The 72,089-nt window shown below is 39.8% G+C and overlaps 2 protein-coding genes across 7 annotated transcripts; both read left to right on the forward strand.

Annotated features, from left to right (window-relative positions):
• The first annotated feature begins 4,422 nt into the window (after positions 1–4,422).
• Positions 4,423–41,246, forward strand: IL1RL1 (interleukin 1 receptor like 1). Its single transcript, XM_067294820.1, is given in 12 exon segments — positions 4,423–4,483; positions 11,070–11,128; positions 11,131–11,203; positions 19,591–19,792; positions 20,092–20,260; positions 20,347–20,509; positions 23,127–23,195; positions 28,546–28,678; positions 28,770–28,927; positions 35,534–35,677; positions 36,445–36,603; positions 40,493–41,246. Coding segments are annotated over 11 exon segments (1,674 nt in total). The 5' UTR covers positions 4,423–4,483; positions 11,070–11,071; the 3' UTR covers positions 40,840–41,246.
• Positions 41,247–47,981: 6,735 nt separating this feature from the next.
• IL18R1 (interleukin 18 receptor 1) lies at positions 47,982–70,156 on the forward strand. Of its 6 annotated transcripts, none has more exons than XM_067294833.1 (12): positions 47,982–48,384; positions 49,210–49,310; positions 52,023–52,138; positions 53,249–53,489; positions 59,838–60,015; positions 61,663–61,816; positions 62,386–62,448; positions 63,867–64,023; positions 64,198–64,331; positions 65,709–65,870; positions 67,549–67,707; positions 69,394–70,156. In XM_067294833.1, the coding sequence occupies exons 3-12, from the start codon at positions 52,090–52,092 to the stop codon at positions 69,792–69,794; spliced, it is 1,698 nt and encodes a 565-aa protein (XP_067150934.1). In that variant the 5' UTR covers positions 47,982–48,384; positions 49,210–49,310; positions 52,023–52,089; the 3' UTR covers positions 69,795–70,156. The 6 variants fall into 6 exon arrangements, with proteins under 6 accessions (XP_067150934.1, XP_067150945.1, XP_067150927.1 ...); XM_067294826.1 differs by having other exon boundaries at positions 48,310–48,384; positions 49,155–49,310; XM_067294828.1 differs by having other exon boundaries at positions 48,338–48,384; positions 49,191–49,310.
• The last annotated feature ends 1,933 nt before the right edge of the window (positions 70,157–72,089 follow it).

Here is a 72,089-nt window from a genome sequence, read left to right on the forward strand (position 1 = left end):
ATGTGTGCCTGTGGACAGTGGCTTTGCCTGAACTTGCACCAAACGGACACACACCAAAGGGAAAGGGAAGGAGCAGAGTTCCAGCCTTAAGGTAGGAGTCTAATACTCTTGTCCAGTCAGTGGCACAAGGTGAGGATCTCTCTGACCTTCAGAAGAAGCTCTAGGCCCTAAATTGGCCACTGTTGACCCTTGCTGTTGACTGTATAGGGAACTGATAGGAAATGCTAACTCCCACCCCCAAGTCAGAGTGTAAGCTAGCTATCTGTCTTCTGAGAATAGATGCTAATGGAGCAGAGATAGCTCTGATATACAAAAAAAATGAATGCCTAGTTGTCGTGTCCTTCTCCCGCCAGTTCTTCATTTTCATACTAGCCTTGTAGTTAGAACAGTCAGCGGCAAAATGGTGCCCTGAAGGGGAACGTACTGTCTGAATTCCTTTTGGAATGTTTTACACCTCTCCTATGGTGGGCAGTTTTGTATCTGGTAGTGTAGGTCTGCTAGTTGTAAGTTAATATGAGAGAGCCAGACCCACTTAAGAGGAGTCAGAGCCTCAGAATACATACTTCCTAATAACATGCACTCCTGTATTGGCTAGAATCAAATTCACTCTTATCTTCTTCCCCATGGTTTATAGTCCCCAAAATGCCGCATTCCAGTTTCAGTGGGCAGGGTGGAGAGTTATTCTGGTGACACAGGAGGCTCTGGAGACCTTAGAAGTTGGGTATTCCAGTTTCTAAGAAAATGTTTTGACCAAAAGACTTGTCTGGGTATTGTGGATTGTTCTCACTCTGAGTTGTAATCAATTTTACATGGGAGATAAATCCTTGTCTTTTCCAGAGTGTGTAGAGTACCTGTTTTAAGCACAGAGGAAACCCAGAATGAGTTTAGGCAGTGCGGGACATTGAATGCACTGGATTTTTGCATGGGGCACAAGTCGGTTTTATTGTCTAAATTGCAATTCAAGCAATATTTAGCTAGAAAGACGTGACAGCTGGAGTCTGAATGATAGATCACTTTTGGCCATGTCTGTGCTGTCTGGTCTTGAAATGGTCTTTGGTAACAGCAGGGGAGAAAACACAGACTAATTCTATCCTTATAATGCACCAAGAAAGTCTTTCCTGGGTAACGGAAATGGATACTAGGAAAGAAAAGTGTCCTGTTAGTCCAGACTTCTTCAAAATAAGAAAGCAGCAAATTTTATTGCTGTCTGGATATGCAGTGTCTGACCCAATTATCTCTACGTACCCCATCTGCCCGATCACACCCATGGCAGTGTGGGCTTGTCTGCCCTAAGGCTGTTGAGGCAGTACAGAGTTGGCCAGGGACCCTTCCCAGCTCAGGCAGTGGCCTAGTCTATAGTTAGTGTGTTACACAGTGTATGTCATGTCACCTGAGAATGTCAAGCAATATACAGAAGATACAGAGCCTCAAGGTCATTATTAAGCTAATCAGTAATGTAGCCACAGGCAGGTGCAATCACTTGCATACATTTATCTCAATGAACCACGCAGGGTTGCTGGCCCTTGCTTGGAGTCCATTACATGACATACACTGACACTGTGGAAGCTAAGAATATGTGAGGGCTAAGGTGCTGTGATTTGTCAGTCTCTATGTGCATTTTTAATAATTTTTTATCATTATTTTTATTAATTATTTATACTTCTGCATTAGGGATGTTTACATCACCTGACATATACCAACATGTGCATGCACAGTGGGTAATCAAACAAAACGTCTTTGAATTTTCCCTCTTTTAGGCTAACTTGTTTTGATTACTCTTTCAGAAAGATTGAGGTGGTGGAACATTGTTTATCTTTGGCACTAAGAGGTAATTTTCTCAGAAATGGAGGGTCCCAGAAATTCCCAAAGCCTCCGATTTTATATGCATATTTTCCCCCAAATTCTTCACTTTAATGCAAATGGAGTCTACAGTTGATGCAGTGGCCTTGACAAGCCATGTAATGTCTCTACAGTGCAGACCTTTCCTCTGTGGAACAATATTGGCTTTGCATTTCAATGGCAATTTGAGCACAGGAAAGCATTCACACAGTGCTGAGGACCCAGTCCAAAAAGGAGTGCTGTGATGGCCTGTCATGCTATGCCCATAATAGAGGTGCCTGGCTGTGGAAGTGTAGCTCACGTGCTCCTGAGCTGAACACCCAATATTGAGCCCAATATCTAGATAAGCGAGAGAAGTGGATACTGAGGTGGGGTTTGAGCACAGCTCAGTGCTGTGGTGTTTGGACTGTAAGAAATAACAAAGATGAGAGTGTGCTGCAAAGTCACTCTCACTCTTTAGTGAAACTGAGATTTGGAACGTGAAACCATCTCTTGAAATAAGATAATAGGTTTCTTAGAAAGGCAAAAACTTGTCAGCTTGTATTTATTCCCAGCGCTCAAAATCCATCAATTTAATTAGCTCCTCCCTCTCATAATCCATTAATTCAATGGACATTGTCTGTATTTCTCTGTATTTCTGAGTCACAAAGAATGGAAATTTGTTACTGTGGAATCTGATATTGTCCTCAGCCATTAAACCTGCCTCTTGCACCAAAGCTGTAGAAATTTAGGGTTTTTATTCATGTTTCATTCCTTGGTGTTGATAAAAATGGCAACAAATACATATGCTGTTACATACATTTGAAGTAACGTGACATTCTGAGTATATCTACACAGGGTTTTTCATTACTCTAAGCAGTTAAAAGATTGCTATCATCCCTTCCTGTCAATATAGATGGTGTACTTGGATATCTTGTTGCTGCACGTACTGCTTATGTTCTCCCACCAAATCTGTGTCTACACTATGCTCCAGATCCCCCTGTGCTACTGCCAAGCTTTGGACTAGAAGCAGGTCTTACTGGCTCGTTGGGATGATGTGCTAATGCTCTAGTTTCTAGTTCTGTTTCTGCTTTCAGGGTGAGCTAGGACATATTATCACCATGCTCTCCTGAGAGGTAGAGACAACATGGTATGTCTACAGCTCCGTAATACATCAGCACTCATGGCACAACTGCTTTGGTGGGTGACAGCTTGTCTCTAGGGCTGACTGGGGCACTTCAAATGTGAAAACAATCCCCTGTTGTTCTTCAGGTATAGAAGGAGACACCTGTGCATGTGTAGGCAGGTAGTCTCTCTGTTAGCAAGTTGGAGGGAAAGGACAGGCTGAGGGTGGAAGGCAGAAAGAGAGCAAAATCTCCCCTCACTGTGTGAGGCAGTGGTGGGAAGGACAGGGACAAGGACTCCTTCCCTGAATTGTCATATCAAGCTTCGTATTGCTCTGGAGGCGAGTAGGATGGGGCTGGGAAGAGGAAGCATGGGCCCATACTATGTGTCTGCCTGGGGAAAGAGGCAGTGTGAGTTGTTTTTGGCCTTGCTCTCCCTGGGGCAGTGAAGTAACATCCTGCTGGGTGGATGCAAGCTTGCACATAGCCTGTCTATGCTGTGCACAAGCTTATAGGTCCTCTCAAAATCAAGATTTAGTAAGTGGGGTATGGTGTCTGCTACCTAGACCATTCCTGTGCCCAGTCTTTGAAATCTATGTGATGCTATATTTATATGGGCTCATTGGCTTAACCGTCCATTAGCTTAGGCTTGTTTGTGCCATACTCTATTTTGGGGTGTAGCCCTGCTTTTGGAGGTCTTCCTCTCTCCTCACTGGCATCTCCCTTGTGCTCCCACTGTTGCTGATGAAGGAGGGTTTTTTGATGAAGGAAGGTGTTCTTGCAAATTGCTGCTGTAGTAGCACCTATCAGGGCTGAAACCTGTGGTTCAGCAATTATTTTCAATGAACAGCAGTTGCCTGAGTGATCAGCTCTGTCCTCATGTTGGAGATGTCATGTGGATTGGACATCCTCCATTTGAAGTAGCTTCTCGAACAGCATCTTAAATGATGACCAATGTATCGCTCCTTCCTGCCTTTGAACTCTTTTGTGAATCTCATTTTCACAACTTCTTGTGGCAATTAGTTTTGTCTTTTAATTGTGTGAAAGAGTGGTGTTCTTTGCATTAACCATATGCCTGATAATTTCCCTATTTCTTTTATCATAAGAAGTACTGAAAAATCATTCCCTGTGTAATTTTTCCTGGTACTAAAAGTCCTCCCTCTTCTCAGCTGGAGAGTGCCAGTCAATTTGGTTTATCCTCACAGAGAAGCCATGTTGTACCTCTGATATCCCTACTGCTCTTTTCATTAACTTTTTTCATGCTGTAATATCCTTTTTGTCATTGGTGACCAGAATTACATACATCCAGTGCTCAAGATAAGGATACATTACAGCATAACATTTCCTGTTTTGTTCTCTGTGCTTTTGCTAATAACTCCTAACAATCTGTTTGCCCTCTTGACAGCTGCTGAACATCAAGCTGTTCTCAGAGAAAAGCCAAAATGACTCCAAGATATCTTTCCCAGGAAAGTGGAAGCTTTTCCAAGGAAGTGGAAAGTGGAGCTTCCCAGTAGTGGAAGCTCATCACTCAGCATGTTTAGGTGAGATTATTTCTGAGAACTGTGTTTTGTGCAGATCAGTGGCTAACAATATCAAGCCCCAAAACAGTAGAGGATATCTCATTCCATGCTGTTTAGAAGGTTTTGTTCATTGTGCAAAAGCAATCATACTGCTACAGACCTGACAGACAGACTGGATTTTTGTCTTTCAATTAGTTTCACAGGATTTGTGACTGTCAGACTGGCAGGTCTGGGAGCCAGGGTTAGTTAGCATGGCTCTCAGCCTCCGGAGTGGAATGAGGCTGTGACAAGGTGAGGAGAGGAGAGGGAGATGTACCTGCTCGTGTCACACAACACAGAACATGCACTTCACTGCATACTGCTAATGTGGGAGGCTGAGGTAAATTTGCCTCTGCAGGCTATTAGCTTTAGAGCAAAAAGTCTAGGAACAGTTGTGTGGTTGACTGGGCTGTGGGTCATGGACTCTGAAAGCGATCAGACCCCTGTGAGTTAGGCAGTCTGCCTGACTGGGGTGCCTGAAATCTGGAGCTCTCACAGGCACTGAGAAGCCTTTCCTCAGAAGATGGGGTGAATACTTCTGACTGAATATTTTAGAATAAACAAACAGACATTGACTTTCATTTCTGGCTGAGTCCATGCTGAGGACTCAGGCTTCTAGTGTAGACATTGATTAACTGCATGTTAACCACCTCACAGAGGCTCTGAGGAGGCTTGTGCCCAGCCTCTGCTGTCTCTGAGAGCTGCCTCCCAGATCAGGTCCATGGACCCCAAATCTTTGGGGGAGGGGGGGGGAAGGGGGAAGAAAAAATTACTTTTGGGAGACTTTTGAAAAAATACATGTTTTTGACAAGTGTTTACCCAGTGTAAAAGGACTCCATCATTCAGTATTGAATTGCCAGACTTCCTGCATAGTAGCAGATTTCTTGTATGTAAGTATCGGGCAAATTGTCATACACAGAGACCTCACAAATCTGTGAAGTAGCCCTGATGAAGACCTGCTGGGGATAGTTACAGGCCACAGTTGCGTATAGGTTGTTTTCTATGGTAGAATCCTACAGAAATGAGGAGTTTGGTGAAGAAAGTGGTGAATAATTGATATGCTGAAACTGCCTTATGCAGGAGGAGTTGGCATGGTGACCATGAGAGAGACCAAATAATAGCTCATTTTAGATTGATAGGAGAAGAAGCTTGGTTCCTGGAAGGGCATGTCTCCCAAGAGGACTTGGGAAAGCTGGGTGGAAAGCTGTAAGAAGGCGCTTACAGAGGTTAGTGAGGGGAAAGAAGAAAAGTTGTGCTGAGTTTATATTTTCATGGTGAAAGAAGTGAGCCTGAAGTTCTCAGGTTATGAGGGCTGAAAGGGACTCTGCATGCCATTTGCTCTTTTTACAGCTTACAGAGATAGGCAACAGCCTATGTTCCCAATATTTCTTGTAGTGACCAAAGTGGGAACATACATTACAATAAACAGACAAATTCCTGACATACTCTATTCTAGTCTCCATATAATTAGCTGTTAGGAGTGCAGGGTCATAAAATGTTTTCATTTTGATAGCCTTCCTTGTCCTGACAGGTGCTCTAAGGGTTGTTAGATTTCTGAACCCTAGCAGGGGAGTGCTTGGGGTCTGGGCATTTAGCCGCTTCAGTTATAGAAACATGAATAAATGTTCTGTTTTTTCCTTCTAGAAAAAATAAGCTGGCTGATGATTCCTTTTAACAGGAAAAGTTCTAGTTTTCATGACAAAGTCTTGCTTTTCTTTTTGAAATATCTAAAACTTTCAGGGCATGCAGATTCCAAGCTGCAAACAGTTCTGATGGTAAATACGGTGAGCTAATTCTCAAGAAAAATATTCTTCTAAAAACCCAATTAGCAACTGATAGAGAAAATATGACATTTTCTTGAATAGTAATATTACCAAAAATATAAATAATTTTTACAACTAATGTCCTGTTCCTGCATTCTGCCCGTATGTTATGACACTCTTTTATCAGTATGACATTCACTTCCAGTAATTCATGCACATTAAGGAACAAACAAGACTGTTTAGATGTTATTTTATAAACAATATACTTCGTCAGCAAATTAGCTTCAATGACTTTCCAGAGAATCACAATTTGTTTTAGTCCCACAATTAATAAGAAACGTATCTTTAATGTCTGAGTTATGATTTCCAGAATACCATGTATTTGTAGAAGTTTCTTTCTAAGAAATAGTGTAGGAAAACTTCTTGTTCTTAGAGAAAAGGTCAGATTTGAACAGCAACCTTATACTGAAAAATTTTCCTTCCCAAAGTAATTGGAACTAGAGTAGGTACTGCACAGAAGAGTTAGCTTCCTATGCACTCTGAGAGGGGGGGTTGCTGTAAGAGTCCAGGACTTCTGAAAAATGGTCCATACTGTTGCACAAAGCAATGACCTCTTGGACCTAATGGTCTTTGATTTAAAATTTGGGAGATTTCACTTAGGCACATCCTTTCTGTGCTCTGGATCTGCTCCATGAAGTTATTTGGACACAGAAGGGCAGGTAGTTTGGGCTGGTTATTTAGCTTCTCTTCTGCGTCAAGCTTTGGATAGGTTTCTTTGCCTGCTCAGACTCACTTTCACCTCTGTACTGTAAGGCAGTCTGTCATCCAAGACAGCTTGACAGGGCTGCCTGTGGAAGTAGAAGATCCTGCGGACTCAGAGGAGTATATCTATTTCCATAAGAGCAACAGATGTACTGTACCCATCCTCTCTCCAGTTTGCTTTGTGGTCTCTCCGTGGGGATCCCACAGGCAGCCCAGTGATGTTCAGAACAGCTGTTGTTGTTTTCATTTTGGCTATGCTGTATGCAGCCCTTCTGGGATAGCTGCTTTCCTTGTGGGGCAAGGCATGGAACAGAGAAATCATGGACTTCTTTAGAACGGGAATCTGGTTTAAGATACAAAGACTTAGGTGATGGTGTTAGGCTCTTTATTTGAACAAAATTGTACTTGGCCTGACAAGCAAAACTGCCATTGTTAAGATTGTTTATTAACTGCTGGTTAATTTCCCCAACTATGAATGTGCAACCCAAAGGCAAATACGTCAGGCACATTAAAAAGGGCCGATATAATTATTTCCACACTGCCCAATTGCTTTCTCCAAGATACTCTCATCTTCATTTTATATCTTCTGAACTTTGATTCACCACCTGGCAATTATATCAGAGTCACAGCTGAACACCTGATAAGGAACTTAATAGCTGTGACCTGGTGGGATGAAAGAGGGAGACAAGTATGATGAAAATATTGATGTCTTTGTAACACTTAATATCTCATTAATAATTTCTGTCCATGTGTGTCCTCACCTACTATTGTGTGGGACCCTGGCATGCTGTAATACTGTGGACTGTCATTCATCCAGACCAACCTTTGGTTTGGGCATGGTAGGACTCTCTTCTGGGTCCTGTAACCAGTTTTTCTTTGGACAGATGCTGGGATGCAGAAAGGGGGATAGTGTGCACTGATATCTCACCTCAGTCCTTGGGTAAATACCTCTGGTAGACACAGACCCTCCTCCTCCAGCAGTGCCTTCTTGGGATAACAAGCAGTTTTTTCAAACTCCCCAGTGAAAGAAACCAGTGAAGTTATTTGGAGACAAGCCCATTCATATTTATCATAGTGCCTGTGATAATAGGACTGCATGATTAATCTACAGATTGGGGGTAACTCTTACCTTGGGGAAGGAAGGGTCCATCCCCACCAGAATATTATAACCCTTGAAAATTGTCTCTGAGTTTTATCTCCTTTTGCACAAAGCACGGGGTGAACATGCTAGCCCCAAGGCAGGCACCATGACACACGGGAACAGGAAGGACACTGCATCTCCACAGCAGTTCTCAGTAGGGTGGATCCCCACCAGCTAAAAAGCATTAGATTCACCACTGGTGTGAACACACCTAACATCAGCTTCCCCTGCTATCTGATCATTTGCTAACTCCACCCATGCTACGTTGGCCTCATGAACTGTTTATACTGTAGCCTTCCCTTCCAGGTTCACTTCTGTCCAGGCATCTTCTATTGGGTGCAATGACAGTCTGCAAGCACAAGCCTGAAAGCACACAGAAAATATTTGCTGGCTAATAGAGGTATTAGATAACCAGGACTAACATGCTGCTAGGCTAAGCATAACAAGCTTACCACCGTGAAGAGGCATCTGACAGGTTTCTGCTGGCCAGACAGTTGTCAGTCAGGTGGGGATGGGCTGGTTTTCACTGCTTCTTGAAGAGTGCTGAACCTTGATGTTGCTGAGGTGAGGTCTTCCGATTTCTGCCTTTTATCCCAGGATTTTGTCTCTCTCCATGTCAACATTTTTCCTCTTGAATGCTTGAGCTCCTAGCTATTACTTTCTCAATAACTTCATTCTGTCTGTGTTTTCACTTTCTTATCTAGCATGGTTTTAATTTACATACTTTTCACAACTCAGGAACAATTTTCTCAGCGCAACGGAGACAAGTTCATAGAACTGTGCTGCACCAAAACCAGCCATTGGATCAAAGACTGCTAAATCTCTGGGCCATTGAATCCTAGTGCTGGCAGGGATATGGGGACCAGCTACAGCATCTTGATACCTTGGCCGATATTTTTTAAGGTCCTCCAACGGTGGCAGGTCTACTAGATTGCCAGCAAGATATTCCAGTGCTTCACGACCTTTCTTAAAAGTTTTTTCCTGCTATCTAGCCCAAATCTTCCCTGCTTCTGATTAAGGCCATTACTTCTTGACCTATTTGCTTGGAGAAGAGATGATTCTCTTTCTTATTGGAGTGCTCTACTTACAGACTACCAATGGGCAAGGAAGTACGAGGCATCTAACTCCTCAAAGAAGTTTCGTGCCATCTGTAAACACATTTTTCCATATACTTATCAAATAGGAAATATGTAGAAGCTAGGCAATAATTAACAAAACATTCAACCCAGATTGTAGTTTCCTGCTGGCATCATAAGCTGGGAACAGCATGGACATGGGGAACAGACTCAGGAGGGCTCTCCCAAGGTCTGGAGCACCACAAAGAGCATTTCTAGTCTAACTTTGAGAGGATTTTGTGGTGAAAAATCTCATTCTGTATCCAGCCAATGGAAGATAGCTTGACGTGGATGTATTCAACTTTTTCCTAGAGTAACTTGACATGTTGTGGTGAAAGGAAGCTGAATCTACCACTGAATGAAGATGGTTTACTCCAGACTTTCTGCTTGACTCTCTAGGAAATCATGTCAGGAGATAAGGAAGGCCTTTATGCTGATGAAAACTGCATGAACCTGGGCAGGGAGTGATTTGTGAGTTTTTCAAGCTAGTAATCTGAGACAACCCTGGATAGCTGACCAAAGCATGGTGGGATTTCATTGCTGCATTTCTTTTTTTGGCTCTTATTTTCTGTGTCATTTGGAAAGTGCAATTTCTTAGCACTTCAAAGGAAGTGCCATACCAAGAACTGGGGAACGCATGGGTGTAGCATGTGCGTGCATACAGTTTTGCCTGTATGCAAAATTGCTATATTTTTGCATATTGATATGCTGAATTTGATAATGTTAATGGCTGCAGTTCACAGCAGATCCCCAGGCACACTGGAAGTGATAAATAGTATTATTAACTCTGCTGGGAAAAAAATAAAGCTTTTGACTGATGATGGTATAAATTCTTATGGCTTAGATAAAGAAAAAATGAAACTGATTTTCAAAAAAATTCATCAGCGGTTATTCTACTAAGATGTCCAAAGATGATTTGTCTCCTGGATTTTGCCTGATTTGGTACTGACATTGCCCCTTTAGACTTGCTGCTGCACAAGAAAGGGACAGTTTGGGACCTTTGGTCTGGTGTGCCCATGTTTAGTCATGGTGCTTGTAAGCCTGCTCAGCTGTCATGCACAGAGCTCCCTAAAACTGTCCTTCTGATGTTCAGTGGTACTGGTGGCCCATCCTTGTCTTCCAAGTACTTGCTCATATGAGCACAGTACACTTGGCCATTTCCATTGCTGTGGTGATTTTTCCTGCTCCCACTTGTTCCCCCACAGTTGCTCCTGGGTTTCTTGTGAAACTGCTCTGCCCTTCAGCCTCCTTTCCCACTCTTTATTTAGCTTCTAGTTCAGAAAACTGGTTTCTCAGCTGCCTTCTTTTATCCACGTAACGTCAGCAAAGCAGTTGCCTTCACTGAAAACTATTGCTGTTGTTGCAGTGATATTTATACATACTCTCCAGGAGCTGCTGCCTGACGAGGCCTTTTCATACAGCTTTCATGTATTACCACTTCTCACGGCCAGCTCAAGTTCCTATCAAAGATGTCACTTGTTTTCAAACAAAATCGATTGTAAAGCACCCTCTGCCGGCTGAGTGTTCCTTCTTTGTTCTCTCAAGGCATGTGAGAAAGCCAATATTAGCCAGGAGACTTATTGCAATATAATCATGTTAAAATGGAGTGGTTTGTGATTAATGGCAAATGTATTCTGCTGATAAAAGAGATATGATTAATTTGAACTATGAGATGTTGTCTCTGATAGGTACCCAAGGTTACTAAAGTAATTTGCATGTTTACTAGCAGATAAGTTCTGTTCAGTGGGAGGTGTCTTAAAATGAAGTTATATATCTTGCTCCTACAGACATGAGTTGCAGAAGCCAGTTAAAAAGAGTTTACCATAATCTCCAGTACATGCTGCAGTACGGAAATCAGTGCAAAGAACCCAGCCAGCCACACAGACAAAACCAATTATCTGCTCTCTGCATTTTCCAGATGGTAGGTTGAATTTTTACATTATCATTTAACCAAAAATAACTTATGCTGCTGGAAGTAGTATTTTATAAAAAACTTTATTTCAGTTCACTTATGTGCTTCTTTATCTCAAGAAAAATTATTAGATTAATAAAGGGGATACATTTATGTGGTAGACAAATAATTTTGGGACCAACATAAGGACTTCCCTTATAATGTAGTATATTTAGAAGTGGATTTATCTTCTGTTTTCTGACATATTTTTACTAATGATTAAAAGACATGGAAAATATTTACTGTGCAAAGGATTCTTCAGAATTTAATATATTAATGTACTTTTCTGTTTCTAAAATTTTGTAAGAATAATGCATATAGCAATTCTAGCATTGCCACATTTTAATACTGGAATTCCTAAATTGTGCACTTAAAACTGCGACTGGTTAACTATTGTGATCGCTAGTTCTAGAATAAGTTCAATGCTGCTCTTGCTATTTTAATAACATTTCCAGTCAGAATGGTTATTTTGTTTTGCTAAAAGAGTGAAAATAACACTCAGAAGGTGAATGAGTGACCTGTGTCTTAGTAGACATATCTCACACTATTGTTATTTTATGACATTTTTACACTGTAGAGTCTGTTAAGGTTTTAAAGGCAGAAATGACAATAACATTTTCATCTTTTTTTAGTATGCAGGGTATGATACTTTCATTATGTTTATTCACTTATATAAACAGTACTATAAACAGTTTGTTGTCAAATACAATTTTGGAAAAGGTCACAAATATGTTATTACCATAGTTGCCTTTGGGCAAACAGAAAGTCCACTTCTATAGATTACTACTCCTGTAGCATAACTATGGAGTTCCCAGTTTTTTTCATCTTCCTTTGAAATTGGATCATTAGGGGCTATAAATTGGCATATTCAGATAATTATGCCAAATGCGCTGTATTTGGATCAAGTGTTTTTTCAGCATCAGATTGAAGTCTTCTTTCCCTGAGAGAAGCTTAGAATTAAGCTCATAAAATACAGTTATTCAAGAGAAAAACACTGGTGAATTATAAGAGGAAATAGATTTATGGAAAATGTGTATTTTTCCTTCCCCCCCCCCCCGAATATTAGGAATCTAAATTTAGGGTATACTGAGGACACAAACATCTGTTATGCAGATTTATCTTCAGAGAAATGTAATAAAATGTAAGTTCTAAATAAATTTGCAGAAGCAGAGAGAAAGAAATAACCTCTCATAACTATTTTCATAAATCATGGCCTTTGTATCACAGTATTTCAAGCTACAGGAACTTCTTCCTTTTGACTGGGACACAAGGAATCTTGCTACCTTTGCCTTGTGTTTCATAACATGCTTTTCATTTGGTCCAAGTACCATGGATGCTTGAATGCTTTCATTTTGCTTTACATAGAGTAATGCCACAAAAAAAACTAGTGAACTAGTGAATCAGTCCCTCTCTTGCTATTTGTTGTCTAGAAGTGCCACCTCTACTTCACTTTTTTTGAGGTAATTTGGTGGTTTGCTGCTGACTTAAGTGGAAAATGGAAACAGAATCAAATTGTTGTTCTTTTAATTCCCCAAGCTCAGTATTTTCAAGAAATGTTCCTCTTATAATTATAGCCACATATATTACACATATTACATTCATGAATCCTGAACTATACTTAAACTGCTGCCTGTACACAATGACTTTTAAAAATGCGGAGTAAATTACTAAAGCAAGCATCAAAATTAGCTGGGGAGAATCTGTCCTTGCAGCACAACTGATTTGTGCCCCTTTGCGCCCTTGGTGCATGTTGGTAGCGCAGCGTGTATAAGATCTCTCAAAGACATACTTTTTCAAGGAACAGCAAGCTAAATACAACAGCCAGCAAATATACAATAGGCAAATTCAAAATTCTTATCTCTGGATCGCTCTGTCCCCTATTAGAAGAGTTGGTGAGAGTGAATATTTGGCTCTCAGCCATTCCTGAACAAAGTTGTCTTTAAAAAGTGGAGAAAGCACAGTTCCTTGCAACTTTTTATTAATGATCAAACTTAAATTTCTAGAGCTGGAAGTAGCAATTGTAACAAATGAATCACCAGCATTTCCTATAGCCGTATCAGTTGTGGCCAAATACAAAATAGATGCTTACAAATAAAATATCAAACGAGAAAGAACCTGACTTTAGACAGTCTCCAAATCTAGTCTATGAAAAGGATTTTCTTTAAAAATCAATCATTTTTTTGTCATCTTGCTTAAATATCTGCTTGCTTAACAGAACAGCTCTAAGAAATAGTGGGACAGTTAAATATATATAGTTGCTGGCATACCTCCTTTGGGACAAATACGTACGTAGAACAGAACCAAAAACTTGGAGGAAAAAATTCACAGTAGAGGAGATGAGATATTCTGAATATTTTTTCATGCCTATTTAATTACTGATATTCAAATAATTTAATATTAGAATCTAGTTATTTTTCAGCTCAGAGTTCTTCACTTAGCTGGCTTTTAGGGTCTGTTTGCAGACTGTTCATTGCGGAGATTCAGTAGATACAGATGCGTCTAATCTCAGTTGCATGAAATAGCGCTGCTGCAGCTTGTGTCTTGCATATCATGTTTGCATAGGCATATACACATATATATATTTTGCATAATATAAACATTCAATACCTCATGGAAAAGCACTTCGGAAATCTGCATAAATACCATTTGGATGGTTTCACCTACCCTTGCTAGTTCTGATTATGTATACCCTATTGCAGTACCAGCCATGTCATCAGTCCCTGTCAGAATAAGCACATCATGACAAACATATGCTGGTACCAAATAGTTAAGTCAGCTTGCAAAACTGGTCATCTGGCCAGACAGTTCTAGGAAGAAAAGGTCTCTTCTGCATAAGCCAATGCTAAGCAGTAAAGTTGCAACAATCAGCTGTAACTAGAGATGATGAATTGCCAGGAATGACCCTCAAGTATCTGGCGGATGTGAGAAAGCTCATGAGCTGGAAGTGCAAGAAGTCATTTCTGTGAGAAAAAAACAAGTGGGACATATGCTAACAAAAGCTGATTTGAACTAATAAGGATACATAATAGGTAGCAAGAGAGTAACTTGATTAGAAATTAATACAGGGTATGAAGGGTTGCTTTAGAGCAGATGTGTATCATAACAAGGCGCAGTGAAACCAAGTCAAGGAAAATCTGATCTCAGGAAGAATGGAGCTAGATGCCAGTGTTTCAATTTTATCCAGAAACAAAAATGGAATATGTAGGTATCTCATATATTTTGGAAATAAGGTGAAAAATTCAGCATGCCAGAAAAACTTTTGTCATGATTTGTTACTCAGGAGATCACTACAAATGTATTTAACAAATGTTGCTCATGTCAGCTGAACAGTGAACTGTATTCCAAATGTGTGCAGGACATCTACATCTCCCTTTTCTTTCCCAGGAGACTATGGAGCCATGTGTCCCTATCATTTTTCAACTGCTATCAAAGCACACCTTAGCTGATGAATGAAGTCAATAGAATTGTTGGCAAACATAAATCTTCCAGGTCCTGAATTAGATTCAGGCCTCTAATAACCTGGTCATGTGAAACTCAGCTCCCCATTCTTACCTGCCAATCTGGTTTGCTCCCTGATAATTTTAGAAATGATAGATAATGTTAGAAGCTTCTGCTCCAAAAGATGAGCAAAGACAAATGCTTTACTGTGTCGATGCTGTGAGTTTTGTTAGTGTGCTGTTTTGCTCTGTGTCCTTGTTCCCTGATGGCCTACAGTGTCCCAGGTCACTTCTGAACTCCCTTCTGGACCAAACAATTCATTCCTTCCAGGACAAAGTTTCTGATGCTTACAGTGCTGAAAAATAGCTTCTAAAAATCTGTTAAACTGGCCTAAGATTTCCCTAAAATTAAATAAATCAGTGAACTACAGGTTCCTGTACGTGGTGCACTTCTCCATTCGTAAAGAAAATGAGCAGCTACTCACACAAATTGATTCTAGGAGCTCTTAGCTGGTCACTTGCTTCCTGTTATAGGCATGGCATCAGCCTTGCCATGCCATTAATGCTGAAATGCCATTTTTGGTCTAAGTCTCACATGTTCTGTGATTTGTGACTGTCTTTGCAAAGTATCATATACATTGAAATTTTCACACTTCTCTCTCCAGAAGTTAGTTACTATGTTTAAGAGTTTAAGAGTAAATCTCTGACTGTTATTAAACTTGCTAAAAGAAACTTTCCACATCAGTATAAAGCCAATGACATTTCTGAAAGCTCAAAATCAAGTTTGTTCTAAATTTCAGACTTGGCACAAACATAGGTTTTGATAAAGCCCATCAATGTTTGTTTAGTCTGGAAATCTTTGGCACTGAAATAAAAATTCCTTGCAGTAAGTGTAATGACAGTACTTACACTACTTGTACATTCCTTGTCTATTTTTCACTACTATTCCTGTGTTTGCTGCCTGCAAGATAAAGTATTATAATTCATTTCTAACTTAGTTTCTCTTGAAAACTCATCCACCAGCTGTAGCACCAAGGGACCACTTCTTCCTTAAATATGATAATAGAACCCATCGCTCTGTAATCTGCAGTTAAGGAGAGTATTCAGGCAAAAGCTTTATTAATGGTAAGTACAATGCTCGAAATTGCTTAATATAGTTGGATTGCGTGTCTGCTGTCTCCTGAGATTTTCATAAATTATGTCAAAGTTAACGTCCACAAACATATAGCCAGTTTCTTTAATAAAGGGCTTTGCTGAGGAGTGCCTGAGCCACGCTGCCAAATTTGAATTACATCTGGTGCATGTCAATTAGACACAAATAAAACACATCAATGAGGCACAGTGTCAGCCCTACTGCTGTTAAAAGTGCGCAATATATATTCCTTCACACTCCATTTCTTCATTTCTCCTTCAGGTTAGTATTGCTGGTGGCACTCATCTGTTTCTGTTCTTACTGCTAACCATTTACTTATGAGAAGCTGTCATTGAAGATACCTCCACTTCAACAGGAAGCAAAGAAAGTGTTGTTGTGCACCTAAGCAGGTGATTGGATGTAGGCTTAATTCAAAGCCAGTGTATATACTTTCAAATACAGGATCAATTCTTTTTTAAATCAAGGTACATTTTTTTTTCACATTTCACTATGAAGAGAATGCCAAAGTGCATTTAGCTTCCTTTTCAAACAAACAAACAAACAAGTAAACAAACAAAAAGAGGCTTCTGCCTGAGGCCCAGCTTGGCAGAGTCATCTTTTCCCCCTATTAAATTAACTCATAACAGTAATTCTAAAGGAACATCAGCTATTGCATTGATGCAATTGATTGAAGAAAGAGCATAGTCTCAAAGCTGCAAAAACAGTGCTAAACACACACACACACACACACACACACACACACACTCTGTACAGAGCTCCTCACGTGACTCAGTTTATCATTGCATGACACTGTTATCTATTAGTAGATACACATCAGTAACACGGCAATAGCATAACTGATGAAGTCAAAGTATATTCTCAGATATCAATGCTTTTCTTTTCGATTTAGAAATAGGATGTGGTGTGTACACTTGATCTTCCTATCTGCTTTCTTCTTGGTTTCCATGACATCAGAATCATGTAAGTCATGTTTTAAAATATATTTTGTGATTAAGCTCATTTTGCAGAAACGTGTAGGCTGTTAACAAATCAGTAATTTTTTTAATGCAAAATTAGTGAGTTTATCTCAAGCCACAAATCACAGCTTAAAATTAGCTTGACGTACCATTTTCTCTGTATATTAAAATGCACCAAGTACCACCCATTTCTGTGACATTAAGTCCAGGTTCCTCTTCTGCTCCTTGGCATCTCTACGAGCTGAAAGAAAGAGTCTCTTTGAAAGGATTTGAGAACAGCTGGTATTCTAGGCCCCAGATGGGCAAAGTCTCTAAAAGCACGTTTAGATCTCACCGAACAGGGCACATGCATAGATTCTTTGCTGACCTAGGGACCTTCCTCGGGACTAGGTCCATTGCTCATTAAAAATGCTTTCTAATATCCTGTTTTGTGGCATGTTCACCCACAAATGCAGTGTAATAATAGTGATCCCCTGGACATGGCAGATATTCAAAACAACAGGTTCTTTCTGACAGGTCAGCTGGACTATCCCTGCAATCATTACTGGCCAGTGACTTAGCCTTATGGAGCACTCATGTCGTTCTAGTCTCCAGCCTGGCTGCTTATTTGTCTGAAAAATACTGTAAGGTATATATCTCTAAATATTACCCCATGTTCTCAGTTTTTCAGTATGAATGCTAATTTACAAATAAATTATATCTATTAAGAGGCCAAATTCTGTTGAAAGATTTGCCAAGATATTTTTCACTGATATCATTGAATTTAGATGAGGCCTTTCATTTTCTCTATGTTCTCTCTCCTCCTCTATTGTTTTCCTGAAGAATGCTGTATTTCCAATATTTTCCCTTCTTGGTGGGGCAATGCGCCCCTTTCCTGACACCCCTGACACTTCCCACTGTATTTGCAGGGACCATGGGAGGCAATGGTCTGAAAATGACGTGCTTGGGAATGATGTGCCTAATTTAGATGCCTGAGTTAGGAAGCAAGGCTATATGTAATGCCGAAAGGGAAGGACAGCTTGTTTAGAAAGAGATCCAGAGCAGAACCCAACTGTTCAACAGACAGAGGGACTTACCACCTGACTTGTGCACCTACACATCTACAGCCAGGAAGTGAGAATACTTCTTCAAAGTGTCATTTTTGATGGAGAGACTTTCCCCATTATTCTTTATTTGGTTACCTTTTCTCATTTTCTTGCTCCTTGACTTATCGTAACTCCTCTACCAACTTGCCCAATCTCCAGCCTTGCTGATTTTCTCATCCTTCTTTTCACCAAAATGCAATTTAAATTTCATTTAAGAGTATCTGTTTTCAGCAGCCAGTTCATTAGTCAGGTATTTGGGCACTTAAACCATCTGTCAATATTGCCTGTTTAAAGTTACTCTGGGCCAACTGCCATATTTGAAAGTTGAAATATTCTCAGTTTAAAAAAAAAAGGATTTAGTGTCTTACTCCCAGCTCTTTCCAGTTTTCTCTTTTGTGTGTGTGCGAATGTGTGAGTGCACATGTGGTTTGTTTTCCTAAGCTGCTTTTTTTTCTTATTTCTTTCTACTGTTTTTCCACCTTTCCATCAGATTCTTCTTTTCTGTCTGTTACACTTTAATATTTTTACTTTCTCGTGAACTTCAAAAAGAACCTCTTCTGAATTTTGGTGTTTGTTTTGATGACCTTATTTACAGGCTTCCTTCTTCTACTAGCTTTTCACTTGGGGAGAAAAAAAATAAATTTCTTGATTTTCTTCTTCTTCATTAAAAAGGCAGATGCACTTTTCTGTTGTAGAAATAAATGTGTGTTAGACCAAAGTAAGGTAGGCTAACTTTGTAGTACAATGATAAAGCCAATACTTTTCATTGTGAAAGACCTATGTTTAAATCCCTGTTTTGAATAACAGTGGGACTTGAAGCAAAGATTTACATAATTTCATTTCAACAAATCAGTATTTTCCAATTTAAAAATCAGCTTTTTTACTGTATGTCTGGTTTGAATTTATTTATTTTTCTGTCACTACACATTAATTATTATTTTTGCAAATAACTTGCTCCATAAGCCAATGTTTTCTTAAAAAAAGTCTATTGGGAATGAGTTTGCTATACATTGTCTCTGAAAGTTTGATCTTTAGGTTTAAGCTGACAGTTTTGCCCGGAATAGAGGTGATGTGTTATCAAAGACTTAAGATTTATTTTGGAAATTGCCAAGGTAGTTTAAGACATTTTTGTTCCTTAATTGCTTGTTGTTATTTCTCTGTGGGAGGCTACTGTGCCCTTGACAGAGCTAGCCGAACAAAACGTGTTCTGCAGAGTGTGCATGCATCTTCTCTGGTAGCGGGAGGCATCTGACTGGCCTTGCACAAAAGTAGAAAAGGGAACATTCACATATTTCTGTTCTGCTGGCCTAGCTGGCAGGCCAGCGAGGCAAGGAAAAATGACCTGAGGCAGTGTGTCTTCAGCCACCAGAGATGACTCCAGAAGAAAGCATCTCACCATGTCCTCAGAAGGTGGACCTAGACTTGTGGCGGCTCAGCTGGTGGGCAGGAACTTGCTCAGCCACCAGAACAGGGCTGTGCTGCTGAACTTTCTGATGGTTTGAAGTGTCTTTAGTTAAAATGGTACTGCCCTGTGCTAGAACAGGTCAAAACTATGCAGGGAGGTCACAGGATGTGGTGCGTGAATGCATGGCTTCTTCTGGGGTTGGACTGTGCTTTTCTACTGGGTGGATATAAAATGTAAAGGATAAAATACTCAGTTCTCCTCTGTCTTCAATAGGCTAAGGTTTAATTAATCTGAGATCTTTTGTCTTTTGTTCATTTGCAGATGACGCAATGGAAGGTGATGCTTTAGTTGTAAAATGCCCCCCACAGAGTTCATATGTGAGAGTCACCTGGTATCATGCAGCGACTAACAAAATAATTCCTGCAGAAGAAGAGGGATCACGAATATTTTCCTTAAAAAGATTACTTTGGTTTTTGCCAACTTCTAGAGAAGATTCTGGAAACTATACTTGTGTTATACATTAGTAAGTGGAACATTGAAAAATGAAAGGTGTAAGACTAGAAAAAAAATGCATGTTTTAATAATAGATTCTACTTGTTCTTCTGTCTATGTAAGCGATAGTCATTTTCATGGTGTACACTGATTTTTGTAACTTTCATTCTGCAATTGCTATTTTTATAAAGGGTAACTAAATATCAAAATGCAACTGAACTACAGTAATCACCCATGTGTTTATAAAACAGGACTCACATTTGCTACAAATATTCAATATATCCCATATAAATATGCTGTCATTTACATACCTTTATTCTGTTTTTAAAGTTCAGATAATGTCACAAAAGAGTTCAACATAAATGTGCAGGTGCATCCGTACAAGCAAGGAATATGTTTCCCAAGTCAGATACGTTATCCAAATAACACTGGAAGAGGACAAATTGTTTGTCCTACATTTGACAATTATAAGAATGCTACTATCATCCAGTGGTATAAGGTAAATAAAACCCTGATAGTGCAGTTGTAAAGCAGATCACTGTGAGTAGCTATATGCAGCCAAATAATGAAAGCTTTCTTTTCAAGGATTGCAAACCTCTACAAGGAGAGAGATACTTCAAGGGAGATAAATATATTTTTATTAACAATCCAAGAGAAGAGGATGATGGATATTATACTTGTCAATTTACCTACACACACAATGGAAATGTGTTTAATGTATCAGCAACAAGAATTTTCATAAGTAATGGTAAGATGGTGATTTTATAGCTTGCTAAGATTCCTGTCTCCTTAAAGCAAAGGAAACTCTTTTTTTTTTTTTTTTTTTTTTACATTACAGAGATTTTCTGTTAGTTTGTTGTGACTTGTTGATGAAACTTTAAATTAGCTTTTTATATGTGAATGTTGTGGATGAGAATCCAAATGGAGTAGGATAGGACTACATTCTTACGTGGCTTCAATCATTTTTTTAATAAAAGTCTGATTACTCTAGTTACATACTGTGGTTTTGTTGGCTGTCTGATAGTGCTCAGTTCTGGAGTGAAGCATCTCCTTAGTGGGATGCCACAAAGCTCTGCTTTCTATTTCTTTGGGGTGAAGGTTATGTAGCTAATGAGGATCACTTGGTGATCTGATTCATTGCATCACTGATGTGCTAATAGCCTGCAACTCAATACCTTCTGGTGCCTCTGGATTATCTATCATTTATTTGACAGAAGGGCTAACAAATGCTGTTGAGTTTGTCCTGAATGAGTTATCTTCTGTGTAGGACCAAAATGGGGTATATACATAGGCAGAAATGGAGTGGAGCTCAGTGATTACTCTGTCTTTGTTTTTTGGAATACAGCCAACATGATTGAGATGTATGAACTTTGGGGTCACTTCTAGGATGCAGTCTCCTCAGGGAGGCCTAGTATTTGGACAGCAGTCAGGGGAAGAACATGCCAACAGTCATCCATTCCAGATTGTATCAACTTTCAAGACTTCAAAATGTGTCTGCTGTTCTGCAATCAGATCAATGCAAAAGGAGTTAGGTGTTTTTTGCTTTTTTCTTTTATTTAAAAAATAGATAATGTTCATTTGCAGATTAATATCAGAGCTTTTTTCTGTGGGAAGGCATATGGCTTTGTGGGCAGAATACTGATTTAGAAGATAGGAGCCTTCACTCCAGTTTTGCTGCTGTGTCCCGATCTCAGCACAGCTTTTCATTCTGATTATTCTGAGCTAGACAGGAGAGATTTGTGTTGAAAACTACTATACTTTAGGTTAGGAGGTGTAACGCCTCACCTCCACCTCTACCCTGTAATAAACTGTTGGTCTACATGACAGCTCTCTGACTAACACTTCAGCTTTGTCTGAATGTGCTTTCATCAGAACTTCTCTAACCAGTCAAGGATATTGTCCTGTCTGAGTTATATTGAAAATTGCTCTTTTTTATCTGGCACAAAGCCATCCAAAATCACAGAAGCCTTTGTCACGTCCAGGCAGATTCCTTCATTTCAAATCTAATTTGACTTTTTTTGAAATCAATGTGGAAAGAAGGGATTGCAACATAACTTGTGAAATCTGAGTTTGGTCTCTTGAGTCCACTCCAGAGTTTTAATCAAATTCAAAATACTTAACACCAGCTTCCTCAAGTTCTTATTAGCCCTTAGAATTCGTGTAGTGGTTGAGTGAAGCTGTTTTGTGGTTTTGATAGTAAAGTAAATGAAATAAATCCCCATTGCCTTGCAGATCCACATAGACCCAGAGGAACTTCAACCTCTTAAGAAATTAACATTGTTATATAGTTATGACATTACTTTCTCCTGAACATCTTTTTTTCCCAGCTCCGGCTAATGAAAATGAAAAACAGTTAGGATGAGGAAAGAGAATTGCTCTTCTGACAGCCTGGCAACCAGGGGGTTAAATATGTTCCTGCAGATTTTTTGGAGAAACTGTGGTTATGGGATTCACAGAGGTGCCTTGAGAAAGAAAAGCTTAATGAGGAAAAAGAGATCAAGCAAAATGGCTGGAGTGGGAAATATGAGATAGATAGTAAAGGGCAAGAAAAGAAGAAAAATACAACAGGGGAAAAAAATCCCAGATGAACTGAATGGCTAAGTCAAGTCGAGCGGCTAAATGTCATTTGGCTTGTTCATAACAATTACTGTTAGAGAGGGAAAGTAAATATATCAATGGAAAAGCAGTGTTCCCATAAACCATGGAAGTTTATGATGAGGGATGTTCAGTGTCATGGCAGACTGATGTAATGAGAAGCATTTTGTATCTAATGTGTGCAGACAGTGCACAGAGGCCCAAGACTTGGACATACTCGGATGTCAGGCTATAGAGATGGGGGTGAAACAAAGGTGAACACAGGCAGCTGTAGGCTACTGTGTTCCCATTTCATATAATGCATAAATTTTATACCATTCATACGAGTAATTTCTCAAATGTCTGAAGGAATTTCTTCATCTCTTTTTAAAAACAAATTTATGCTCTACTTAAGAGCAACATAAGCAACTGAGAAAACACACAAGCCTATAACTGTATTTGTTTTTTTCCATTCAGCAAATGCAATAATACTTGACAAAATAAAACCTTTTCTTTATTTTTATGAACAAATGTAAAAATTAAATAAATGGGGAGAAAATACTTAAACTATTAATATGTAAATTCACATATACAGACTCGCCAGAAAAGTTTGGTTACAGCAGTAAAATCAGATGATCCCAGCAGACTTCCAAAACACTGTTGTAGTGTTAGTTTGCAATTTTACTTTGAGATGCTAAAGTAGTAGCAGTACAGGTTGTATTCATTATCTTATAAAACACATTTTCCCATCTTTCTAATATGTGCCCTCTTTCTCTCTTTAATTTCTAAAGCAAAATATTCACCACTGCCTCCTCAAATTTTATTTCCAAAAGATAATGATGTAATAGAAGTGGATCTTGGTAAGTACAGACTTTAAATCACTTTTTAAAACAGCATTTTTTGATCGCCTAGCAAATTTGGGGATTTTCAAGAAGATTTAATAACGGAATTTATCATTACATTTTTGCACTATAATTTTTACCTGTTTTAATTCACCCCAGGAACAGTGATGTGGAGTTAGATATATTTGATGGGCTACTTAGGCATTAAGTTGCAATTTAAGGGGATTTCAACAACCTATTCTACTTTCACTGTGATAGACTAGGATTACTTACACAGTCAGTTATCGCATCTCAGCTGAAGGGGCAACAGTTTCCATGCACTCCAAAGAGGGCTTTAACTAAATCCCTTGAAACTGTCTGATAGTACCCTTTACAGAGAAGTTTGGACTATTTTTGCAACTAGAGATGCTCCTTCCTCTCATTCTGATTTGGACACTAATGGCTGCGTCTCTGCTGATGAATAAAAGAGAGCAAGGAGCTGGTTGCACGTCCTGAGGCCAAGGAGCATCGACTGGCTCATGTCTATGTTGGCTTGGGTTATCCCCTGTAGAGCAGATTAGTCTGCTTGGAAGACAGTGGGAGCAGTGCAAGGAGTGAACTAACAAATAGCAGTGTGGACAGCCAGTGATGCAGAGCTTGTGCTCTGGCTCCCTTTTATTGAGGAGTATAAATATTCTCAGTGAATCAGATTCACCTCCCGTAACTTGAGGCATCAGTCTGCACACAGGTTTACCTGAGATAACATAAACTGAAATTAAATGATGTCGCCTCCCTGTAAGTTTGTGTGTAAACCACCATTTACTTTTCTTATTCCTCAGTAGTGCTAGGGAGAGGCCTATATAAGAGCCAGGCCTAAAACACAGCTCCCAGAGCACAGCAGAGGCAGTGAACAGAGGCAGTAGCTTGCACAGCAGTTCGCGCAGAAGGGTGCAAGAAGGCACCTTCGTTTCCAATCCTACTAGTGTACGCTTCCTCAGATATGGTTATGACATGCCACTGAGCACATTTCCCAGTAGCTGTTGGAGTTGCTGCATCAGCTGTGTCAGAGGCTTGGACCCAGACAGACCCTCTGACAGCTGATGCAGCTCTACAGGTCTCAGGCTGCAGAGAGTGCTTGGGGCCTCTCCGTGAGGCTTGGGCTGACAGTCAGCTCTCCTGCAGAAGGTGTGCTGTTGTTGACGAGTTGTGTCGTCAGGTAAGGGAGTTATGGGAGGAAGTCAGTAGGCTGTGTAGCATCCAAGAAGATGAGCAAGAGATAGACAGAGTATTCTTGGAGACCATACAGCTCCAGGAGTCCCAACCCCCCACAGCAGTGGAGTTGCCGGAGGGCTCTGTGCCATGTGAAATGGTACATCATAACACTGTGGAAGAAGGCTGGAAACTGGTCACTCCTTGTAGGAGGAGAAAGGCTCTTACTCCTCCTGAAGACTTGCAATTGATGAACAGGTTTAGTGCCCTCCAGGCTGAGGAGGAGATGGGCATGGCTTGCAACTGGACCAACAGACCCTGTGCCTTGCGGGGACACCCGGAAGAAGTGGCGAGTGATTGTTCTGGGTGACTCCCTGCTGCAGGGGACGGAGGCACCTATCTGCCAACCTGACCTCTTGTCTAGAAAGGTTTGTTGCCTGCCAGGGGCTTGAATACGAGATGTCATACAAAGACTGCCAAGGCTTGTCCACTCATCAGACTGTTACCCTCTGCTGCTCTTCCATGTGGGCACTAATGATACCAAGCGCAAACTGGAGACCATCAAGCAGGATTTCAGAGCTCTGGGGATGGTGGTCAAGGGTCTGGGAGCCCAGGTCATCTTCTCCTCAATCCTGCTGGTGAGGGGGATGGATGAGAGGAGGAGGAAATGGACTTTCCAAGTTAACAGCTGGCTGCGCTGCTGGTGTTGGCAACAGGGGTTTGGTTTCTATGACCATGGGACCCTGTTTGAAGATCGACAACTGCTGGGGAGAGATGGGATCCACCTCACTAAGTGGGGCACACGTGTCTTTGCCAACAGGTTGGCCAACCTGGTAAGGAGGGCTTTAAACTAGGAAAGATGGGGGAAGGGGAGAGTTATAGTGACAGGGTAGTTGGCAAAAGGCTGCTCAAGTCAGGATGCCTCCAACAGGTGAATGCAGCCAGGGAAATGCGCATGGGATGTGGCTATGGAGGACCCTCTTTTACCCCCCCTGGGAAACCTGCATGCTTGATCACCTCCCTGAAATGCCTGTACACCAATGCACGCAGCATGGGGAATAAACAGGAAGAACTAGAGATATGTGTGCGGTCGCAGGGCCATGATCTCGTTGCCATTACAGAGACATGGTGGGATAGCTCGCATGACTGGAGTGCTGTCATGGATGGCTACGTGCTTTTTAGGAAAGACAGGCCAGGAAAGCGAGGTGGCGGAGTTGCTCTTTATGTGAGAGAGCAACTGGAATGTACTGAGCTGTGCCTAGGGGTGGATGAAGAGCGAGTCGAGAGCTTATGGGTAAGGATCAAAGGGCAGGCTAGCATGGGTGACACTGTTGTGGGTGTTTACTACAGGCCACCTGATCAGGATGAGGAAGTCGATGAGGCCTTCTACAGACAGCTGGAAGTAGCCTCACGATCCCAGGCCCTGGTTCTCATGGGGGACTTCAACCACCCTGATATCTGCTAGAGAGACAACACAGCTAGGCACAAACAGTCCCGGAGGTTCCTGCAGAGCATTGGTGACAACTTCTTGACACAGGTGGTGGAGGAGCCAACAAGGAGAGGTGTGCTGCTGGACCTCGTACTAGCAAACAAAGAAGGACTGGTGGAAGATGTGAAGGTCGGGGGCTGCCTTGGCTGCAGTGACCATGAGATGGTGGAGTTCAGGATCCTGCGAGGAGGCAGCAGGGCACTAAGTAGGATCGCAACCCTGGACTTCAGGAGAGCAAACTTTGGCCTCTTCAGGGACCTACTTGGAGGAATCCCATGGGTTAGGGCCCTAGAAGGAAGGGGCATTCAAGAGAGCTGGTTAATATTCAAAAATCACTTCCTCCAGGTTCAAGAGCGGTGCATCCCTATGAGTAGGAAGTCAAGCAAAGGAGGTAGGAGACCTGCATGGATGAGCAAGGAGCTCCTGGCAAAACTCAAGCAGAAGAAGGAAGTATACAGAAAGTGGAAAGGGGGACAGGCCACTTGGGAGGAATATAGGAACGTTGTCAGAGTATGCAGGGATGTGATGAGGAAGGCCAAGGCCAATCTGGAATTAAATCTGGCAAGGGATGTCAAGGACAACGGGAAGGGCTTCTTCAAATACATCAGTAGCAAAAGGAAGACTAGGGAAAATGTGGGCCCATTGCTGAATGGGGTGGGTGCCCTGGTGACGAAGGATGCAGAGAAGGCAGAGTTACTGAATGCCTTCTTTGCTTCAGTCTTTACTGCTCAGGCCAGCCCTCAGGAATCCCAGACCCTGGAGGCAAGAGAGAAAGTCTGGAGAAAGAAAGACTTTCCCTTGGTGGAGGAGGAGTGGGTTAGAGATCATTTAAGCAAACTTGACACCCACAAATCCATGGGCCCCGATGGGATGCACCCATGACTGCTGAGGGAGCTAGCGGATGTTATTGCTAGGCTCCATCATCTTAAAAAAGTCATGGAGAACAGGAGAGGTGCCTGAGGACTGGTAGAAAGCCAATGTCACTCCAATCTTCAAGAAGGGCAAGAAGGGGGACCCAGGAAACTACAGGCCAGGCAGCCTCACCTCCATCCCTGGAAAGGTGATGGAACAGCTCATTCTGGATGCCATCTCTAAGCATGTGGAGGAAAAGAAGGTGATCAGGAGTAGTCAGCATGGCTTCACCAAGGGGAAATCCTGCTTAACCAATCTGATAGCCTTCTGTGATGGAATGAGTGCCTGGGTAGATGAGGGGAGAGCAGAGGATGTTGTCTACCTTGACTTCAGCAAGGCTTTTGACACTGTCTCCCATAACATCCTCATAGGCAAGCTCAGGAAGTGTGGGTTAGATGAGTGGACAGTGAGGTGGATTGAGAACTGACCGAATGGCAGAGCTCAGAGGGTTGTGATCAGCGGCGCAGAGTCTAGTTGGAGGCCTGTAGCTAGCGGTGTCCCCCAGGGGTCAGTACTGGGTCCAGTCTTGTTCAACTTCTTCATCAATGACTTGGATGAAGGGACAGAGTGCACCCTCAGCAAGTTTGCCGATGATACCAAACTGGGAGGAGTGGCTGATGCACCTGGGAGGGCTGTGCTGCCATTCAGAGAGACCTGGACAGGCTGGAGAAGTGGGCGGAGAGGAACCTCATGAAGTTCAACAAAGGCAAGTGCAGGGTATCTGCACCTGGGGAGGAATAACCCCATGCACCAGGACAGGTTGGGGGTTGACCTGCTGGAGAGCAGCTTTGCGGAGAAGGACCTGGGAGTCCTGGTGGACAACAAGTTGACCATGAGGCAGCAATGTGCCCTTGTGGCCAAGAAGGCCAATGGTATCCTGGGGTGCATTAGGAAGAGTGTTGCCAGCAGGTCAGGGGAGGTGATCCTTCCCCTCTACTCAGCCCTGGTGAGGCCACATCTGGAGTACTGCGTCCAGTTCTGGGCTCCCCAGTACAAGAGGGATGTGGCACTACTGGAGCAAGTCCAGCGGAGGGCTACGAAGATGATTAGGGGACTGGAGCACCTCTTCTATGAGGAAAGGCTGTGAGAGCTGGGCCTGTTTAGCTTGGAGAAGAGAAGGCTGAGAGGAGATCTTATCAATGTGTACAAGTATCTGAAGGGAGGGTGTCAAGAGGATGGGACCAGACTCTTTTCAGTGGTGCCGAGCGACAGGACGCGAGGCAATGGGCACAAACTGAAACACAAACAATTCCATCTGAACATGAGGAAACACTTTTTCACTGTGAGGGTGGCAGAGCACTGGAACAGGTTGACCAGAGAGGCTGTGGAGTCTCCTTCTCTGGAGATATTCAAAACCCGCCTGGACATGGTCCTGTACAACGTGCTCTAGGTGACCCTGCTTGAGGAGGGGAGTTGGACTAGATGATCTCCAGAGGTCCCTTCCAATCTCAACCATTCTGTGATTCTGTGAACAATTGCTTAAGTGGGTTAAGCACCACCAAGTGAAGTCTATATTGCCTTCCTAACCCAATAGAAATATAAATAATTCGTTTTGTAATCCTTTTTGCTACAGTGGATCATTTGTTTAAACCTTCCTTTACTATTTCTTCTTAAGTATCTTCTATGCATCCTATTTCAGCCTTAATTCAGAAAAAAAGTTAGAATTGTTAAGGCAAAACTGGAAGATAGTGTGAAGATTTGTAGAAAAAGATGTTATGAGGAAAATAGTTATACTTGTTTTCTTCATGGAATATTTACAAGTCTCTATATCTTGATTAGGTGCTGCATTGATTCTGAAATGTCAGGCCCGTCTGGGGATTAAGAAGCAGCCTGTTGCTGTTGTCACATGGGATGTGAATAACATTCCTGTAAAAAACTTAGATTTTTCAAGATTTCTTGAAGAAACTCATTTGTAAGTACATATAACATGGAATAATCTTTCTTCTGTGCAAATTGTGCCTAGGTATTAACAGCCAACAATAACAGCTCTTTCTCTCTATTAGTTTTGAAGGACAAGATCAAGAGTATTATAGAGAGACCACTTTACGTATTACTGAAATAAAACAGGAGGATCTTCAGGCAAATTTCACATGTGTAGCAATGAATGAAATGGAGAACACAAAGGCCACAGTGACATTAAAAATGAAGGAACAATGTAAGGGTAGGATTTTTTCTTTTTATATTCTTACAGTCTTTACACTCAGTTTGAAATGTCAAAAATATGTTGGTGATATTATTATTTCCATTAACAAAAGAAAAAAAGAGTCTGCTATGTAATGAAGTCAGAAGCAAGATTTCCATGGCTTCAGTAGGCCACAAAATTTCTCAGGGTAGCCTCTGCCCGGTAGGGGGCATTACTCAAATGGTACCAGTGAGAGATTATGAAGAACAGGACAATGTTCCAGCACTTCATGAAGAATATCCTGTTTCTAGGATGATCATGCTTAGTGGCAAATTTCTCTTGCCTTGAAGGCATGCATTGCACCTGAATTTGAAGCACACTGGTTTAATGCAGTCTGCTATAGAAAAAGGATTCATGTTGTAAAGGAGCATCTGTAAATGAGTGCCTGGCAAAGAACTGACCTCTTCTTTTGTCAGCATTGTTAAAATGTATTGTGAGAAGCAGAGATTCACCTTCTTTTGAGAATCAAGCTGTTGTTTCTAGTGCAGAACAATGACAGAAAATAAGCAAACTTTAAAAGCAGAGTTTCAGCTGCCAGTGTGCCAGTTTGCTTTCCTTCCCTCATGTTCCCTCCCTTCCTCTTTCCCATACCGCATCCATCACTGTAGTGCCTTGTTTTTTAGTTGAACATTAAGTTGTGTGATTAACTTTGGCCACGTCTGGCTTCATCCTCTCTCCCTCTGTTGACTGTGTGCCAGACAGAGTTGTGAGTGCCACATTGAAAGCTTTCTCTTGGTTTCATTTTTGAAGTCATGGTTCCAGTCATTTCTGTCAGAAAAGGAAAGGCAAAGGCAGTAAATGGTGAGGTCTAAGATGGTCTTTAGTTCCTATGGGAATTTGTTCCATGGTGGTAGTCAGACCCTGGAGCAGACACTGTCTCCAGCACTAGCGTTTGACTCCTATGGTACAGATGATTGTGCCTGTGGAGACACAACAAGAAGCTGTGGTCAATGGCTTCCCTTCTTATTCTTTCAGATATGCTGAGTCACCAGGGACCTTGAGAAGAAATCAAGAGGCCTTTAACTTGACTTAGTTTTCTATGAGAGAATGATGCAAAGAGTAGGAACAGGTTGACTGTGATCTGCACAGAAACATGTAATGCACCATTCTTGACTATTTATGACTTCCTACAGGATTATGGCTTCAAACCTAGACATATTTCCTTGCTGTAGCCTAGAGAGAAAGGGATGTAGGTGAATTATAACAGAGGATAGGTCATGATTCAGCAGACAGCACAGAATCCCACTGAAGGAAGGTAAGAGGAGATGTTTTATTTGGATATTACTAAGTGAGTGAGAGTGTAGCACAGCTCAGGAAGCTAGCAGCACACATCAGCCCTGGCTGAATTACCTGAGTGTGGAAGTGTACTTGCATGAAAGGGAAGGAAACTGGAGTGTAGTACTGAGTAATGCTTCCTGCTCTAATTCAGCCAATACAAGTCCTTTATTGACCCCCATACAAACTATATGAAGGAATGACTATGTGAAGGAATGAATATATTTGATATTCTGTATTCATTAAGTGATTCATTAAGTCTGATTCCTTCTGTACACAAATCTTATTTTGTTTTTATCCATAGGTCTTCAGTAAATGTTCATGAAAGCTCTTGACTGTGACCCACTTTGCTGCTGCCTGTTTTGTGTGGATGTCTATCCCCTTCTCCTTGTTGCTGCTATTGTCAAGATGCCCGCTTCTGTTATTCACCACTGTTGGTGTAAGCAATGCTACATCCAGAAATGGTTATGTTCTGCTTTAGTTTTCTTCACTTGCTCCTCACACAGCTCAGCGATATTTATGCTAAAACAATGATAGCTTGCCTCTAAGTATAATAAACATGCTGCAGGGATTTCTTTGTGCCTCACGCCCTGTAAATATGCAGTAAAAATATGTATTGTTCTTTTTGTTTTTTTTTTGTTTTAATGAAAAAGCAGGTTTTAAAAAATCTATGGTTGTTCCTTTGTCTTTTCTGCAGCCTACCTTTTGTCGCCCACTTACTATAATGTTAATGGGCTTTCACACACAATCTTGCTCTGTATTCTGGATTTTTCTCATGACATTCAGCAAGGCTTACATTATGATTATTTGTAGCACAGATTTCTGATAGGTAGTAGGAGATCAATAGGTGTTCTGCCACCTGCTACTGAAATTAGGCAGTTTTGGGGTCGTTTTATGAACTATTTAAATGGTGTGCAGTAGCACAGATGACAGGTTAATGGAGGAAGTGAAAACGATGTAGGTGTAATCGCATTAGAGCTCCTCTGTGTTAGAACCTGTTCAGTCTTACAGTAATAAATAGTCTCTCTCTTCAAAAACTTGCTGAAAGAGTGATTTGGCCCATCACATAGAAAGATTCAATGGGAACCAGGAATTAATTCTAATCGTCTGAGTCATGATTAAATACTTTAACCACTAGTTCATTGTTAGCAGCATCATTATAATTAATTAATAATTTACATTGATAACAATAGTAATCCACATAAGAATAAAAAATTGCTAAAGAGAACAGTGAAGAAAAAATGAGAGGTTTCTATCACAGGCAAGGGTGGTGACAGCTGTTTGTTTTTATCTTCATAGCAAAAAAATATACTCCCTTAATACTGCCAGGAAAGGTTGTGATTGGCAAAACTGCTTAACTTTTCACAGGAAAAAAGTGTATTTTTCAGTTTAGGATATATGCTATGTAAATATGCACATATTCACATGTGTATGTGAAGAAAAGTGCAGGAAGGTGAATGTAGTATCTGTCCTAAGGATTTATTTTCACTTGTCTTTTTAAATATGAGATAAATGCTGCAACTCAACACCTGCTAAGAGAAACTAATTAGCTCTTTAGAAATGATCTACATAATCTACGTATGTCAGTTACCAGAAGTAATGCAATGCAGTCAGCTCCATTTGGTGTGATTTGGCATTATCCAGATGAGGAACGCTTTGTCTTTCAGACACAGGGAAATCAGACAAATTCTTTATCTGTTTTAAAAGCAGAATTTTAATGAGGATTTGGCTATGAACTTTGACAATTTCTATAACTATGTTCTTGCTTTCACCTATCCCATCAGGAAGTGCTAATGTCTGCATCTTTCAACTGCTGCTGCTACATTCACAGGCTGCTTCTTCTCATGCTGAGGAAGTTCTTTGTCTTATCTCATCCATCCCCTGCACAGTCTTTGTTCATCCCCAGGCAACATGGAACCATTCTGCAACACAATTTCCCTTCTTTCTTCTCTCCATTTTTCCTGAGGTTCTCTGGTATCTTCTGACTCCTTAATGTTCTTAAAAATATTCCTGATGTCTCTTAATCCTTCTTTACAGAAAATATGGGCTGCCTCATTTCCTGCCATATCTTTCAGTCCTAAGTCTCCCTTTGTAATTCCAGAAATGGCGATCATCACATATTCCACATTTCCTCTCTACCACAAGATGCGCTCTGAGATCTTCTGCATAACTTTTTGTGTGGTGTTGGTCTCTGTTCACTGTAAGGCTGAGGAATTTGTCTTTTAATTCCCTTTTCTTCCTCCTTTCATGGCTAAGATGTAGCTAGTCTTGCCAGACACCTGGCAAGAGGCAGGGACTCTGCCTGCCAGACTACTCCCAGTTGCCCTCCACAGCTGCTTGGTACCTCTCATGCTGGAAGATATGATCTCTCCAATATGAGACAAACTGACTAGCTGTACTGTTCAAGCAAATTCAGCTCATTTTGAGTGCAATAGATTGACACTCACAGGAGTAGTTCTGCTGGCAGACCTGGGACACTGTTAACTCCTGACAGAGAGGCAATGACAAGTAATTGTCGAAATACTGAAAGTGTTAATTCCTTCCACCAGCAGAGCTAGGTCAGGATAGGAACATTGTTTCAGCATCCCTTGAATCTGTCTTCTAGGGAATACAAGGGCTGTCTGAACATCTCCAAAATGCTTCCCTGTTAATTAAAATATAAGCTGCTACTGGCTTCTTCTAGTCCCCTGTCTTCATTCAGAGGTGATTAAATCACTGGCATTACATGGGTCTGACCTGCAAGTATCATCTTGTTTCTTCCTGAGTTAGTATTGCTCACTTCTCATTGACAAACAGGTGTAAAATGGCTAGAGGAATAAAAATCTTCCTGTTGTGAACTCTCTGCTATGTACGATGCCAGAAATTCCCATCATTCTGAATTGAGTTCAGCCCAGAACATCAAGTCTACTCTTCCTCAGAGATGTTTAACACCGGACCTAACCTTTTGGCTCATCCCTGGTAGATGGATGTGGACAGGAATTCCAGATCCAGCTCTCTGCTTTTACTATCTGGGTGTGTTCAACTACAAAGCCAATGAAGTTATAAAAAAAGTTCTTCAGCATCTGTCCGGAGATGCCTTCAGATGTTCTTTTCTGACTTATTTTCTTTGGTCTCTAAGATATTGTTTTTTTTGTGAGCAGATAATTATGTATTCTCATTACTTTTGAATACAAGTAAGTAGTTTTAAAAGACTATTCATGAACTCTCTGATGCTAAATGATGCAGTGAAGTCAAATGGAACATCAGGATCGGAATAGCCTTGTTCAGGGCCTCCAAAAGTGGCTTCTGGCTGCTGCCCTCATTGTGCTGAATTATAGATGATTTATTCCAGAGAAATGAGAGGCTTACTGAGAACTGAACCTGCTCTTCCAGGAAGACTCCTGTGGGGTTTCTTGTCTGAGGCTTTACAAGTTTTATAAGCACAGGAAAGTTATGACTTTTTCAGCCTTGGTCTGATCAGCAGAAAATTAAATGTAAACAGCTCCTTTAAGGTTCATAATTACAGAAGCTGCTGTTAGAACTTGTTTATTTTTCTAGCTATTTGCCAGATATGTAGGCAATGGGTTAGAACAGTGTTTGTGCAAGCACACTGTCAACAAATGAAATAGTAAGAAACAGTGGCAATCTGTTCCTTGGATCATCCTCACCAAGTAGTGGGAGGAGTTTTCTGATATTGTCTGTGTGTGTATTAATGGGGAAAATGGATCAAATCATAAATTTGAAGAAGTCCACAAGGGCAACATTCCTTCATAGGCACCATATGACATAGTTGCTGCTACTAGATAGCCAGACTCCCCTATAAAGGCAACTGGTTGTTTGTTTGCCCACATTAATCTTATTGGAGGGATGTTTCCCAAGACCTCCCAGTTCTGGTGCAAGTAGGCTTCATCAGGTGCCTGATGGCATGATGTTTCTTTTTCTCTTTAAATGGCCAAGAAACCACAGAAAAGTCCCAAAGCAGTTGTATTATTACAAATAGAGGGTGATGAATTGTCATACTGGGCAGGAATAAGTAGGTGAAGAAGAGGGATTGCAAATAGAAATCTCTTACCCTGGTTTAGCCATCGAAAAGAAAATGTACATGGAAGTGCTCTGAGTCTACATATTAAAACCAAGAGGAATGGAAATATGTATCATTTACTTGTTCTGGAGCAGATTTCTACTATGAGGCAACTACCATTACTCTTCCTTCCAAAAGGATAATGCATTCTCCTTGTATAACTGCTGTATAAATTCTTTGATATTTTAATTTCAAACCTGGCTATCTGGAATTCATACTGTTTTCAGTACTGAATCCTGGATGAATTCAATACATCCAGGACATAGGCCAAAAATGTCTTCTTCACCTTTGAGGCTGTAACAGTCTGTGGATTTAAGCTTTTGAACTCCCTAAGGTTGGAGGAAGTTAGAAATTATCTTGCCTCTAGCTCCCATCATCTCTTACTGCAGCAGGACCAGATGTCATGTAGAGAATGTACACATCTAGACTGACTTCAATTACATGAATTACAGAGCAAGAGGAACTTTGGGCTGTTACAGGAACACAGATATTCCCAAGAAGAATGTCAATCACAACCTTATCCAAAATTAGCTGCAAGTTGACAATAGCACAGAACTGATGGCTGCAGTCCTTGGTAGTCTCTAAGGCTGACGATCAGATTCAAGAGCTCTTCCAAGAGGGAAGCTGGAACTGAAGTGGGTGACTTCTTTCTTTCTAATTTTTCCTTACTCATCATTGGTATTTTATGCTACCCAAAGGAAAAGGAGGGGGAGAATCTCATCTACCTCCAAAATAGTTTATCTAATTTTTATGAACAAGACTTGTTCTGGTTTCCTGTTTGTTTTACATACTTTGTTCTTATCTTACAGATTTTATTATTTGCACGTTTGTCTGTACCCTGTTTGTACATCTATACCACAAGTCTCTGCTTACCCATTTGTGGCTACTTACTATTTTTATACTTATGCTCAGCTGTGTTACAAAATGCATATATACTGTTGTTGTTTATGTTATTAACAGTGTTACAATGTTACAAAATACTTGTACATTGTTGCCAGCTGCGGTAGTTTAGTATACTTCTGTCTATGTTCAAAGCAAGCAACAATTACACTCTCCTTAGTATGTTTCTGCAAAACAGAGGTGCAACAGGCCTCTCTTTTGGCTACACCAACTCAGAAGGAAAAAGTTTTGCAGTCTCTGTTGAGAGCTCCTTAAATACATACCAGAAGTAAGGATATGAGAGGCTGAGGTTTCAGCCCACACGTTAACTTCTGTAGAGCTAATACTTTCTTTATTTCTCTTCTTTGCAGTGGATCATCCCAGTGTCCTCATGATCATAGGATTTCTAGTTCTGTTAATAATAATAGCAGTCTGTGTTGTACTTTATCAGTCTTTCCGAGTTGATATTGTCCTATTATATCGGGAGATATTTCAACACTACTCAGTCAAGGATGGTGAGTAAGAATTGTGCAAAAAGATTAAAAAAAAAAAAAAGAGGAAGAGGCATATCATATGGAAGTGTCTGAATCTGAAAGTTTCTCACTAAACTCATATGACCTCAGAGCCTGATTCGTCACTCTCTCGTGCCTTCTGAAATCCTTCAGGCTAAGGAAGGGATACGATGATCTCCACCAGATAGGAAGAAAGGAAACAGATATAAAGGAAAACAGATTTGAAAGAAATGAAGAACAAAAAAGACAGAAGGAAATATTTGACTTGGTACTTGGTTCTGACTGTAAGACCACTTCCTGAGTAAAGAGGTCTTTTACTCAGAAATATGATATTTCATGGGAACAATGAGTAATTTCCTCAAGGATGAAGAATTCAAGTGGAGCGTCTTGTCTAATAAGACAAAGGCTGTTAACAGTCTATTGTATTACTGAAATAACAAATGCTGAGCTTCATCTCTATTTCATCCTAATGTGCACTGGTCAATTGAATTCTTACTCTACATACTTTGGGATACAGCCTTCATAATACAGAGGCCGGTTTCCTCAAATTTACAAATGCACAAGACATGACAACTGAGCATAGAAAACACCAAATATGCACAGTCTCTATTTTTCAAACATGTCCAGTGATATATATTATTCAGATTAGCATTATTATTCAAATTAGATATATTTCAAAGACTATTTTTCTAATTTCTTTTCTAGCTCTTGCAATAAACAGCTCTAATCCATGTTAATGTAATGAACTTTCTTCTTGTTCTGCCTTGCAGATGGGAAGATATATGATGCATATGTTATCTACCCCAAAGGCCACACCAGCAAAGTGAATTTTGTGGAACATTTTGTTTACCAAATTCTGCCAGGTGTTCTAGAAAATGAATGTGGATATAAATTATGCATTTATGGGAGAGATATATGTCCTGGAGAAGGTAAGTTTCAGACTATATTAGGCACTGAATGACTTGTGAAGTTGGAGTGAATTGCGATTCTACTCCCTTTTGGGAATATAGGAGGTCCCTCTACATTCCTAAGCAGGCTACTCATCTCATCAGCAGCTGTGTGTGTGTGTTGTTCTTTCAGGCAAGGTAATGAAATGGCACTTCACTTGGTGGTGTTCTAAGGAAAGTAAGCTGTAGGGTAGTAGCACAAATTGTTTACCACCTCCTTGGGTCATGCAGAAAACGTGGCCTGAACTGTGACACTTTTAGACATACACCTGCTCTTTGGGTAGTGAACTGCATAGCATTATTCAGGCAAAGCCACAACAAAACCATGCATGAGCAGGTCTACAAGAAACTGAAGAGGAGAAAACCACAGATTAAGTTGAGAAATTAATCCTGCTGTTATCACTCAGAGATTTTTAATCTGTGACAAGGGTGTTCAAGTTACAGGAAGTTCAACTTCTATTCACTGAAATGACCTACTTTCACTTGACACAATTCCCAGTATTAATCAAGGAGGCATTTATTCCATTTTGCTTGTCTTCCAAACTGGATTTAATCTGTAAAGTTAATCTGTGTTATTTTTCATATGGACATCTCTACATTATCTCCTATGTTGGCAGGCATCTAGGTGCTTTCTGCCTTCCTCCAGAGCTGACATGTCTGTTGATCTTGTGCTCTGGTGTTCTGTGGACTAGATGCTCTCTCCCTGTCAGAATGAAATCATGAAGCCAATGTTGACACATTTTCAATTGCACATTTCTGAAATCAGCACTGGGCCAGATGTCATTCATCTGCCTAGAGCTGGGATAAGATCCTTGATCTCCTTCTCTTCTGGAGAGTGGCAAAAGTTCTGCCAACCCTTGAGAAAAGCCACTGCAACAAAGATGTAAAAAAATGCTACATAGGTGGCCGAGCCAGGCCATACCCAGCATACCAGACACAGAACAAGGAACTAACAGTAGTTCATGAAACTGTCATTGATAAAAGCTTACGCAATCTGTTCAAGTGATTAGGGACAGGAAAATGTTTTGTTATGGGACATCACTGTTCAGCTGTGGTTTAGGGAGGGCAAACACAAAGAAAACTGTGCATGGTATACAGTGAGGTGAAGACTCTGGGACTAACAGAGAATCTAACAAGTTGCCTGAAAACAAAGACTTTTTTACTGTACAAAGCCATGAATTGGTGCCTGTAAAGCAGGAGTTTGCCAGACTGAAGACTCATGCTGCCATTCTTGGACAGTGAGTATCTTTCATTTGATTTATTCAGTCTGATTTCAGTCTTATTCAGACTGCTGTCCTTCTTGCTCTCTTCTTGCTTACTTTCATAGCCTCCTGTTTTTCCCTTCCTTGTCCATTCTCTTCCCCTGAAATGCTTCCACTTGGATGAAAGAGATATTCAGAATCTGCCTGTCACTGGGAGCACTTAAAAGTTCACTGCTTCCAGGCAGTTGGACATTTACCTATACGCTTTCCCATCTTAGTCACCTGCCTCTCTTGATTCCAGTTTATTCCTTGCTTTTTCTCAAAATGGCAATCTTCTGCTCTTGAGCCTTTTGTTGAGGGTACCAGATTCTGAAATCCAAAACCTTAGAATTGAAAATATGCTAAGTGCAGAACTAATCAGGAGTATTTTAAATGCATACCACTTCTAGTTACTCTGATCTTTCCTGAACATATATCATAGCATTTGATGAATCATATTTTTCACTGCAAGACTCCATGTATTTCAGAAAAAAAAACCCTGTTCAGAGGATATGAAATGGAATAATCATTTTGAGAAGTGTTCATGACTCTTAGTTCCAGAGCAGAGCTTTGTAACTTGTAACTTATGTTCTCCCAATAATACCGAAAGTTAAGCAGAATGATCCAAGTGAAGAACATCACTACACAGCTGTTGGGCTCCCATCTGCCTTCTTAAACTAGCATTCCTTCTGTTTTCCTGGTCATACTGATTAATGGCATTTTCTACAACATAACAACTGTCTGAAGAGGTTCAAATGCAAGTATTACCCAGTAAACCAAGCGGTTTCATCAACATCACCTTCTGCTCTATTCCTGTCCTGCCAATTGTGTTCTTTGCCACAGAGTCTAACACTGCCAGAGCTGCTGTATCTATAATAATAATAAAAAAAACCCCATAAAAATAGGCAATGACTGGACCACTGTTGCACATAGCCAAGTATCCTATCTCTAACATTTGCCATGGGCAAAGACCTGGAAAAGAATTTAAGAACAGGACAGGCTTACATGATACTTCCTCTATTGTATTCTCCCAGTAGTTTGTGGACTTCAGAGACTGGAATTTTTGTGTGTAATAGGTGCTGACAGATTTTTCTTTCACAGCATTTTCTGCCACTTTTTGAACCCATATAAACTTCTGGCATTCACAAAACTGGTCACAATGATAGCTGAAATATTTGCAGCATGCAGCACATCTTTCCCCCTGTCACAAGTATGGCATCACAAATCCAAATGGAAAGGAATATACCATCTCAGTTCCATGGTCTCTCAGTCCTGGGCACAATGGACTGCATCTCAAAACTTCAAGAGAGAATTTTAAAACTGTTGTTGTGGGAACTAAACATACAGCCATTGCTGTTTACCTTATTTTTCTCATATTCCACAGGTTTTCCTAACATCTGGCTAATTTAATGAAAAAGAAGAAAATGAAAGCAGTTAGAACTGCTAAACATCACAGAAAGGCAAATTGTTTGTGGAGAATACTCTCAGGGTTGAGAAATAGGGAAGAGAAGTCATTCAAGGGATCCTATTCTTGATCTAGGGACTAAAAAAACTGTATCTCTCTGAGACTGAGAAGACGCTTGCAATGGCTTAGCAGGCCCTGGCAAAGGAAAAGAAGATGCAAATGATTTAATGATATCATCAGTAAATCAGTGGCTTTGTCAAAAACATGCTACATCACCTTTCCTTAGCTCCCACCTCCTTCCTTTTGCCCAGCATCACATGCTCCCACCCAAACTCCAGCTTTTATTCTACAGGAAACTCTTCTGATTGGCTCGGACCAGCATTTCAATAGAAAGGCTCTCATCTGCAGTGTTCTTCACACAGTCATCATGGCAGGTCATTGAGAATAGCAGCTCCTGGAAGCTTGACTTGGAGCTTCCCAAACTAACTCAGATGTTTGTCCCATAGCATGCCAGCTCTTGAGTTCCCTAGGCACAACCCTCCATCATTACTGCCCTAATTGTGGTTGATCAGCCCTTCCTAACCTGGCAGTGGGCAAGGAGAAAAACACCCTTTATCACCCTGAAATACAAATGCCACAGCTGCCCCATCCAGACTTGCAGCACAGTCATTTGACACTTCAGCAACTTGATACTTGTTTCATAAGTCCTCTTTGTGCACTGCTTGGTGCTCTAGGTGAGGCAGCAGGGTGGATGCCAACACAATACACAGGTTAGCATATAAATTAGCATGCTGTAGCTCAGGAGACTTAATGCACCCTCTACAAGTAAATAAGGCTCTTAGAAGTAATAGTCACCAAAATGTCCTCAAATGGCTAATTTTCATTAGTAAGTATTGCAGGATCTGTCTTTAAATCACTAACCTGAATGGTATACAATTCCTTATATGGAAACGGATCAAGCACAAATTTGGTGCACAAATTTGGTGTAATCTGGAAATTCCTAACAATTCCTAAGTATAGGTAAAATATTAAGGTTTCAGTTAAAGAGAACATCTGAAAGGAAACTTTGATTACTGTGAGCCCTTCAGCTTTTTTCCTAATGAAAAAAACTGTATTGAAGTGAGACAGGTTATTTCTGGTTAAAAAGCAATGGAAACGAAATGCCTAAACACAAAATAGTTTATAAGAGAGATTTCATGGTCTCCATATTCTTGTACATTTTTAGATACAGCCAGTGCAATTGAAAAGAGGATACAGAAGAGCAGACGGCTGATCATCATTCTAACACACCAGTCGATTCATTGTGAAGATCTTGCTTATGATCAGCATATTGCTTTATACAGTGCCCTCATTCAAAATGATACGAAGGTGATCCTTCTGGAAATGGAGACAATTGGGACTTATGAGAAGCTTCAGGAATCTCTTAGGTATATTATTAAGCGGCAAGGTACCGTCAAATGGAAAGATCCATGCACAGGACACCCACTGTCATCCAATTCTAAGTTCTGGAAACATGTGAGGTACCACATGCCACTGACACACAAGACTTCATACTCAGCTAATGCTGTGTGAACAGTGAGTCTAAGAAAATACTGATATATTATCAGCCTGAACCACACACCTACATCTCCTTTTTCTTTCAGTAGGCACAGAATTTTGCAGTATGGAAGTTTGGCTGTGTTTTTTCACTTTTTTTCAGTCCTTCAATTGAGTAAAGATGAGGTAAACTGAAAAAGCAGGTCTGGGGAATTGAACAATTTGTAGAGGTATCAGAATTCTTTAAATAAATCATTTAGACTGAGTGCAGCATTTATGTCCTGAATTGACATGGGAAATACAATGTACACATATTCTTTCTATATATACATATACATACAACTGAAAGTTTTGATGCTGAATAGCTGAATATTCTGCAGGTTTGCATTATGTTTCAAATGCATATGATTCAATAAATGTCTTCTGCATTATTCTACTAGAAATTATAGTGTTTTCCTTTTGTTCATTTCTACCACCACTTATTCCTTATTGATTCAGTAATAATAGTCATATTATGAAACCTGATTCTTCTCGAGCAGGGATGGCTTAGTAAAGGGCTCTTCTGAGACTGATGTGAGTACAGCATTTTTTTAAAATGCAGTGTTACGGGAAAGGAATACATACGTATTGTGACATATATATATATATATATAATGAATCTCACACAAAAGGGAATTTATTTGACTTGATAGCACTATTACAAAGTGATTCTATATTTAGAACTGTTAAATATACTTTTATGATTAGAACAAATAGAGAAAAATAGTATTTTAATCTTTACTACTGTTATTATATCTGCAGATAGAAAATAATTTTTAAAATTTAATGTATAATTTTGTACACTGCTAGCATTCCTTTAAGCTACCTGAAGAAGAGACTGACTGCATTTTCCCAACAACCAGTAATAACATTTTGTTTTCTGCTTTGACCTTATGCGTGGTTACAATTTCTTCTATTAGGGAAAATGCTCAGTTGCAAAGGCCAAATCCAGATCTTCTCCTAGTTCAGGGGTGCATGAACAAAGCATGTTCTAGTATAGATCTTTAGGAGTATTAATGATTTTAGCTTCTTAAAACCAGAGATTTTCTTAAAGTCTGAGAAGGCTTGATTTTGAGCTTCAAGCTTGCTAAAGTGAAAATTAGATGCGGAACATCTAAAGTTACTAAGTCCAGGCTTGCAGAATAGGCAAGTCCATTTCTTTTTTTGTGCATTATAGGTTTTTACTATGTATGAATCTTCAAACTTACAGACTGCTGTTTGGAGTAGGAAGAAAACATATGCACTATATGTATAGATTTTTTTTTTCAATATGAAATTAAAAGTTCAATGGCAAACTAAACAGGTTTTCATTGATTCATTCCATTCATGGACTCTTACTCACTTCACCAAAGCCATAAAATATCTATTGTTCCATTTCATTTTTGCCTCATTAGATCACGCCCAGTATTGCGTCCTGTCCCTGAAGATCCATCTAGATGAACCTCACTGTCTATTTGGGAGCTCCATTAAATGAATTCGTGATAGTATAAGAGATTTAGTTTATTACAGGCTTAATCAGGGACTGTGTTTTGATGGCTCCTAGAGTACCATTACTTCCTTCAGAAAGAATACTAATACTAAGACGTGTAAAAGTAGTTGCCTTTCACTACGAAGATTTTTCACATCAACTTTTGAGAAAGACAAAACATTCACTTCCAAGGCCATTACAAGTTCAATTTTTAAGACAGTTTGAGACTTGAGCACTTACAATGAAGAAAGGATCATAACGGAATACCTTGGAAACAAAAAGTTTGCGATGAATTTTGAGGCTGGAAAGGGATAAAACTATGTGGAGGAGAAAATACAATGAGGAAGTGCAGGGGGTCAACAAAGAACCAAGTTGTTCTAAAACCCAGTGATATCTTACTGACTTTTGTGAGTCAGGTATGTAGTTAGGATGGTAAAAAACAAACCCATTAAATGTCTCTTGTGATGACACTGCTTTCATGTTGAGCCTCGTGGCCAGCCAAGAAAAAGAGATGAAGACAATACCAAGCAAAATCTAAGAACTCTTAATGTGATTTACCAGCAGTGAACAGTATGGCCTTGACAGAAAGAAAAGGGGCTAAATTCTGAGAGTGGCGAAGAACTTCTATAGAGCAAAGGGGTAAATATGCAATTATAATAATGATAAAGAAATGCTGCAGATGCCACTTCTTTTTACATTCCTTAGTGCTTACAAAGGAAATCCAAGATATGTGTTAAAATTAATGCCTTTCTTAAGATATCACAGCTGCAGTGTTAAAGAGAAAGCACAAAAAGCAGTCTGGTATACTTTTATAACATTGTATCCAACTTAAGAAGAATCTAAATATACAAAACATGTTTTTAATGAAAATTTCCAATTTTTCTTTCATATTGCCTTGGATACATATAAAGTATAACAGAGAATCTGCCTTAGTGGAATAGCAACAGCACAAAAGGAGAGACTGCCCTTTGCAAAATATCCCCTCTTTCACCTTAAAACACTGATAAAAGACTCACTTTGAATGTTTAAGGCTTAAACTACATGGAACAAGGGTCATATGGTTGCAGAATTAGACTGTCCACTTAGAGATTTAATACCCTTTAATTTCTGCTTTGTGCAAAATTTGTTATTTTGATCCCCCCTAATAAGCAGTCCAGAGAGCTGATTTGCTTTCAATTTTTAATAAAGAAGAGTCAGTGTGCCATCTAGTGGATGACAAGGTATCAAGAGATTGTGGCCAACTAAAAATACACCATTTTTAGAATAGCATTAGAAATAAACGTAGTGAATTTCTCAGCATGTGCATCCTGCTGTAATCTCCTGAAACCAATACAACATCACTTGTTAACAGCAGCTCAGAATATGGCACTGATACCTTGTGACGGACAAGGCTTTGAAGTATCACTGCCTTAATAAAAACATTTTTTGAAGGAACAGAAGTGTCTCTCTGCCATATAACTACAATCATACTGAGTTGTACATCCCTAGTTATATATTCATAATCTCTGGATACTACATATCTGACAAGTATATGCTACATTGCTGGCAATAAAGAGAAAACAAAGAGACAGGAACAAGCATTGACTTTGCTGGCTTGTTGATGTCAGTGGTGAAACTACTGGTGATTTCTGTAGAACCAAAATTAGCTCCTGGTAATATGAAGTATGATAACTGCACACAACAATTAGAATGTACTTCCCTTCTTGCATATGCATTTAATATAAACCAGCCCTTCATGCGAACATGTTGAATGGCTTGGCCATAAGGTATATTGCTCAGATTTGAGGTTGTTATAACAAGCCATGTCCCCTGCTGGCTTCTTTGCCTAAACCACAGCCCTGAAAAGCCAGCCTGGCTGTTGCTCCTGCCGCACACACGGTGCATGAGCAGCCCTATTCTTCCCGTATCTCAGCTGAAGTACTAGCAATCTAACCCTTCAAGGCTCTAAATCCTTCCATCTTGGCTCCTCACCTTCTCTTGCCAATACAGGAACAGGCCAGCCTCTCTTCCTCAGGGGAGACTTTTGCCTACACTGCACCAATTCTGTTTGCTGCCACAGAACCATTTCCTTTTATTCACGTTTGTGAGCCCCAAGAGATTGACCAGTAGAAGGACTCTTTCTGAGGAAAGCTATTATTTATAGTGCATGTAACAACAACCTCTTACAGCCTTGGCCAAGTCTTGTTTGGAAGATAATACACAAATTGATAACATGTTATAGAAAAGTTATACATGTACAACTGTATGTTCCTGACTCTTTCAGGGGTTGAAAAATTACAGCTGCTGTGATAGAAATTTGAGCACATAATGAGTGGTCTATATTTTTGCAGTTTATGATTTTTCCCACTTTAAAGCTTGAACTACATGCCAAAATTTATGAAAGTTATAATCTGTTTCCTTCTAATTTATTCTTTAAAGCTGTTTCTACTCTTTATGGATCTCAGTCCCTTGAAGGTTATGAAACAAATCCTCTTGGAAGCCATTTCCAAGCGTATGAATCACAAGAAGGTGACTGGGAACAGGCAGCATGGATTTTCAAGGAACCAATCATGGGTGACTAACTGTGCTGTGGACAATGGGAGAGCACTGGATGCTGTATACTTTGAATTTAGCAAGGCCTTTGACACAGTCTCCCACAATATCCGTATATCCAAACTGGTAAGATATGGGCAGGATAAGTAGATAAAGGTAAGTGGAAAATTGGCTGGACCAAACATTCATGTTGGATCAATGGGTTGTGATCAGCATACAAAACCCAGCTAACAGCCAGTTATTAATGGTGTCCCTCAGGGACTGATACTGGTACCAATATTGCTAATGTCCTTATTAATGATCTTGGTAATGGGATGGGCAGCACCCAGCAGATTTGCAGACAATACCGAACTGGAAGGGATGGTTGACGCATCAGAGGGCAGGACTGCTATTTAGAAGGACTGCAATCGGCTGGAGAAATGGGCTGACAGAAGACTCACGAGGTTCAACCAAGGTACATTGCAAAGTCCTGAATCTGGGATGGAATAACCCCATCCAACAAAATAGGCTGGAGGCCAACTCAGCAAAGAGTAGCTTTGTGGAAAAAGACTGGGAGTCCTGGTGGACAACAAGCTGCACCTGAGCTAGCAGTTTGCCCTTGTGATAAAGAAGGCTAACCACATCCTGGGCCTTATTGGCAAGAATGCAGCCAGCGAGTTGAGGAAAGTAATTATTCGTCTGTGTTCAGCATTTGTGAGATCTGGAGTACTATGTCAAGTTTTGGACTCCATGATACAAGCAAGACAGTGACTCACTGGACTGAGTCTAGTAGAGGGCCACCAAGATTGGATGGGCTGAAGCACAGGACATACAGGGAGAGGATGGCAGACCTTGCATCTGTCTACAAGGATCTAATGGGAAGTTACACAGAAGATGGACCCAGACTCTTCTCACTGGAGCACAGTGACAGGACAAAACAAGCAACAGGCACAACGTGGAACATGGGAAATTCCAATTAGATATTAGAAATTTTTTCACCATAAGCATAGTCAAATATTGGAACTGGTCTACAGAGAGTGGAATCTCCATCCTTGGAACTGTGGAATCTCCATCATTGGAGCTGTTCAAGACTCGGCTGTTCAAGACTGGCCCTGAGCAGGAAGTTGGATGTGATGACCTCCAGAGCTCCCTTCCAACCTAAATCATTCTGTGATTCTACAATGTAGAGGAAAGTTTGAAAAAGCGTAACTTGCAGATTCCCAAACTTCCCAAGATCACCAGAGGCTCTTATAGACATGTCATGAGTCTGGAACCTGCTTTTTTATATCAGGGACAGATAATGCTGAAAAACTATGCAATGCAACTTAATGCCTACTAAGAATTAATGTGACCGGTACACAGAGATGGCAAAAGCAGATTAACAAAGAATGTTACCAGTTAGACGTGAAGAACAGTCTTAGCCTGTGGTTATGAGAGTTGGATGTGTTGCTATTTATGACGGAAGTAGTTTCACAGTTTAGGTTTTCAGTTAGCACCTCAGTGTAGAGCGTGTTGGATGGAAAAGAAAGATTCTGAGAAGTAACTGGTTTTCACTAGCTGATTGGTCAGGTGGTCATAGCTTCATAGAAAAATCTGTTTTCCAGTATTGCTGTGAGCTTCCATTTTCATCATGATCAGACCAGGCTGCTGCCCTGCTCTGCAGTTATTTCCACAGTCCAGTTATTTCTTTATCACATGACTATTACTTCTCCGTTAAAAATTGGGTTCATCTGAGGACTTAAAACTGTGAACATCATTCTCCTTTCACATACATTCATGTATCTCAGAGATAGTTATGACATTAGTTGAAAGAACTAATTGAACATGGTGCTTTCTATAGCACAGCTGAAAGTTCACAAACTTGAGAGTATTTCAAAAACATATGAAAGCAAATGAATGTGAGAACAACTCATGGAAAATATTGTTGTAAAAGAGTGAATAAAACAAAATGGATATTTCCAAACCATTACTATTGAGACTTAGCCTGTCAAAGTAAAAAGCTGATAACATTTTGCTTTACTGATTTATTTCTTGGCTGTAAATTATTTTTGGACTTTCCTGTAAAATTATTATCAACTTTATGATATAAAGGCTTTCTTTTAAGTTTTAAAATCATGCACTGAATCATTAATAAACACTGCAAAGTAGCACTGCCAGGTGCACACACTTTTAAAGTAGTTATAGCGGGTCAGATTCGCATCTGACTTTCCTGAAGTTGTGCTGATTTACATTAGGTAAGGATCTGATTGCCTTTATATACATATTATTTCAATCTGTGATGAGGCAGCCAAATGTGGTAAGACAGTAAAAATATCCGGGGATTCTTTGCTTGATCTCAGCAGTAAAACATGCAAAAAAGCCAGGTCTATGGGATGCCTCCTTTTTTAGTGTAATGTGCCTGTCTTATCTCTGAATGACCTGCTGCTGTAGGGAACTTCTGTGTACCCAGGTGTCCCAGATTTAAAAAAAAAAAAAAAAAAAAGCTAGCTTTCAGCAGACAGATTTCTGAAGATAAAAAGGATAGTGTCAAAATAAAAGAAATTCTGAAGGAATAAAAATCTTTGTGCTGCAATCAAAGTAACTTCCTTTAGAAGTACAGTGAAATCTTTATACAGTACATTTGGAATAAAGTACTCATGCAAACTAAACAGGGGCAAGCATTCATCTACTCAAGAACAGTACTTAAACAGGAAACACAGCTGTCAGAAATCCTCAGTGGAACTACAGCTCCAATATATCAACATTTGGCTAAAAAGGCACGCAAGCTGGTGGCATGAAGGCTTGTTTAGAGGTGAATTCATGCACTGCTTTCACAGTAAAGGAATTATAACATGTTTTGTGCCTTGAAGGCTTGCATTACTCTTCCCCCCCTGAAGGGGATGCTAGCAACATAAAATAGCAATGAAATCGGAAGACAAGGCATCAGTAGATTTTTTTGTAGGATCAACATATTCTGCCTTTTCTCTTTTCCTGCAGATCATAATTTGTGAGGGTTCGAAGGTGGGGTATTTCTTTTTTTGATGTCTTTGCAGAGTATCACCTTTTCAGAATACCCCGTATCTCTTCGCATAGCCTCAAAAAAGCCTAGCCCTTTAGGGGGCGGATTTAGCTTAACATACACGTTCCTCAAGCATCACACTTCTGGGAAAGGAGCCCTGCAGTGAGCTATTCAGCAGAAAAGCAGAGGAAGTGGTGTCTTGACAAAAAGATAGCTGACGACATCATGTCCACACTCCCTTCTTCCTGACGGCCGTGAGAGGGAAGGCTCCTGAAGCACTGATCACCCTTCCTGCAGCCCACCCACCTGCCACCGTTGTCCCGGCTGGGTTTTATCCACTTGTGGGCAAAATACCCGGGGTTTTATCCACCCCCGGCCCGCACCGTCTCCCTCCGCGCCGCGGCCCGGTGGGCGGGATGGCGCGGCAGGCCCGGCCGCCTCTTCCCTCTCCGCTCTCGGCGGGCGGCGAGGGGGAAGTGCTGGGGCCGTTTGGGGCCGCAAGCGGGAAGTGGCAGCCGCGGTGCCGCCGCAGAGCCCGACGCAGCCGGGGGCGACGCGGCGCCAGGTAGGGCGCGGGGCGGCCAGGGCCGGGAGGGAGGGCGAGGGCCGCCGCGCCTTCTCCACGCCCTCGGCGAGGCGCCCCGTATGGCCTCCCCGCGGCGCGGAGCCGCCTCCCCGGCACTGCCCCGTCTCGCAGGCCGGGGGGCTGCCGCGGGGCGGCGGAGGGGGGCGGGCGGTGGCGCCCCTCGCGCGGCTCCATGTTGGGGGGCGCCATTTACGGGCGGCGGCGGGCGAGCGCTGAGGGGGTGGCGGGGCCCGGCGCCGGCCCCCAAATCTGCCTCCCCGCCTCAGTGGCGAGTCTCCCCCGGAGCTTCCCCTGACAGCGGTGCTGCGGCAGCTCCTTCCCGCCCGCCGCCTAGCTCGCATACCCCCAGCCCACTCTCTTTCGGGCCCCGGGTGTACTTTATTTATTTATTTATTTATTTATAAATCACAGAAACGTTGTAACTAGTTTAGCTCTGCAAAGGGCTTATTTCAGCACGTGCCACCTGCTGACATGGCCCTGGCCCTTTCACTCGCGCCTGGCTGCAATTGGAGCGGGACAGACTCCTCACATACCACTGTAGATGGTAGCAGGAACAGATGGTTCTTAAAAAAACATTTATCGCGAGCCCAAGTGCCTCATTTAGAAAAGTCAGCATAATTTACTACTGCCTTTCCAATCAATGCCACTAAAAAGGAATTTCCCGTACCAGCCTTTTCTGGTTTCCTCCCTGAAGTATCAGTTTGCAAAATGACAAATTCCGCTCTTCCTGTTTGGGGATTTTTTTTCAGACTGAGCTGTCTTTGTGTTGTCTCACTTATTTCGAGAGGTTACCCTCTGTTGCAGTGATATAGTAAGGCCCAGAAGATTTGTTAGTACAAGCTGTACCTGCCTGGAGTTTGGAAGATTACCTCTGCCTCAGCTGTCATCCTGGCAAGATTTGCCTAGTGAGTAAACAGCTTCGTTAACGTTGTTTGAAATGAAGATGGATTTTCATTTTAACCAATAACTACTAATCCTTGCAGAAAGTTGCTTAGTTTTAGTAAGGTTAAGGTAGTTTTGCTGATCTGTTTTCTTTGTGGATCTTGAATGAATTGCGACACTGTATATTCTGTTTGAAAAAGACTTCAATTCCACAAGAAGCCATCCTTAAAGAGGTAAAATTAGTGGTTTGTTCACTTGACCCCAAAATGTTTGCTCAAACCATCTGAGGTTGAGAAGAATCTGTTGGCTTTTTTTAAAAAAAAAAAAGGAAGTCACAGCCCTTTGGGACCAAATTCAGGTTTCTTTCCAAAAGTGTTGACTGAAATGAGTTACTTGATCAAAACTAAGGATCACTCTGATGTATCAGCTCCTTTTTATTCCAAAATGTTCTCGGGATTCTAGGAAATTGAAGAATAATTATAATGATGCTTAAATACATACAATTATCTATTTCATGAGATATCGCTAATGTGCTTTACAGAATTTACAACCTTCATTTTGATTAAAATTTTGTTGGTTTTACAATGGCACTATGATTTTTTAGAACCATCTTTCTTTTGTATTTAAAGTCCAACAATGGCTTTGAGCATGTATGAAATCTGAAAAACATGCTTAAAGCCCCTGTTGCTTTGGGCTTCAAAGACAACTGTTTTCAAACAACAGTTTGAAACTGTCATTCCCTGCTATTGCCATGGCATTTTGCCTGTTGACTGTCTCTGTAATTCTGCTGTAATCCCTCCTTTATTGAACAGAGAATCTTTGTCTTCTAAAATATCTCCCCATTTCTTTCTGAAAATTAGAAACCTTGTTTTGTTCCTTAAAAAATGTTTTTATATTAGCTGAGTTTTGTCAAGAGCAGTTCTCTTTTTATTTTTTTCCTTTCTTGGTGTTTCATGGTAGAGTACTGCAAACCATATGGTTCAAATGTAAATACTGTTAGCCTGAAGCAGAACAATTTCAGACAAACTGATCAGGTTCAGCAGCAATGTGAGAGTACAATGGAGGATGTATGTTTTGCCTGTTAACAGCAGCCAAAAATCCCAAATCTGATTATTATTAAGTATTTTACATAATACTGTGTTCTTTAATTCCAGTTAAAGGAATGAAGGGCTCTGCTCTGTGTTCACCAAAACTTCCCTTGTTGTGCTGACATGGTGTGCCAGCAAAGAATGGGATTTAGAGTTAAAATCTGATTGTTTATGATTTTATCTATATGTGGTGGATCTTACTGTAATGGTCTATAACAGCTGTGTTTCTTTTGGATAAGTTAGTCTCACAAGGGGAAAAATTAACAAAACAAAAGTAAATCCAAGAAATGAAAATAAAGAAAGAGGCCCTGCTTTCCTTGTAAAATGTTAGACTTTGAATCTCCATGAGTAGCAGGGAATTGAAACCAGGTCTGAGAAGTTTACTGTATGGCCACTTGAAAGTTGCTTGTTGCAGCATCCGATTTCTTTCAGATGCTGTCTAAACCTGGGTCCATCTATCACTCAGTTTAAAAAAGGATGTGATACAGTTCTTTCATCTTCTTACAGTGATTTATGGGATGAGGGCATCCTTGTAATGAATTGGGCAGAACAATAAAAGAGGAAGAGCAGTTACACATCTTGGTGTCATTCTGTAATATTGCTTTAAATGCAATAGCCACAACGTCCGACTGCTTTTTATCGAGAGAAGTTTCTGATTGTAAATACAATCAGAAGACAGTGTCTTAAAACAGTCAGTAAGTATGTTCTGAAATTGCAAGAGGTTTAGGTAAGAAAACCAAAGAAATGGAATCCTAAAAGAGATTTCTTCTGTCAGCTGTCCATGAAACATGTTTCTTATGTGCGTGTCACATTTGTTGTACGTGCATGTTTGGCTCAGTAACAGAGGAAAGTTGTCTGTCTTGGTTGTGGCGGCTGAACTGAGTTTCTTATGCACCCAATTTGTTTGTCTTGTGAGCAAAACCGAGGTACAGTTAGCATTGGCTGTGCTATTGGTTGTGGGAACCTACTTTTCTGAGGAATCTCATAGATTCCACCGTGGTATTATTTAGTTATGTTTTGCATTTGTCCTTGGAAGTTCAATTGACTTCATATAAAGTAACTGAACAGGAGCTTCTTCGTCCTCCCTCCTCAATGGAAACATTAGAACCTCTCAGTGCTGGTACCTATCTGTTCTGTAGATGAAAACGTAAGACAGAATTATAGATCTCGTTGTTTTCCAACAGGCTCAAACAATTGAACACCAGGGTGTCCAATCTAACAACATTGTGAGGTTCTCACTGAAAGCAAGCAAGGTTTCTATCAGCTGTATTTCTGTAAGGTCTAATCTTGCAAAGATTGACTCTGTGGGGAAAAAAGTGCTGTCCTATTCAATGGTAGCTGTTTACTGACTTGTGGTCTAAATTTGGGTACTTCTATCATTAAGGTTGTAATTTTAATCGAGAGTACACAGTGTATCTAATGAATGAGCAAATGGAGGAAAGAAATCTGGCATTGCTTTGTGAATTTAAAATAAATCTTGCCAAGAAAACTCTGTGACCTAATACGTGAAAATACCTGTTATGATAAAAATGAATAACTTTCCACCTGCAAATCCCTATTCAATAACAGCCATTAGTTACACTGATTACAAGCTTTGAAGTGGTCCATTTCATTGTACTTATGATGAATTATGAATCTTTTTCTTAGGCTTTCAGTACAACCAAGAACAATACACTTTTCATCTTTCTGGAGAAGTGATAAGTAACTCAAGAAAATGCCTCTTATGATTTTTTTGTTAATGTTTATCATTGGATCTGCCACTGGTAAGTAAGTATAAGTTCTCACTTCAACAGTAAAACCTTAAATATCTGCTGAATAAATGACATCTTCTTGAAAATTGCTGAGAGTTTTCATACTGGGAGACAGTCAGGCAAATGGCTGGATTTTCTGAGCTTTATTACCAGAAGTATTAAGGCAAATCAAAGAACAAAATCTTAATGGTTTTGTTAATTTCAATGTGGTTCTGAACTTTGGAAGTTTGTTCTCTGCATAAATAACAAAATTATAAAAGAAAAAGAACCAAGATGTTGCCTGGAGACAAGCTGATGATGTATAAAAGCATAGCTATGTGGAGAATCACAGCAAGGAAGAGAATGAATCTGCTTCTTTTGGGGCTTTTCAGAAGTATAGTCACAGTACTTGTTAAACTACAATAATCTCTGGGAATCTCAGGAGAAATAGATACTGAAGACTTATTTTATTCGTGATTCTTTATGGTAGGCCTTGGTTCCTTTTCTGTATTTTGTATGACTTCCTGCATGCAAAAGTACATTTTGGAAATTTATTTGGAAAAGCATACTTTGAGACTAAATTTTACTCATACAATCTCAGTGTGAGAGAGGTTTTCTGAAGCTATCTAAAGTTTTTAAGAAATATAGCCACTTAATAACTTAGTTTTAATTAAGAAGATGAGAAAATGCAAGCGTTAATTTATAGCATCTCTTTTTATGGTAGTTGATCAATTCTGAGGATTAGCCATATTTGTCAAGACAAATCATATGTGAAGAATTTTTCCTTCATCCTTCCATTTGTGGCAGCTGCTTTATTACAGAATGAGGCCAGGTTTTGCCATCTGTGCTCATTTGATTCTGACACTTTTGGACTAAAAGAATCATAAGGAAATTTCCATTTTTTTTATCCTCCTTTCCTTCCAGTTTTGCTTGAGTAAGGTGGAATACAGACTTGGAAAACTGAATTCTCAGGTTGAAATAAATACTGCTGAAATAAATGAATACTGCCAAACTACTCTGCTGAAAGAAAATCTCTTTAAAAAAGACCAGCTGCACAGCAGAGCACATTATAGTCAGGCTAGCCTCATTTTCTGAAATAAGTATATGGCTTCCTAATGTGTTTTTTTTCCTCCTTCTGTGAAGAGAAGCTGTGTCCCCTTCGTGCCTCCATTGATATACTAGAAGGGGAATACTTTTTCCTTTGCTTTCCTGAGTCAATGCAAGAACGTTTTCAGAAAGCAGAATACACAATAAACTGGTACAAAGAAAATGCTGGGAAGCAGAAGTTGATAAAAGAAACACACAGAATTGTTTCACAAATGAATTTTCTGGAGTTTTGGCCAGCTGAACTCAGTGACTCTGGGAATTACTCTGTCACTCGCAGGTGGGTAAACAAACGTGGATGAACATCCTGCCTTTGCAGTTGTTTATAAAGATGACAATTTCTATGTTCTGCTTCATATTGTTAGTGGCATCTATTCAAAGCAAGTGCAGAGAACTACATTGACCGTGGTGTCATTTTCCACATCATTTCACGATAACCGCTCAGGCAGACCCATAGTATTTACAAATAGCTGTAGGCAGATGTAGCTTTTCAAAGCTTCTATGGAGTTTTGATAAAGGAGTTAGCAGTTCTGCTGTTTTATGATTAACTACCTAAGCAAAATGAGTGATAGGCAATCCTTCTGTTAATCTTACTGCCAAGTAAAAGGAAACATTTGCCTGTCTTCTGCACCACACCCGTTCATCCTTACTCTTACAGGTGGAATGCAATCTATGAGGCCTACCTAGTAAATTAATGGGACTAATTGTGGAGTAAGATAATAAAAGAATAGTGGCATAACTGAACTCTGGCTTCTGTGCAAAACTTTTCATAACTTGGAGCTACTCAAAGAACAAATGAAATAATTGGATTTGATTTCATACTGCTGTAGAACACCGTGAGTCATAATGAAAAATAAGGTTGGGGCTCATTTGTCTGTGGTATTTTTTATTACATCATGAAGAAAGACTGACAGACAAAGGACTAAATCAAGATTTTTTTACATGGAGTTCTTATGACTTACTTGCACCAAACCTGTAGTTCACCATTTACAACTGAATTAACCATTCATTTTAAATAAATTATTTTGTGTGTCGTGCTTAATGCTTTGTGCTGTTTCTCAGGGAGTATTTTTAAGGTTCTCGCCCGCTTCTTAAAGGTTACAGCTTGGTTATGTGACTAAGGTGCTGAAAAATGCTGTCCACATTTCTCTAATAACACAGCAGCCACCAGTTTAATAGTTTACAGTTTTAAGTTAAACCTAATTTGGAAGCTGAAAACGTAATGTATATTTTTCCATGTATCATTATGATGATTGTTTTGTTCATATTTTAAAAAGTTCTGAGTCATTTCATCTGAAATGCTAAATATAAAAAGGGGAAATTCTCCAAGTAGAGCAAAAATACTCATTAATATTACTCATTACTCATTAGTAAATATTTATCACTACAGGCATACCTCAGAGATATTGTGGGTTTGGTTCTAAACCACTGCCATAAAGTGAATATCGCAATAAGGCGAGCCACACAAAGTTTGATTTCCCAGTGCATATAAAAGTTATGTTTACACTATACTGTAATCTATTAAGTGTGCAATAGCATTATGTCTAAAAAAAAATGTACAAAATGTGACACAGAGGCACAAAGTGAGTACATGCTGTTGGAAAAATGGCACCAATAGACTTGCTTGACTCAGGGTTGCCACAAACCTTCAATTTGTAAAAATAGCAGTATCTGCGAAGCACAATAAAGTGAAGCTCGATAAAACAAGGTATGCCTTGTATTTAATCATTACTTTCTGTTTTAAGTGATTTCTTTTCAATGTTAGGCCACTTTTTCATCAAATAGTAGGTAAAGCATGAGCAAAATTTTGCTAGTGTATCTCAAACCTGATCTTAAGGGAATTGTCTTTAAGGATGATGAATATGGTAGTTTGGCTACTTTGTTCTCCAGTGTTGCCAACAATAATGCCAGTGGCAGTAGGTTACTGAGTCAGACATCTGTCTGAAGTAGCAGAGGAGAAGCTCAATTTTGACCCTTAAGGGTTGACATTAGGTAATACCTGACACAAGTTTGTCCATTGTTACGGACCTGTGCTTTTCATACCAAATCTGAATTTGGCTTTATAGTTTTATTATATTATTGATGGTTTTGATCAGTCATCTCTGTAGTCACTTCACTAAATATGGCGCTAAAAAGCTATTTAATCTAACAACTCTACTGCCAGCACCTCATCAATGTTATAAAAAGCATTCTCTGCCTTATTGTGGCAAGCGGAGGGTTAGGTGAGGAGCATACCTGAATCACCACACTACCAAAGGAGGTTGTCATAGTAAATCTAAAATAAAGGACACGTGAGAGGAAAGTTTTGACAACCCCAACTTTAATTCCCAATCCCTGTCATTTGTGATTGTTTAAAGGATTTGGAGTAACAACAGTAAATCCACAGTAAATTACAAGAACTATGTAAAATGTATATGATAAAAATATAAACTTCAAAGTTGAAGGATACAACCTTACATATAGAAGAAGGAAATGAGAGGAAAAGATCTTAAGTAAAACTATTAGGACAAAGTTGGTGAGATGATTATCTGTTGGAAAATACAAAAATATCTGAATCCTTTGCAAAGTATCTTGATTTTGCTGGTTCGTTTCAGCCAGAAATTGTGAAAAAAGGTTTTGATTATATCAAAGTATTCATTTGGAATCAAGAGGTTTGATTTTCCATTATGAAGCCCATTTCTGTTTCATTTTCTATCACATTATATTACAATACCATATTTTAAAAATCAGTTTTGGAAGAAAGCACTTTTACTTCCGTAAAAAGGTTTCTGAATTAAAAGACTATCTTCTCACCAATCTGAAACAACTGGGGGTTTTTTTGTTTGTTTGTTTGTTTGTTTTAAGAATTTCCTTCTGCTAGGCCCATATAGATATTCAGGTTTTTGTTAGGAATCAGAACGAAGGCACATGCCAGAATCTAGAAATCCTCATGTGGTAACTTTTCACAGTTCTAATCAATGGGAAATTTTGTGGGGGATTTACATGGGGTCTTGGGAGTGGTTTGTCTGATGGTTCTCATGACTGGCAAGCATCTTGAAGTAATTACATTTCAGTGAATAGGGAAGATTATTTGCAGAAATATTTTTCTACAGTGAAGGAAATTGTGGACTACTGTGGACTACAGAATTGGTTTCAGTTTTAATAAGAATGATAATTATAACTGAACTTTCTTTTGTTTCAGAGCATTTAGAATAGATTGGTGTTTTTCTTCTGAAAAGTACATATTCTAAGTATATTTTCATTTATCTTTTTGCTTATTTTCAAATATTTCATTTAGATCTGAGTATAAGCTATATGGGAAATGGTTTATTAGAATGGTGATAACAGTTCTGGCAGTTTTAGTGAACAAAGTGTTAATTAAACATATGTGAAGTTTCAAGAAAAATAAGACAACACAATGTGGACAGCTTTTGCAAAAATTTAAGTGATTTTTTTCTAATTTTTTACAATTGACAATGTGCAAGAAAAGAGAGGTGAAAACAATTTAATGATGAATTTATGGTGCATTATCCACCTATTTTTGATATAAAGAAGAATCAGAAGTTTTCCAGGTAAAGCAGAATTGTCCTGCTCACACATAGCATAGATAGCTAAAGCATGTGTGTATGTGTATGTGCAGGTTTGTGTGTTTGCACATATGTGTTGATGCAGTAGGCTTAGGAAATAAATTCAGGTATTAATAGACTTCATCAGTAAGCATAAGTTTGTACATCTTCAGCAACATTTCTTGAAAATAAAAGATTTTGTGTATTTGGTGTGATAGTGGTAAGCAGAATATCTATGTCACACATCTTTGGCAGGATTTGTTACTTGTATAGTTTTTCGTGGCCCATATCCTGTGGTTGTCAGAAAAAAACCCAGAAAATGAAAAAAACAGGTCATCTTACTGCTCTGTATTAGGGACCTTGAAACTGAGGGAACTTACAGGTTCCTGAAACAGTGAAAGAATGGATATATGCGGTACATATTGAGGCCCTAATACTGCTTACTCCAGTAACCTGACTAGAACTGTTGAAAGCAATGAGAATACGCTTTTTTAGATTTAGGCTTGTACTTTGTAAGACAGAGTGTCATTTTCCTGTAGTAGCTAGAAATATTGAGATAACACTGGATTGTTGCGTTGAAATAGCTAAGGGATGACTTAGAATTGGATATGTATGCAGTCTTTATGGTAAACTTGAATTATCTGCTCTAAGGGCTTTCACATCCCTGTAACCTCTGTTGAGTCAAGCTAGTTTTTGTTGTTGCTCTTTGGTGGGTTTGGGAGGGGTATTGAAAGGCTGTTAAGCCAGAAATGGTTTTGTTCCCCACACGGTATGACCAGAGAATATCAGTAAGTGAAAATCTGCATAGAAATATAACACAGACATTAGCCGTGTAAACAATGTAACAGCGCATTTTTGTTGAAAATCGTGTGTATGGCAGAGAAATGGAAAAGATATAAGCCAAATTCAACTTAATTTTCATAGGTATGGCTTTGTCACCTTCTAGGAAGTTTCACCTTTCTTGTTAGGCCAGAATTTGGCTCAACAGCTGAAATATCTTGTTTCACTTAAGGTGAAATCCTTGTATTTGTTGAAGTGATTTCACTAAATACCATCACAGAAGAAAGCCCCTGTGCAGTGATAGTGCTGAGGGGAACACGCGGCCTTGCTGATGACTTTCTTCCATTTGCTGACTCTAGATAATAAAATTCTGTGTATTTTATGGCTAGATCCATTATTACTTCTCTGGCAGTATTCAGATACGAGTGTGACACTGAAGTAAGAACATGTATTTGGTGGTATTTATCTGAACAAATGTAGATGTCTACATCCAAGCTAATTATCTGAGGTACCTTTATTGTCAGGGAGAGACAGTGGCATTTCTGGGGCAGATTATCTTGTCCTAAAACAGACATATAAAACAGGTCACGTAAACTGCATTCTAAAAGGGTGACTGTGGCCTGGGATCCCACTGCTGACTATGATCAATTTAAATTGATTTAAATGTGTAACTGTGGTGTTGAAGAATAGGTGAGCTAGACTCCACCCACTGTGAACACCCATGCAAGTATATCTCTGATGAAAATGTTTTGATAAGGCTTTTCCTGTTTATAACACCACAGTTAACTGATTGAGAAGCCAAACCACTGTGTTTTGGCTTGGCTAGTCAATGCAGCTATGAATAGTGAGTACCTCAAATGAGGGAGAAGAGCAAGGAGAGTCTGTAGACTAAAACAGAGTAACAATCTGAAAAGGGTGAGCAAAGCAAATATGTTGGGGAGCTCATAGCCAAAAAAAACCTGAGCTAAATTCATCATATAAATGATGTTCTAGTTGTTCTTCTGACTCTTGTAACAGCAAAAGGCGTATCACACAAGAACGGTGTTGAAAGTCGATACACTCATCAGGCTTGTTTCTCCATTTCAGCTGCTTTGTCCCCTTAGTCCGTTTCAGTGAAATGACTCTTCACTGTTGTTTAGTCTCAGTTCCCCTGGGAGCAATTCCTTTTTCTTTTCTTGGAGACAGAAAGATTCAAACCTATTTATAAAGATATGTCTGAAGCAAGAGGGAAGTGTTCTGTGCTTAATGCTTTTGTTTTGTCAGACCTTACTTATTTAGGAAAAAATCTGAAAGCTGTGGTTTAGACATTATTCTGGAAGTCTCATCCATTAACTTACAGTAACATACAACTTTTCCTTAAGCCCTAACTTCACCAAAACTCCTCCAGCTTCTGTTCTCCTGGTGGTCATGTATTTGGACATATCCAACAATGAGATAATTCACAGCTATAATCTTAGTCTTTAAAGAAATATGTGGATAGCACCTAGTAGATGTCTGGATGATAACAGTCAGCTCTTAGATAGTCAAAAGAAGCATGATTAGAGTATATTTGTCTGACCTTTTATACATATTATATTAGAATGTGATGAAACATGCTGTAGAAGGGCTAGTTTCTGACACTTCCAGTCAGTTTGGGGTGACCAGCTAACTGAAGATCTCTGATTTGTGGACAATGAAAGACAAAGAGGGGTATCCTTTCCAAAATGCCTTCTTTTGCAGATGTGCTTGAATCCATAATAATTGATTTTGTAATTCACAAGACTTGCATGGTTTAGAAATTATTTCCACAGATAAATTGATGATTCTCTGCACAGTATCGAACAAAGAGTAATGTAACTTTGTGAACAACAGCAGAGTTTATCATCTCATGTTTGACATTTTTCACAAATAATATTTTTCAGTTACTTCTTTAAACCTTGTCAAAGTGTAGGAATTATACCTGTAAGATTGCTGGCTGATTCAAGCTCCTGAAACTCTTTTATGCTCACTTGTAACTTTACATGACACCACAGATGGTTACATTTTTGTTCTGGTCAATATAATAGATGTTGCTATATTTCATAGATAAAATTGCATTATCAAAGGTTTTGTGATAGACAATTTAGTTTAGATCCTCTTTTGTTTTGGGAAACACCTATTTGGGGGTGGAAAAGTAATGAAAAGGAATATAAATAATCAGTTCAGTATTGACATACTTTTCACCTAACAGATGTATTAGAGCATTTATTTTTATTTTGTTGTGTAACTTGCTAAGCTGCATTCCTTAAAAATCTCCTAAACTGATTTTGCATTTTTTTTCATAGTGATGGAAAACAAAATTTCACAATTCAGCAGTGGACCTTGAATGTACTTGAAAGAAATAAAAGCAGCTGTTTCAACGAAAATCACTTAACTACAGAAATTAAAAATGCTGGAAGTGGTCATTCACTGAAATGCAATGATCTATCTGTCAATGAAAATGACAGTATAACGTGGTACAAGGTAATTATTGAAACAGTGTCACTCAAATCATTGGCTATAGAAACAAAACATCTGATGCAGGAAAAACAAATTACAAAACAGATTTCTAGAAGCATCTACAAACCTTGTAAACCTTGCAAAGATTTAATTTCTCTGGTAATTGGGGAAGAAAGGAAGGTTTCTCTCTGCTCTCAGATTTGTTAGAAAAATGTACCTGTAATCAGAAATTATTAATACCCTGGTAGTTTGGAAGTAGTAAAAGATCTGATGTGCATGCCTCTGTTGATTTAGCCAGCAGCCGGTTTAGCCAGCTGCTACTTTGCTAGTACATATATTATCCTGACACCGAATGAGTTGCCAAGATATTTTACATTTGGCATGTGCTTGGAAAGTAATTGAGAACTTGTAAATTTTGCTGTTTATGAACATTTTTTGCAAATTGTGTAATGGATCTGGTTCCGTTCAATTTAGACAAATCACTGTACTACAGTTTTCATCAGAACACAGGATACAGTTGTGCAGGTACTTTTAACTGTTGACTCTTGTGCTCAACCATTGGATTAAGCACCCTGAATAGCTTTCTTCCAGTCTGTTCCTGCTCAGCATCTTCACTAGCACTCCTTATTCCTCTCAGGAATTTGCAGGTGTACTGGTTGGCACACTTGATCAGTTGGAGTTGCAGACACTGTTCACTCATGTAGGCATTGATTCAGTTCCAGAAAAGGGCTTAGGTGGCTTAAGTGCTAGCACTGAATTATTCCAATAATATGAACCCCAGCCCTGCTTGCTTGTCCTTAGGGGCCTCAAAGGCCATAGATAGGTATGTTTTCCTCAGTAAAGGAGCATACCCAAGACTGACCTGTCTCTTGGCTAAACTGAACTGATGCCATTCTCATGCCTAATCCTATTTGAGATACATGAAACAGGCATGTCTATGCCTCAGTATCCTTAGGAGCTTGATCTAATGAACATATTCAAAGCCTTCCTGACACACTGAGTGGAAATAAAATGGGGATGGTGACACAAGGTTTTGTGTAAGAGCCCAGGGTAAACATATGCATCCAGGAAATGTGGCACAAGTGTCCATTTCCCTTCTTGGTCTAACGTGATTTAGACCCACATATTGCTGAGTTTTCATGAGACATTTCACTTAACAGGTGCTTTCCATGTCCTCAACTAAGATTTTCTTCTTTTGCAGAAAAAAAATCAGAGGTTGTTGGGAGTGTGGGGAGGGCAAACAGAAGTGAGTCCAATTCTTGTCACCCGCTGAGAGGTTCACTTTCTTAGGCATTTTGCTTTAAAATGAAAGCTTCTCAGCAGTCTAGACACCTTAGGAAAACACTGTTGGTAACAGACAGGCAACACCTCCAGACCTGAGCCATGGTTTTGACAAAACAGATGAGTGCATTTAAAGTCCTGATGCAATATTTTTATACCCAGATAACTTACTTGAAATGCCAGTGCTCTCAACTTTTACTGGGTTGAATGTTCACATGTTGCAATTGGGTGAGCATGTCTGAAAATTGAGCCCCCACCTCTTTTAGGTCAGATAAGTGTCACCATTGCTTTTTTACTGTCTCATTGGAATTTTGCTTTGAAAATCATTTTTGTCTTCCTTCAGGTTTTGAATGTATGTTTGCTGCAAACTAGTATTTTCTGTCTTTATAGGACTGTAAGAACTATCAAAATAAAACAGAGCGGGAACTGGATTTTAAAACTTTAACAATTCAACACTCTGGGATATACACCTGTAAAATTTTGATCACTCATGAAGGAAAGATATTCCACAGCACAAGTACAATTCATCTGGTAGTAGAAGAAGGTAAGAAAGCTTTCTGAAAATTTTGAACCATATTTATAAGTTCTCCTTACTATGGAAGAAGCTTCTTCCTAAATTTATTTGCCTAGGAGTTATGGGTGTGGTTTATAATTTCTTAATTCCAGTTCTTGTTAGATAAATATATAATAGTGATCTGATGTATTCTGCAATAATTTCAAACATAAAAAAGCAGAAGCAGAAGTTTATACTACCTGCTATCAATTTGGGAAAAATTATTTAGTATGTTTTCCCTGTAATTTTAGTTTTATCAAAATTGGCCACCGCAAGTCAAATAAATTTATCAAGAGTTTTGGGTGAGAGTGTTTCCAGCCATTGTAAATTGTACACTGTATATGTATGCACTTGAAAAAAATTCAACAGGACATACTATGTTTTAAACTACTCAATAATGCCAAAGTGTTGAGCATACTGTTTTGGTCCAGATATTTTTTTTTTAATTAGATGGAATCTATGATGTGATTAGTTTTAGAAATAAAGCAAATGTATCATTTTTACTGTGTTAGAATATAAGAAAGCTGTTACTCCAATAGCAAGTTTTCTTTTTATCTTAGATGCACCAGAGGCTGTAACTCTGGAGATAGTTGGACTTGATGAAGAAGTTGAAACACAAATAGGTATCAAATTAGTACAAGAATCTTTGTGATAGTTGCTGCATATATGTGCTTTTGTTCTGATCTCTTTATTGTTGATAGTCTGGTTAAGTTTAATCAAACTAAGAATTGTCTGTGTGCCCTCCTGGATCTGTTCCATCTTCACACCTGATTATATTTTCCTGGTGGATTTCATGACTGATATAAAAGTACACTAAATTCACCCTCATACAGAGGCAGAAGCTGAGGTTGTTGCTATGATCAGCAAGAGAAAATGGTGGTTACGATAAACCAGCTTTTCATGGCTTCCTTTCATAGATAGTAAACCCCATGGAATGATGTGTGAAAGAAGGCCAGTTTGTTTAGTGAACAATAATAATGAGTAATACCCTTAATACCTGATGCAGCCTAGGATGGTATTCTGCAGAGAAATGAGAAGTATGAGGGCTAACAGTCCTGGCAATGCAAGTAAGCAGATCTGTCACTGAAAAGAATTTATTACATGTCAAAAGTCAAAACCTTAACTATACATCTATGTGGGAACAGGTTAGATAACAGGGCCTGCAGGCTCCCAACAGTATTGGACACCATCCAAGATTTTTGAGATTGAGACTCTAAATAATTCTTAACAACATAAATTTACCTGTCTTTTTCCTGCTGTGTGCCTTAGGGCTTTTCCCATGTGGTTGTCCAGTCCTCCATCCCCCAGTCTCCAAAATCATATATGGTACCTCCTCTGTTGCTCATATGCATATCTCATATTCCAGAACTGCAGTCTGCTGCCTCTACTTTCCTGTGTCTACAGTTGTCTTCTTACTTTTTTCTTATAATTAATCAGACTGGAGGGAGTGGTTCCCTTCACTTCCAGTTAGTGCTTTGAAGTGGTACAAAGTAGATGACTGGCTTATTCACACATTCAGGATTATGCTGATTGCCAGGTGTGATGCTGGGATGGCAATTTCTTCCATGAGAGTTCAGGAAGTACCAAGGTTTTGGCTTTTGTTTGCGTCCTGATGTGTAGTTTGGCTACAATAATCCATTGGTTATAATTCCCTTTACCAGTTACCTACTTCTGCAAAACCATTACTTCAGCACTGGGGATAGGTTGTCCTCTCCTGTTCTCTGCCTGCAACACATGGTTTAATTCTCTAAAGTCTGAAATGCTTTGGCCTATTTAAATTCTTCTGGCTGCTACAGGGTTAATCTGGGGGAAGACAGTGGATGACTACACTGTGTAATAGAGTGCGAGAGCCCTGTGCACAGATGCCAAAGCTGCCACCAGTATAGCTGGAGCATGTATGAAACATTGTGTAGGGGCTACTAAATCCAGAAGGGAGGACAGCTCCTTGGATATGTTGCCTGGAAATCTGACATACTATTGCACTGTGAACATGAATGCTACTCCTGACTAGATCTTAATTCTTATGTTATGCTTTGTTTAGGCAAAGAAGAGATACTCAATTGCACAGGTTTCTTGGGTTATTTTGTGCCAGAAGATGCCAGCCTTTACTGGTCAATTAACCACACATTTCCAGAAAAATGTTCAGGTATCCCTGAGAATGAGCCTTCAATATGTGAAGAAGAGTTCAAAAAATTACAGTAGGTTTCCAGAAAATACTGCACTTCTGTTTGTATGTGTTTTGTGTTCTGCATTTTGTGGACTGCAAATTCAATGAAATGAAGTTCTTGTAGAATCTTTTTCTCAAAATCTGCCTCTCAGCTGGTTGTAGATTTCCATAGAGATAGTGTTGCTAACATCCTTTCTTGTTGCAGTATTGGAAACAAGTTTTATGTCACAAGGCTATTACGGATTAAAAAAGTAACAGAGGAGGACATGCATCGTAATTTCACCTGCATGTTGCAAGATGATGAAGGAACGCGAATAAAAGTAGTGAAACTGAAGAAAGGTACAGTATAATCTATGAATTATACTTCTCATATGTAATTATTAATGGAGATCATGCCAGCCTTCTCAATACGGAGGACTGGATACTGATTCAGAACATCTGTGCAGTCATATTCATACTTATGGTGGCCCTGGTCCCTCTTAGTGCAGGACTTAACAAATTTCCTGGCTGATTCTTTCTGTTCTGCTGCTACTTCTGCTAGAGCGGCTGTTTGAGCGCTCTGTGGTTAAACCACTGCTGCTGTGGACACAGCTGGGGGAGGATGAGCTATGCTTCTGCTGAGTTAACATCCCTTTGCAGCATGTTTAGTAGCTCCTATGATAACTCCCCTGTGCTCTCGTACCTATCGGATTGGTGGGATCAGGTGATAACTACCCAAAGCTTGGTGCAGCCCAGAGTCTTCTATTTGGACCACATTGTTTCTAAAAGCTGTTGTTTCTAAAATTAAAATATGACTTTTTTTTTTTCCCTGGGAAGGGCAATCTTTTATATTCCTGCTAATGCCTCAAACGTTCCGGTTGATGGTTTTGCTCTTATCAGGTACTCTGTCCTTCTAGCTTGGAGTGCTGACCTCTACCATACAGTAAAATTTCTCATTTAGAATCCAGACAGTCTGGAGATTCATGGCAAATAGGCATTTGCTTCTGTTTTTCCATCACTGTCAGACCTTTCCCAGTTTTACTGGGAGGAAATATTTAACTCCACAAGTGCAAAGTAGAACTTGACAGTCTTAAAAGATGCAGTATATAATAAAGAAAATGAAATACAGACTGGTGCGAGCATGGCATGATAGTGCCTTCGCAAAGGACTTCTCAAAGATTTAATGGTTAAAAATATGTATTTGGAATCAAAAGGAGGAAGATAACCGAATAAGCAAACCAAAAAGCTCAGAAGACAATAGTGACAGAAGAAAAAGAAAAGATCGTGACCAAAGAGATTAAAGGGAACATCAGTGGCTGTTATGGATGAACTGAGATAGGGATGAAAGGTGGAGAATAACAGGAAGTAACAAAGATCCAGAAGAAAACTCATCATAAAGTGGGTGAGCCAGTATAGCCACCAGTTGGAACGCAGTACATCTTTGAGGATCTGGAGTCTCATTCTTGATCACACATACAGCTCATTTATGTGTGTGTTTGTGGGGGGGTATATGCATGCAAGATTATTTCTCCAGTTTCTAAAGTAATCCTCATTCTGTAATTCTTGTCCATCTCAGGATCGATGGCATGCAAGCGTGCTCAAAGTGTTAGGAGGAAAGAATTTACATCAACAGTATGATTTGTTTGGGTTGTTTTAAGATGATGCGAGCATTTACTGATGTAATCTTATCATATAGTATTTTGTTAAAGCTATATTTTCTGGGTTTCTGTTTTACAGGGAACACCCAAGATCTGCCTGTGCATATGTTTACAACTGGGATGGTCCTTCCTGTAATATTTCTATGTGTTGCTGTAATTGTGGTGGTTGTCTGTGTGACATTCAGAGTTGACTTAGTTCTATTCTACAGGATCATATGTAGAAGAGATGACACTGCTGGAGGTATGACATTGAAATAAGTGTATTGATAAAAAATAGCTTATGTTGGATGTGTAAAACAAGAATATTTGAGGAAGAGACAAAAAAAATCCACGAGTTTAGTGAGTAGAAACAGCAAAGAGTATGTATAAGAGAACTTGATTGACAGGTGCTAAAGTAAGTTGTTATACACCTGGGGCAGTAGAAGCAGATACATTTAGTAAAGAAGCTGCCTCTGGGGAAGACAGTAAAATGCACATAGTTAGATTTTATTCTGGTATGTTCTGTTCTGCAGTATGACTTCAGTATGAAAGTTGGAGAGTTGTTGGTAAAGGTGGGGAAGTATACAAGTATCTGTAAAAAGGATGAGCCCTCTGGAGCTGTCAGATAGGTAGAGAGAGAGAAATTTGTTTTCACTTCACTGATGCCCCTGTGCTTGAGGTTAAAATGCCTCCTTTCTTGTAAAGGCTATTAATAGATTTGTCACTAAATGCTTTTAAGGAGAACACACTGCCGGTATCTTACTAAACAGCATGACTGTGACCTGGACTTACGGAGCTAGCCTGACAGTTACCTCATTCTGGATATAAATTTCAATCTGTGGCTGTATTTCTGAAAATTGTCGTGAGGCAAACTTGCTGTGTGTATGTGTGTGTGTGTGTGTGTGTGTATATACACACACACACACACACACATATGTATCAATATATATGTGATCTCCTTAGCCCTTCTCAATCTCTAAATCAGCTTGGATATATCTTGGATAAACTGCAGTGGTTGGAGATCTCTTAGTAATGGATGAATGTCATTTGTGCTTGCCAGTGTTATTTATCTATCCACTGATGTTAGCTCTCCCTGCATATCGACTCACTGGGACCTCAGATGACCTGGACTAGGCCGCTGTGGAGGAATTGATTGTCTGATGCTAGGCAATAGATTCTCTACTCCCAGAGCTCTTGAATGTGGAGGGTTTCACCATCTTTAGTTTGTGCTCTCTCTTATGAAATATGTGTGGGAAGGTATCAGGAAAAGAAAGCAAAGAAACACTGCTTATGGTGTAAAGCTATGCATCCTGTTGTATCAATCCAGATAGTTATCCTGTTGCAAGGTTCAATTAGATATTCCCGTATGTGGCAGACCTGGATTCTGAGTTGGTCTTATTTGGATTTTATGTTTGTAAATAACTGCCAAAAGCATGACCAAACATGATATAGGCTTATAACTCTAAGCCATTAAAGTATTAAGTTGGTTTATTCTCTTTTGCAAGTACCCATTCTATAGCACTACATGAGAGTATTGGATAAACAGTAAAATAAATGTGAAAATCTGCAATATTATTTTTATGACATTCATATCAGGTTGCAGTCACATTTTTTGCATGCTAGTCTGTAATCAATCCCTTCATTTTCATGATCACGAGATATGAAATTAATGAGTTAAATAAATCTGATTTTAAAAAATCTCCATGGAGAAAGGGAAGATTATTTTCAAATATTTGCCAAATACAATCAGTATCATTTGTGCCAGATTCAAATTGGTCCAGGAATTTTTTGTTTGAGGGCCATTTGGGGAATCAGAGGAAAAAACAGCCATTTTTAGATGCTTTGCTGCTGAGACACTAATTCTGAAAATCAGAATGGTGGGTCAGATACTCTATTTCTAATGGTTGCCAACAAGACAAAAATTGGTGATTTCTTTCCAGATGGAAAAGAATATGATGCTTTTGTGTCTTACCTGAAAGACTGTGTGTCTCCTAGTGAAGAAGAGAGAGAATTTGCTCTGAATATATTACCCATGATATTAGAAGAAAATTTTGGTTACAAGCTGTGTATATTTGAGAGGGATGTATCTCCTGGAGGAGGTAAGTATAATGAGTATTCTTGTCATTAAATTGGCACAGCATTTTCACAGAAAGGTAAAGGTCTGCAATTAGAAGGAACTCTGTCAAATGTGTCATGTATTGAAATGCCACATTTTTCAATTAATCTAGACTGTTTTCACACAAAGACAGCATGTGTGCATTTTATATATTATATATATGTATTTTTATGAATACATATGCACATACATACATACACACGCATCTTTAATTGCACAGAATCAAGATGAATAGGTGAACATGCTACCATGGAGAAGGCTTGAGTGAGAACATACAGAATGCCAGATGTTTCATAGTAATAGTGCAATTTCTCTGTGTTCACTGAGGGCAGGCTTCTATGAATGAACTTGCATTTACCACGCAAAGCAGCTGATAGTTCTGGTACTAGTTACCCTGGTGTTACTTTTATGTTTTTCTGTATCTTCAGTGTGGCAGTGGACACTGCTTTGTGACTGTAATGGGTGCCACAGGGAGAAGAAGATAGAAATGAGAACGTGGAAATTTTGATCTCTAAATGACTTATAGATGGCCTTTTATAGGTGCTTGACAAAAATATACTGGGGGATTCAATTTAGTCCAAAGATCTAGTTGGAGGATAGAGTTTCATTGTTAAAAATACAGAACAATAAGGTCAGTCACCCTTCTTTGCACAGCATGATCTTCTCTGACTTTATCCATTCCTGATTGATATTTTTCCAACCAGAGGGAGATGCACAGCTTTTTCGAGTCATTTGTTTCAGTTCTTCCCTATTCTTAAGTATTAAAAAAAAATTTCACAAGTGTCCAATCTAATTCTTCCTTGCAGCAGTTTCCCTTGTTCTTATTCCTTATTCCCCTTATTCCCCTTATTTCTTGTGATCCATTGTGGACATGGAAAGTAGAGTATTTCCTTCCTCTTTACAGGAATATCCTTGTCAACTTTCTTCTCCTCTCAGTTTTCTTTTATTTAGGTTACATCAGCAGTTTGCTTTGTCTTTCCTTACAAGGCATCTTTCATAGATCTCTGGTCTCTGAAGACATTGTTATCCTGTGAAACTGGAGAGAGTTCAGAAAATTGTGCATGAGAATTCCATTACATGCATGCGTGTTTGAAAGATATCACCATTTGATTTCATTCACAGATTGTTGTGACAAAAGTCTTAGATCTAAAATTCAGCTGGAACTCATTCTGTCATAACATATCCTATTGTAATTAGCAGGCAATGCTAGTATTATCAACCTTCGATTACTGGTGATAAAGTGGGGTATATGGTGATATAAAGGAAGGAGTAAACTGAGGTAAACTGGCTGTGGATGACTTTGTGTGGAATCATTCTAATGGTGTTTATTATGGAAGAGCCGTCAAAGAGGCAGCTGACTGGAAGCACAATAAACTCTGTTATCACCATTCTGTCGATGTGACTACTGACAGATGGTTGTCTAGGATAGCCTGGGATAGTGTGGGGGCTCTTGTCTGCTTTGGAGAACAAGCTCTGGCGATACCTGAACTCATTCTTTCAGACTTGTAATCTGTAAAGCATATTACTCTCTTCTTAAAGGCAGGATATTTACATGCTGTCACTTTATAAGGGGAACATTTTTGGTAGACGTGTGATTGTTAAAAGATAAGTCGATTCAGTGCCTTCCCTTTCAATTTAGTTTAATAACACATGTATGTTTAATTTGCAGCTGTTGTTGATGATATCCATTCATTTATTGACAAAAGCCGAAGATTAATCATTATACTGAGCCAGAACTACATTTCTGACAGAGCCATATATGAACTTGAGAGTGGACTTCATAAAGCTCTGGTTGAAAGGAAAACTAAGATCATATTAATTGAATATATGCCTATAAGTGACTATAATTTCTTGCCAGAATCACTATCTCTTTTACCATCACAAAGGGTTGTGAAGTGGAAAAAGGATAAATCTCTTCCTGTGAATTCCAGATTTTGGAAGAACCTTCGATACCTGATGCCAGCAAAACCTACCAAGTCAAACACCAAAGGGCGATATAATAATCTTGATCTGGGCTCAAAAGGTGTTCAACCATGGACTGGGGGCTGTGACTTTAATGCAGTCTTATAACAATTCTGGAAAAGGAAGGTGCTGCAGAAAACTGCCCATTTTACTACATCTAAATAGAAAACAGAAGCTGCACTTTGGGGAGCTAATGTTGATAGATGCCAAGCCTGAGACTTGAGGAAAGCATGAAAATTGTCACGGTGACTAGGATGATGTTAACCCCAATGCTAACTGCTGTCCCAGAGACAGATTCCTCAGCAGTTTTTGCAAGGAGCAGAACTCTGATTCTCCTTAGGACTTTTCACATGATGCTGAACACACTGCATAACCTTTTGGTTCCACATTTTCCTTCTTGTAAAATAACATCACTTACACTTGCATACTTTGTGAGGCCACTGAATAAATATGTCAGTATTTACAAAGTATTACGATTTAGATGCTCTTGGTTTTGTATTCTTGTATTTCCTAAAGATCCTGCTCAGTAGTCAGACCCAAACAGCTCCTGTCCTAGAGAGCTTTGCATCTAGGCTTTGGGCAATGTGAAACAGAAAAATCAAGTGAACAAGGAGAGAGCGGAGGACAGAAAGAGTAGGACAGATTTGGTCAGGCTAATAGTATTCACTACTGAGTTGTGGTCTAGACAAGCCAAGTGGGAGTAATTTGGAGGTATGGTAAAGACTGCTTTTGTCCTCTTGTTTAGCTGAAAATACTGTAAATGCCTGTTTTGGTGGGGAGAAGAGGGCAATGGGATAGCGCTAATAGCATTTTGTTCAGGGACACCAATATCAACATTATCTTCTGAGCTGCCTTCAGCTGAGGGATGCAGGGCAACTATCTGAATATGAGACCTTCAGTATGTATGCCTACTCAAAATGAAGCTTACTGTTACCCTTTGAGACATTGATATTTAGCATTAGTTTTAAAAATGAACTTAGTGATACCTTTCAAAATCATGGTCATACTCCCTTATTATTACTGACCTGGCAGAAGATGCCAATCTGGCATATAGATTCTTGGATAAAATGGGACTTTATTTCCTTCTAATATCAATGGGGAGCAATCAGTGGGAAATTATTTTGCAAGAAATGCTAGTTTACTAGGTGGCCATCAAGGTTCAGTCCACTCTCATCATTGTCTTGCGTTCAGCTAGTGCTAGTTCTGTAGAGACATCCTTTTGACACTGACACTTAATTCATACAGCTCTAGTGGAGAAGCGCCATTACCTCCTCAGTGTCCTTCAGAATAAGATTGGAGTGCTGGGTGTCATGACAGCGCCTCAGGATTCACGACAGTGAAATACCTTGTTTGTCAAATACGCCATAATCCCCCTTAATTTCTGACAATTGTTTGGGTAAAAGTAAAAGCAAAATGTAGGTATACAAAACAGAATGGTCACGACTAGTGGGCAAGGATAGTGACATTGTAGTGGTTGTCTGCTATAGACTACCTCATCAGGAAGAAGTAGTAGATGACAGACAATTGGAAGAAGCTTCATGTTTGCAGGCCCTGGTCCTCATGGGGGATTTCCACCCTGCTGATACTTGCTGGAGGGATAACACAGCAGGGCACAAGCAATCCAGGAGGTTTATAGAATGCATTAGCAATAACTTCCTAACACAGGTGACTGAAGAGTTGACGAGGAGAGGTGTTCTGATGATCCTCATACTTGCAAACAAGGAAGAACTGGTTGAAGATGTGAAAGTTGGGGTCAATCTTGGCTGCAACGCTCATGAAATGGTAGAGTTCAGGATTCTGTGAGGAGGGAAAAATGCAAAAAGCAGGGTCACACCCTGGACTTCAGGAGAGCGGGCTTTGGCCTGTTCAGGGAGCTGCTTGGAAGAATCCCATGGGATACAGCCCTGGAGGGGTCCAAGAGAGCTGGCTGATATTCAAGGATCACCTCCTCCAAGCTCAAGAATGGTCCACCCCAACAAGCAGGAAATCAAGGCAGCAGGAGGCCTGCATGGATGAGCAAGGAGCTCCTGACAAAACTCAGACATAAAAAAGGAAGTGTACAAGAGGTAGAAGCAGGGACAGGTGCCCAGGAGGAATATAGAGCCACTGCCTGAACATGCAGGGATGAGGTTAGGAGAACTAAAGCCCACCTAGAGTTGAAATGGGCAACGGATGTTAAAGGCAACAAGAAAGTCTTCTACAAATGCATCAGCAGCAAAAGGAAAGCTAGGGAAAATGTGACCCTGCTATTAAATGAGGCCAGGGCCTTGGTGGCAAAGGACACAGAAAAGGCGGAGGTACTGAATGCTGTCAAGCCCTCAGGAATTCCAAGCCCCTGAGAGTAAAGGGGGCGTCTGGAACAATGAAGACTTATCCTTGGTGGAAGAGGATCAGGTCAGGGAA

The sequence above is a fragment of the Apteryx mantelli genome, chromosome 1 (assembly GCF_036417845.1).
Source record: "Apteryx mantelli isolate bAptMan1 chromosome 1, bAptMan1.hap1, whole genome shotgun sequence".
NCBI classification, from domain to species: domain Eukaryota; kingdom Metazoa; phylum Chordata; class Aves; order Apterygiformes; family Apterygidae; genus Apteryx; species Apteryx mantelli.

What these genes read in the sequence shown, in the direction of transcription:
- IL18R1 (XM_067294833.1), top strand. Translation starts at nt 52,090, where the DNA reads ATGCCTCTTATGATTTTTTTGTTAATGTTTATCATTGGATCTGCCACT. An exon ending in AGTAGTGAAACTGAAGAAAG is followed by an intron (nt 64,332 to 65,708) that starts GTACAGTATAAT and finishes TCTGTTTTACAG; the next exon opens with GGAACACCCAAGATCTGCCT. An exon ending in AAGAGATGACACTGCTGGAG is followed by an intron (nt 65,871 to 67,548) that starts GTATGACATTGA and finishes ATTTCTTTCCAG; the next exon opens with ATGGAAAAGAATATGATGCT.